This window comes from Hordeum vulgare, chromosome 7H (genome assembly GCF_904849725.1).
Source record: "Hordeum vulgare subsp. vulgare chromosome 7H, MorexV3_pseudomolecules_assembly, whole genome shotgun sequence".
Taxonomy (NCBI): Eukaryota; Viridiplantae; Streptophyta; class Magnoliopsida; order Poales; family Poaceae; genus Hordeum; species Hordeum vulgare.
Window position 1 is genome coordinate 277622027 of NC_058524.1, and position 72089 is coordinate 277694115.

Below are 72089 nucleotides of genomic sequence, written 5' to 3' on the forward strand. Positions count from 1 at the left end.
GAGTCATTTTGCCTCCTCTAGTAATGACTCTGACAGAGTTGTCATTTAATTCATTGAGCAGGTCATTCTGAGCTTTAAGTACTTGTTCTACCTGAGTAGTAATCATAGAGGCATGTTTACTCAGAAGCTTCAGATCGTTAATATTTCTGTCCACACAAGCACTTAAATGGCTAAGCATACGAGTACTTTGTTCCAAATGTCTGCTAACATAATCATTGAGACTCTGTTGTTTGGCAACAAAGTTGTGAAATTCATCAAAGCATAGGCTAGCAGGTTTATCAAAACGAATATCACTCTCATCAAACCTACGCAGAGAATTTACTTCTACTACCTGTATCGGGTTATCGAGACCATGGATCTCTTTGATAGGTTGTAGATTTTTGACATCTTCAGATCTAATGCCTTTCTCTTGCATAGATTTCTTGGCTTCTTGCATATCTTCGGGACTAAGGAATAGAATACCTCTTTTCTTTGGAGTTGGCTTAGGAGGTGGTTCGGGAATAGTCCAAGCATTATCGTTGATCAAGAGGTTATTCAGTAGGGTCTCAGCTTGTTCTACAGTTCGTTCCCTAAAAACACAACCGGCACAACTATCTAGGTGGTATCTAGAGGCATCGGTAAGTCCGTTATAGAGGATATCAAGTATCTCGTTCTTCTTAAGAGGGTGATCAGGCAAAGCATTCTATAGCTGGACGAGCCTCTCCCAAGCTTGTGGAAGACTCTCTTCTTGGAGTTGAGCAAAGTTGTATATTTTCTGCAAGGCAGCTTGCTTCTTATGGGCAGGGAAATATTTCTCACAGAAGTAATAGACCATCTCCTGGGGACTACGCACACATCCAGGAGCAAGAGAGGTGAACCAGGCTTTAGCGTCATCCTTTAGAGAGAAAGGAAACAACTTAAGGATATATTAGTGGCGGATCTTCTCCTCATTAGTGAAAAGGTTGGCTATTTCGAATAGTTTGGCACGATGGTCTATGACCGTCTCAGACTCATAACCGTGAAAAGGATCAGATTCGACTAGAGAGATTATCTCAGGGTCGACAGAGAATTCATAATCCTTATCAGTGACAAAGATAGGTGAAGTGGCAAACTTCGGGTCATTTTTCATCCTAGCTTCCCGAGATTTTTCCTTCCACTTGAGAAGTAATTTCTCAGCGTCATAGGCATCCTTGCACGCAAGAAAATCCTCAGCTATCTCTCCCTCCATAACATAACCCTCAAGTATATCAGGCAATTCATATCTAGGAGAGCTAGATCTAGCAGGAGCAAAAGTAGGTTCTATCTCAATAGTATCGGCAGTTTCAGAAGCATCACGAGTGTTGGCAGTAACTCTAGCAATATGAGCATCAAGGAACACTCCTAGTGGAACATCATGCAAAGGATTATCTCTAGCAGTATCAAGCATAGCATAATCAGGCATAGTATCAAGCATAGCATCTCTAGCAGTATCAAGCATAGCATCATCAGGCAAAATAGCATCTCTAGCATCATCAAGCAAAGCAGTATCAAGCATAGCATCTCTAGCAGTATCAAGCATAGCATCATCAGGCAAAATAGCATCTCTAGCAGTAGTATCACAAGCATCATCAAGCACAGGAGACATATCAAGATTTCTAGCAGGAGGTGATGTCGCAAACTTACTCATAACTGAAGGTGAATCAAGTGCAGAGCTAGATGGCAATTCCTCACCTCCCCTCGTAGTTGAGGGCAAGACTTTGGTCTTTGAATCCTTCAGATTCTTCATAGTGATCAGCAGATATAAATCCCAAGTGACTCAGAGAATATAGCAATACCTCCCCGGCAACGGCGCCAGAAAAATGCTGATTGCAATCTCTCGCGATGGCTAGACAAATGCTCATGAAAACAATCCTTCCCCTGCAACGACACCAGAAGAATGCTGCTAGCACTCCCCGGCAACGAAACTAGAAGAATGTTGTTGATGGCCCACCAGCGCGTGGGTTCGCATCAGTTTTCTAGGGTAGAGTATTCGACCCAAATTTGTTGGTATGCCAGACAGGAGGTGAGAGAATACTCTCGAGTATTAGCAGCTGAATTTGTCAGATTCAACCACACCTGAAAGATTAGTATCTGCAAGAAAAATAGTAACAACAAAGTAGCGAGTAACGACAGTGTAACGAGCAGTAGCAGTGGCAAGGAAAAGTAGTAGTGATAGTAGTAGCAAGTAGCAACAGTAGCAAGCGACAGTAGTAGCAGAGCAAGACAAGTAATAGCAGTAGCAACAGTAGTAGTAGCAGCAGAGCAAGACAAGTAACAGCAGTAGCAACAGTAGTAGCAGTAGCAGAGCAAGACAAGTAACATTAGTAGCAACAGTAGTAGCAGCAGTAGAGCAAGACAAGTAACATCAGTAGCAACAGTAGTAGCAGCAGCAGAGCAAGACAAGTAACATCAGTAGCAACAGTAGGACAAACTCGTAGGCAATGGGTCGGTGATTTGTTTGGATTATATTCATCATGCAACAGCTATAACACAGAGAGATATGTAGCTAGCTCCCGTTCGTCAATGTGATGTAGGCATGCATTCCGTGTGTCGTCATACGTGCTTAGGGAAAAGAACTTGCATGACATATATTGTCCATCCCTCCCGTGGCAGCGGGGTCCAAAAGGAAACTACAGGATATTAAGGTTCTCCTTTTAATAAAGAACTGGACCAACGCATTAGCACTTGGTGAACACATGAACTCCTCAAACTATGGTCATCACCGGGAGTGGTTCCGGTTATTGTCACTCCGGGGTTGCCGGATCATAACACATAGTAGGTAACTACAACTTGCAAGATTGGATCTAAAACACACATATATTGGTGACAACATAATAATTTCAGATCTGAAATCATGGCACTCGGGCCCTAGTGACAAGCATTAAGCATGGCAAAGTAGTAGCAACATCAATCTCAGAACATAGTGGATACCAGGGATCAATCCCCATCAAAACTAACTTGATTACATGATAGATCTCATCCTACTCATCACCGCCCAGCGAGCCTACGAATAGATTACTCACGAACGATGAAGAGCTTCATGGAATTGGAGAGGGAAGAAGGTTGATGATGTAGATGGCGACGATTTCCCCTCTCCGGAGCCCAAGACGGACTCCAGATCTGCCCTCCAGATGAAGAACAGGTGGTGGCGGTGCTTCCGTATCGAAAACGCGATGAAAACTTCTTTTTTTTTCTGGGATGAAAGGGATCTTATAGAGCTGGAGTTGGGGGCGGCAGAGCCGTGTGGGCCCCACAAGCCTGCCCACCGCCACCAGGGGTGGTGGTGGCGGAGCCAGGGCTTGTGGCGCACTGGCCCACCCCCTGAGGTGGAACTTGGCGCATAATTTTTTTTTATTTTCCAAAACTGCTCCCCGTAAATTTTCAGGACATTTGGAGAACTTTGATTTCCGCACAAAAATAACACCAAGGCAATTCTGCGGAAAACAGCGTCAGTCCACGTTAGTTCCATTCAAATCATGCAAATTAGAGTCCAAAACAAGGGCAAAATAGTTTGGAAAAGTAGATACGATGGAGACGTATCAGGTACCTTTGCTTACACACGTATGCCTTTTGGCTTATGTAATGCACGTGCCACCTTTCAAAGATGTATGATGGCTATATTGTCTGACTTTTGTGAAAATATTGTTGAGGTTTTCATGGATGACTTCTCCGTTTATGGGTCTTCTTTTGATGATTGCCTGAGTAACCTTGATCGAGTTTTGCAGAGATGTAAAGATACAAATCTTGTCTTGAATTGGGAGAAGTGCCACTTTATGGTTAATGAAGGCATCGTCTTAGGACATCAAATTTCTGAAAGAGGTATTGAAGTCGATAAGGCTAAAGTTGATGCGATCGAGAAAATGCCATGCCCCACAGATATCAAAGGTATAAGAAGTTTCCTTGGTCATGCTAGTTTCTATAGAAGGTTCATTAAAGACTGCTCTAAGATTTCTAGGCCTCTTACCAATCTCTTGCAAAAGGATATTCCTTTAGTTTTTGATGATGATTGTGAGGAAGCCTTCGAAATACTTAAGAAGGCCTTGATAACCGCGCCTATTGTTCAACCACCTGATTGGAACTTACCTTTTGAAATTATGTGTGATGCCAGTGATTATGCTGTTGGCGCTGTTCTAGGACAAAGAGTTGTTAAGAAGTTGAATGTTATTCACTATGCTAGTAAAACTCTAGACAGTGCCCAAAGAAACTATGCTACTACTGAAAAGGAATTTTTAGCAGTCGTGTTTGCATGTAAAAATTTCAGATCTTACATAGCTGATTCCAAAGTCACTATTGACATTGATGACGCTGCTATTAAGTACCTCATGGAAAAGAAAGACGCTAAACCTAGACTTATCATATGGGTTCTCTTTCTACAAGAATTTGATTTGCATGCTGTCGATATGAAGGGTGCTGAGAACCCCGTAGCAGATAACTTGTCTAGGTTGGAGAATGTTCTTGATGACCCACAACCTATTGATGATAGCTTTCCTGATGAGCAATTGAATGTCATCAATACTTGACGTAGTGCACTGTGGTATGTTGATTATGAAAATTATATCGTTGCCAAATATATACCACCTAGTTTCACTTACCAGCAAAAGAAGAAATTCTTCTTTGATTTGAGACATTACTTTTGGGATGATCCTCACCTTTATAAAGAAGGAGTAGATGGTGTTATTAGACGTTGTGTACCTGAACATGAACAGGGACAGATCCGACAGAAGTGTCACTCCGAGGCTTACGGAGGACACCATGCGGGAGATATAACTGCACACAAGGTATTGCAATTAGGTTTCTATTGCCCACTCTCTTTAAGGATGCCCGTAAGTTTGTCTTGTCTTGTGACGAATGTCAAAGAATAGGTAATATCAGTAAACGTCAGGAAATGCCTATGAATTATTCACTTGTCATTGAACCATTTGATGTTTGGGGCTTTGATTATATGGGACCTTTTCCAAAATCCAACGGGTATACTCATATCCTAGTTGCTGTTGATTACGTTACTAAGTGGGTAGAAGCTATCTCAACTAGTAGTGCTGATCACAACACCTCTATGAGGATGCTTAAAGAAGTTATTTTCCCTAGATTTGGAGTCCCTAGATATCTAATGACTGATGGTGGTTCACATTTCATTCATGGTGCTTTCCGTAAAACGCTTGCTAAGTATGATGTCAACCATAGAATTGCATCTCCCTATCATCCTCAATCCAGTGGTCAAGTAGAGCTAAGCAATAGAGAGATTAAACTAATTTTGCAAAAGACTGTCAATAGGTCTAGAAAGAATTGGTCTAAGAAGCTCGATGATGCACTATGGGCTTATAGAACTGCTTATAAGAATCCCATGGGCATGTCTCCGTACAAAATGGTTTACGGTAAAGCATGTCATTTACCTCTTGAGCTAGATCACAAGGCTTATTGGGCAATCAAAGAGCTCTACTTTGATTTCAAACTTGCTGGTGAGAAGGGGTTATTTGATATTAGCTCGCTTGATGAATGGAGAGCTCAGGCATATGAAAATGCCAAGTTGTTCAAAGAAAAGGTTAAGAGGTGGCATGATAAAAGGATACTAAAGCGTGAGTTCAATGTAGGTGATTATGTCTTGCTATATAATTCTCGTTTAAGATTTTTTGCACGCAAGCTTCTCTCTAAATGGGAAGTTTGTTACATCGTTGAGGAAGTATATCGTTCCGGTGCCATCAAGATCAACAACACGGAAGGTAATTTTCTGAGAGTGGTAAATGTGCAAAGAATCAAGCAGTATATGTGAGGTACTCCCATAAATGTTGAAAGCAATATTATCAATACCATAACTCTGAAGGAGTATATAAGGGATATTTATCACCCTGTTTCAGACTCCGAAAACGAAGAGGTATGTGATTCAGTAAGTAAACCGACTCCAAAACTTTTCCAGTAGGATTTTTTCTCCAAGTCTATGAAGAAGTAAATGATGATCTGAAAAGAATGGAGGTCATGGAGGCCAAGGAAAGGCTACCTAAATAAACCAAGGGCAAAAGTAAGGAGAAGAATCCGGCGTTGGACGAAGGGCAATCTGTGCTCAACAAGGAAGAAGCTGAGGAAGATGATTTTCTTCAACCTTACCTCCACCTTTTACCTCCATCCTTGATCGAGCTCTTGAGGTTATGTGAAGTAACTCGTGTTCGTAATACTTATCTCACTCGTGAAGTTGTTTTTCTGGAGAAACATATCATAGAGCTCCAAGGTATAAATCAAATATTGATGGCCCTCTTGGAATCAAAAGACAAAACAACTCCACCACCATCAACTCCAAAGGAAGACAACTAAGCACGGGTATGGGCAATCCCCTTGGCTTGAGCCAAGCTTGGGTGAGTTGCCCCAGTATCGTATCACCATCACATCTTTTGCCTTTACCTTTTCTTAGTTCGATAATTTTTGGTTTTATCTTTCTCTAGTAAAATAAAGTCCTTAGTGTTTTAGGCTTGAGTTTTGCTTTGTGTCACCCCCGATGTATTTGAGTTCGCGAGTCATATAATAAAGAGTGTTTTACTTAAGGGCCTTGCTTCATGCCATGATCTGAAAGAAAAGAATGATAGAAGAACAAAAGCATGAAAGATCATGTAATGATCTTATGGGAAGTGATGGCTCCACATATAAAAATAATGTTGATTGAAACTTGTTGTGGGTGGACAAACGTAGTCCTTGGTCATTGCTGCAATTAATAGGAAGTGATAAAGAAGGAGAGGTTCACATATAAATATATCATCTTTGACACCATCTATGATTGTGAACACTCACGAAACTATTACATGCTTAGAAGTAGATGTCAGACAAGGAAGACAACATAATGAATTATGTTTGCTTGGTTCCGAACAATGATTATATGACTAGAGACCCCTTAGCATATGACGATTGCTTCCACCTCTTATCAACCAAAACTTCCGCACTAAGTAGAGATACTACTTGTGCATCCACTAACCCTCAACCCAGTTTTGCCATGAGAGTCCACCATACCTACCTATGGATTGAATAAGATCCCTCAAGTAAGTTGTCATCGGTGCAAGAAATAAAAATTGCTCCCTAAATATGTATGATCTATTAGTGTGTGGAAAATAAGCTTTGTACGAACCTGTGATGAGGAACACATAAAAGCAACAGACTGCATAATAAAGTTCTTTATCACAGGAGGCAATATAAAGTGACGTTCCTTCACACTAAGAGGACACACATCCAAACCTCAAAAGCGCATGACAACCTCTGCTTCCGTCTGCGAAGGGCCTATCTTGTACCTTTACTTTTTGCCCTTGAAAGAGTCATGGTGATCTACACCAATTCCTTATTTCGCCTTTATATTGGTTAACGTCATATGCTAGGGAAAGATCTATATTCATATGTCAACTTGGAAGTAAGTACTCATGAATTATTATTGTTGACATTACCCTTGAGGTAAATAGTTGGGAGGCTAAACTATAAGCCCCTATCTTTCTCTGTGTCTGACTGAAACTTTGATCTCATGAGTACCACGTGAGTTGTAGAAATTGTAGAAGACAAAAGGATGATTGAGTATGTGGATTTGCTTTACAAGCTCTTATTTGACTCTTTCCGATGTTATGATAAATTGCAATTGCTTAAATGACTAAAGGCTATTGGTTGTTAATTCTCATTAAGGTTCTTGATCCATACTTTAGTTTGTGAAGGAATTGTCACTTTAGCATAAGAGATGATATGATGATATTGCTGTTCTAACTATGATCATGATGCCTGCTTGTCCATATCTTTTTTTGTCGACACCACTATCTCTAAACATGTGGGCATATTTATTGATCTCGGCTTCGGCTTGAGGACAAGCAAGGTCTAAGCTTGGGGGAGTTGATACGTCCATTTTGCATCATGCTTTCATGTTGATATTTATCGCTTTATGGGATGTTATTACACTTCACGGTACAATACTTATGCCTTTTATCTCTTATTTTGCAAGGTTTATATGAAGAGGGAGAATGCCGGCAGCTGGAATTCTGGCCTGAAAAAGGAGCAAGTTTGAGATACCTATTCTGCGCAACTCCAAAAGCCGTGAAAATCAACAAGGATTTATTTTGGAATTTATTAAAAATACTGGGCGGAATAAGTACCAGAGGGGAGCCACCAGGAGGCCACAAGCCTGCTAGGCGCGACCTACCCCCTAGCCGCGCCTAGGGGGCTTGTGGGCTCCCAGTTGGCCCTCTGCCCCCCATCTTTTGCTACAAGGAGGGTTTCGTTACAGAAAAAATCAAGATGACGCTTTCGGGAGGAATCACCGCCACCACGAGGCGAAACTTGAGAAAAACCAATCTAGAGCTCCGACAAGGTCTTCCTACGGGGGAAACTTCTCTCATCGGGGGGGACTCATCACCATCAACATCTTTATCAGCACAATCTCATCTCCAAACCCTAGTTCATCTCTTGTAACCAGTCTCCGTCTCGCGACTCCGATTGGTACTTGTAAGGTTGCTAGTAGTGTTAATTACTCTTTGTAGTTGATGCTAGTTGGATTACTCGGTGGAAGATTATATGTTCAGATCCTTGAAGCTATTCAATACCTCTCTGGTCATGAACATAATTATGCTTTGTGAGTAGTTACTTTTGTTCCTGAGGACATGGGATAAGTCATGCTATAAGTAGTCATGTGAATTTGGTATTCGTTCGATATTTTGATGCGTTGTATGTTGTTTCTCCTCTAGTGGTGTTATGTGAACGTCGACTACATAACACTTCACCATTATTTGGGCCTAGAGCAAGGCATTGGGAGGTAGTAAGTAGATGATGGGTTGCTAGAGTGACAGAAGCTTAAACCCTAGTTTATGCGTTGCTTCGTAAGGGGCTGATTTGGATCCACTAGTTTAATGCTACTGTTAGACTTTGTCTTAATTCTTCTTTCGTAGTTGCGGATGCTTGGAAGAGGGGTTACTCATAAGTGGGAGGTTTGTCCAAGTAAGGGCAGCACCCAAGGACCGGTCCACCCATATATCAAACTATCAAAGTAGCGAACGCGAATCATATGAAAATGATGAAAACTAGCTTGACCGAAATTCCCATGTGTCCTTGGGAGCGCTTTACCTCCTAGAAGATTTTGTCCAGGCTTGTCCCTTGCTACAAAAGGGATTGTGCCACTTTGCTGCACCGTTGCTACTATTGTTACTTGCTACTTGCTAGGAATCATCTTAGCACACAACTATCTGTTACCGATAATTTCAGTGATTGCAGAGAATACCTTTCTGAAAACCACTTTTCAGATCCTTCAGCTCCTCGTTGGGTTCGACACTCTTACTTGTCGAAAGGACTACAATAGATCCCCTATACTTGTGTGTCATCAAGACTCTTTTCTGGCGCCGTTGCCGGGGAGTGAAGCGCCTTTGGTAAGTGGAATTTGGTAAGGAAACATTTATATAGTGTGCTGAAATTTATTGTCACTTGTTACTATGGAAACTAATCCTTTAAGGAGCTTGTTCGGGGTATCTTCATCTCGAACGGAAGCACAAGGAGTTGCTCCTCAACCTTCTGTACCTACTGAAAATATTTGCTATGAATTTCCTTCGGGTATGCTTGAGAAATTGCTGGCTATTCCTTTTACAGGAGATGGAACATCACATCCCGACTTGCATCTAATCTATGTAGATGGTTTATTTAAGCTTGCAGGTTTGCCTGAGGATGAGGTCAAGAAGAAGGTCTTTCCCTTATCTTTGAGGGATAAAGCATTGCCATGGTATAGGCTATGTGATGATACTGGATCATGGAACTACAACGGGTTGAAATTGGAATTTCATCAAAAGTTTTATCTTATGCATCTAGTACATCATGATCGGAATTATATTTATAATTTTTGGCCTCGTGACAGAGAAAGCATCGCTCAAGCTTGGGGAGGCTTAAATCAATGTTATATTCATGCCCCAACCATGAGCTCTTGAGAGAAATTATCATTCAGAACTTCTATGCTCGGCTTTCTCATGATGATCGCACCATGCTTGACACTTCTTGTACCGGTTCTTTTATGAAGAGAGATATTGACTTCAGATGGAAATTATTGAAAAGAATTAAACGCAACTCTGAAGATTGGGAGTTTGATGAAGGTAAGGAGTCAGGTATGAATTTCAGGTTTGATTGCGTTAAATCCTTTGTTGAAACAAATACTTTTTGTGATTTTAGCGCTAAATATGGACTTGACTCTGAGATAGTAGCTTCATTGTGTGAATCATTGGCTGCTCATAGACGCAAATGGGTACAACCAACATTAGGGCCTCACGGGAGGATATCACAACACAACTCTAGACACAAATTAAAGTCATACAAGTTTCATATTACAAGTGAGGGGCCTCGAGGGCTCGAACACATAAGCTCGGAACACACGAGTTAGCGGAAGCAAATAATATCTGAGTACAGACATATAAAGCAAGTTTTGCCTTTAGAAGGATAGCACAAACATTACATGGATCAAAAGAGGCGAGGCCTCCTGCCTGGGAACCTCCTGAACTACTCCTGGTCGTCAGCACCCTCCACGTAGTAGTAGGCTCCATCGGGGTAGTAGTCGCCATCGACGGGATAATCCATCTCCCGGGCTCTGTCATGTGGTTGCGGCAATTGTATCAAGAGGAAAAGAGGGAGCAAAGCAACAATGAGTACTCATCCAAAGTACTCGCAAGACTAACATCAGAACTATGCTAAGTAGACATCACTATCAAAGAAATGGGGCTATATCTTTGGACTGGCTGCAGAAATGCCAGAATAGTGAGAAGGGACTAGTCCTATGGATGACTAGTATCTTCAGTGTCTTGCAGCATTTAGGAGAGTACAAATCAATAACACATATGTAGTCATATTGTTGCAGCAAATTAATTAAGTCATGCCCAGAGATCCTTTCTCGACTCCCTGCGAGAAAGCAATCTGAGAGCCAATCATTCAAGTTAAGTCATAGTTCTAGTTGTAATAGATTGGGATACAATTCCAAGTCAACCTATTACCGTGGACACGTCTATTCGGATAGTTCAATTCATCCGTACAGGGGTGCTCCACATTTCTCAACACGCTCGATCAACTCTGGCCGGACACACTTTCCTGGGTCATGCCCGGTCATGAAAGATCAACATGTCACAACCCTACCTAGGCTCAATAGAGAGGCCAACCCATCGGTCTACATCCTAAGTGCGTAGGGGTCATGGGCCCATCGTCCTTTGCACTCCTGCATGTTGCGAGGGCGGTCGAGGTCAGTCCTAGCACCTGTTATACAAGATAATTGCTTACACGGACTACACGAGCACACACCACTCGAATGCTGATACAACAATGCTGAGTGCCCATAACTATCCCCGCGTGAAGGTTAGTGCGAAAAAGATCAATCGACTAACTCAGATCAAATACCCAATCCCATTAACGTTTTAATTAACATGCAACAACGATCAACAATCCATGATATGTGGTCCCGTCACCCTGTCTCGAGGATGTGTAGCAAGGGCCAAGAATGCCCGACCACGCCTCATCACAATCACACGGGAACCCACCCGCTCCACACATTTCATTATGTCCCATTAGTAAGTGAATGTAACACTGTGTCTATAACATCACATGAATCCGAGGTATCACCCTCGACGGATTCTAATTGATGTAACCGTCGAGGTGGACAAGAGGAATCACCCTCGATGATCCACGTTTGAGGGGTTGCATGCTAGAGTCGTTATCAGAAGTGGTGAAGGAGGAATCACCCTCCATAATCCACCCCCAGTTAACTACACTAGAGAGCAAACATCAGGAGTACGTAATGAGGTGGCACCCTCGATACTCGATAGTAGCTCTGCAGAGTCACACAAATAAGGGGGTGTGAAGTAATGTGACATGTCATGGCTCGTCGATCAGTTGATCGAGTCTGATGATAAAGCAGGGGCAACTAGGACTAAGGAGTCAATGGGGGATCACTGATCCACCTATACTAAGCATTTAATGTGTAGTAAGGAACAGTAGCAGTATAACAAAAACAGGCTATGCATCAAAATATGAGCTATCTACAACAGTAGCAAAATCTAGTACAAGCATGATCGAGAAGGAATGGGAGATACCGGAATGATCAAGGGGGGGGGGTTGCTTGCCTTGTTGCTCTGCTGCAAAAGGCTGGTCGTCATGAGGGTAGTCATACCTGGCAGCAACGTCACCTTTGGCTTCTACTAGAGAGAAGAAGGGGAAGAAACAATAAATAAAGGTAGACAGATGCATCACGATGCATGACATGGCAATATGCAGTGCTAGGCATGAGCTAACGAGTAGTACACGACATGGATAGAGCGGGAAAATATCTCACGATATTTCCCGAGTCTCTGGCTACTACCACAGAAGTGATCCTAACGCTAAAATGTCCATGTTCATCATGCTAGGGGCATGTGATAAACGAACACGCAACATATTCGAATTCATCTCATTTTGCTGAGCAACTTTCATGTACAAAGTATTTTCATCCGAGTTACAGATTAATTTATATTAATTTTGAAAGTTTTATTAATATTCTAGAATTAAGATATTTAATTTAATTAGAAAACAATTATGACATGAGCATGATGTCAACATGACATCAACAATCAATAGTCTGTTTTGACTCGTCAATTGACTATTGGACCCCACGTGTCATAGAAAGTGGGGTTAACAATATTTAATTTAATCCAATTGTCTAACTAAACTACACGGCCCCACCTTTCATAGTTTGATAGGGAAATTTAATTAGTTCAATTAATTTAGTTAGATTAACATTTTTATTGAGAGGTTAATTAAGCAATTAATTAATTAATTATCTATTATTTTATGTTTTATTGTTTTTTCGTTTTACATGGGCATGGTCCCCCATGGTTAGTGGGTCAGCCAACCTCTGGTTGGCCATGGGCGCGCACGGGCGCCATGCCACGACACCCGTGGCGAGGGGCGGCGCCCAGCGGCGGGACCAGCAAGGGAGGGGCGGCCAGGGCTAGGGTGGACGACAGGAGACACGCTGTAGGCGACGGAGTGGCTGCAGGAGGCAGAGCAGCAACGTGCGCGGGCGGAGCGCGTGCAGGGTGACCGGGAGCGGGGCTTGGGGCGCTCGGGGCAAGAAGAGGCGGGCGCACGGCTCGGGCGCGACCACGGGAAGGCGAGCGTGCGCGGGTGCGACGATAGGGGCGATGCGGGGAGCGGGTGAGCACACCACGCAGGGGCGCAGGGGCGTGCGATGGCCCGGTTGGTTTCGGAGCCACTCAAGAGATGGAACTACCCAGGTTAAGCCAAAATGGACTAACGGAGAAGTTTTGTTTGGTCTCACCGAAAAGCCAAAACTTGATACTTTTTGCACTAGTTGGTAGCATCGAGTATTCTCTTAGGTGTCACTAAATTGGGAAATAATGTTGTAATATTTGGGTTTTTGGTGAAGGCTATATACACCCCTCCATCATCCTCTCATTCGTGGAGAGCTCCCTTGAAACGAACCAACCCTTCCACCATTCAGTCTTTGAGAGATAACTACCTAGTCATGTGTTGAAATCAAGGTACTCCACTACAACCAAGAGATCATCAATTTCTAGCCTCCCCAAGTTGCTTTGCACCCAATCATCCTCTTCCACCAAGAAAAATTCTATGAGAGAGTGATTGAGTGTGGATGAGACTATCTTTTGAAGCACAAGAGCAAGGAGTTCATCATCAACACACCATCTATTAACTTTTGGAGAATGGTGTCTCCTAGATTGGCTAGGTGTCGCTTGGGAGCTTTCGGATCATGTAGAGTTGAACCAAGAAGTTTGTAAGGGCAAGGAGATCACCTACTTCATGAAGATCTACCCCGAGTGGTAGAAGCGAGGGTCTCGATCTTTAGATGAGATGATTACTATCGATTTGGTGGAGATGACTTTGGCCATCCGACCACAAACGTGCATGCCCTTGCTCCTTAGCAATCACTAAACCAACTCCAAGAGGTTATTAACCACTCCGGAGCATGATCAACCTGACCACGAAGGTCTATTCCTACAAGCAATTGATGAGAAAGTAAGAATATGATAAAAGCAACCTGAATATTGTGAATATGGATGAATTATCAATAAAGATGGTGATCCGAAAACGGTCTTGGTTTGGTCATTGGACACAAACAAAGTACACAAAGTTGCATTGGCTAATTTTTAACTAAAAAAATGCCCAGGAAAAAAGCTAATAGATTGATATACCTATATAGGAGCAAGGGGTTGCAGCCAAGAAGGTGGGAGAATGCCATAAGGCATCCTAAAACTAACCCTAGGCCGTACAAGGCCCATGGGACCAAGTGGAGGTGATGCAACATCTTTGGACTTGTAGTTTGACCCAAATTCAGCTGCAACATCAGATAGTTTCATCAACATCTCCACCCTCAGAAGTAATTTCAAGGTTCTAATTGAGTTGGAAAGTACATGGAATCTACTTGCGACAAAAAAAAGAATCACCCAATTCAAAGTCCGAATGCAAAAGTTATTGCGTTTTGAGTCAGGTATATCTGTGTAGTCCGAATCTGAGTCCAGAACATGGGGGACTTGTCCTCTATATTCTTTTGGGACAAAAGTTACGCGATAGGATTTCTTTAACAACACCTAATCATTTTCTTTTAAGTAAGAGGATCTCTTGAACATCACCTAAACATTTCCTCTTCCTTTGTCTTTACACGTGGTTCGTACAAGTGTTCGACAATTCTGCATCTAGACATGAAATAAAAATAGTGAAGTATTTTTGTTCCAGATAAAATAAATAAATCATTACATAATTCTTATAAGTAATCACCTCATAAATAGGCATGTATGCAATATTTTTGGTTGTATAAAAGGTAGTCATGTCCTCATCATCCTCCCCCTTTTGAAAACAAAGCCGTTGTCGGTGTTGCTTAATCTGAATTGGACTAACAAAATAGATAAGGTGTACACATTGTACATGTATATGCCATACATTTTTATCGATATCAATTGTGGAACATGTGATCCCTATATACAGGGTCACTCTTCAAATGCCATGAAATATAAAGCCAAAATATTATCCCAAGAAGTCAAAGGCATGAATATGTTGCAATTTAGTTTGCACATATAAGTGAAGCTCTTATTCATATAAGGCTGGCCATGCTCATCATTAAACTATCCTAACATTGGTGAATACACTTTAATTGTTTCAAATTTACATGGTACAACATGCTTAAATAAGAAAGCATGCAACAAGTCATTTGACCCAGAATGATCACCAAGGTTAGAGGTCATATCAAGATTATTAAACATTGACACAATTATTTTCAAACGTATTTGATCCAAAACTGATTTATTCACCGATTCATAGGGTTCTTCCTCATCAACAATTAATTCAATGGGTGTAGTAAAAATTATTTGTACTTCAGTTGTTTGATCACATGGCACATTCATAACATTAATACGATTCTATAAAATAGGGGTTGTGCTCAAATCAATAGGTAACTAAACACATGATGTGTTCAAGTCAACTAGGCATTTATCATCCTCATGTGAAGCTATGGCATCAATACCTTTAGTGTTACCTTGTCGCAATGACTCAGATGATGTAGGTATGGACGATGGTAATGTACCATAGACTTGATGAGATGTTGCACACATAATATGAGGTGTGGCCTCTCTAGCAGGTGCATTAGTGGAGGATAAAAGCAATGGTGGTGAGCATGAAGTAGAATATCAGTTGTTGTAGTCTCCCAATGCATCTTCCCGCATTTGTCTCTCAAAGGTACAAGCACAAACATACATACCAACAATGCAATGAGGAATATAATGAAATCTTGCATAAATGTCATGGTTCAAACCATGAAAAAATATATCTATTCTTCGTTTCATCCTCGGATTCATCTATGTTACAATGATGCATATAAGATTTGAACTCTTGGTAGTAAGCATTAACATTGTTAATGCCTTGTCTTAATTGTTCTAATTTGCGAAGCAATACATGACAATAGTAAGAAACAACAAATTGATGTCTGATTATATCTTTCAAATATTTCCAAGTTGTGGGTTGTTTAGCAATGTTTTCTTACTATACATACTCCACCAAACGGAAGGAAAACTAGTAAATTCCGGAGTGATGACTTGTACTCTCTCAAGTTCAGAAAAATCATAGCAACTAATTTTTTTCTATCTCATGCTCACAATAAAGATACATAGTAGGATTAAATCTACCCTGAAAAGGAGGTAGAGAGATAACGTGGTCAAATGCTTGTATCTGTAGTCGCGCCTCTCGTGGTGGTTAAGATGTGTCTGTTGTCTTAGAACTTCCAACTCCGAAACATGTCATAATTAGTGTAAAACAAGAAACAAATTCCAAGAATAATGTTCCTAGAAACTACTAGGATGTGGTGGTAAAGTGCTCATAATAAAGCATGTTGGGGAATGTTGCATGGGAAACAATTTTTTCCACGAACACCCAAGATCTATCTATGGAGATGCATAAAAACGAGTGGGGAGAGTGTGTCTACGTACCCTCATAGACCATGAAGAGGAAGCGCATATTACGCTGTTGATGTATTCGTACTCTTCATGATCCAATTGCGATGCGATCCAATCCAGTGCCAAACGGACGACTCCTCTGCGGTCAGCTCACGTGTGTCTTGATGACTTCTCTGCCTCGTCAATCCAGTAAGCGAGGGTGGAGAACTAGATGGGATCTCGATCATCACGAGGGCATGGTGGATATGGTGGTGGAGCGGTGCTAGCAGGGCTTCGCTAAGCACCTCTAGAATTGCAAATGAGGAAGAACTCGAGAAGACATGATAGGGGCTGCCGAAGGGAGGGGGAAGAAATTGGTGTAAGGCTGCCCTCCCCACCCCTCCTCTATATATAGGAGCAAGGGGGAGGGGCGCTTCCCCCTTTGCCCCTCCTCCAAGGAGTGAGTAGTGGCCTGAGGGAGGAGGAGTGCCCTCCAAGCCAAGTGGAGGGCCCTTCCCCTTAGGGTTCCCCTACCTTAGGCACATTGGCCTTAGGGGGATGGTGCGCCTGGCCCAACTAGGCACCCCCTACAGCCCATGCATTCCCTAGGGTCTGGAGGGACCCTTCCGGACTCCTCCGGAACCCTCTGTAACCTTCCGGAAGATCGCCTCTACAATACATACAGAACTCAAAAACTTTTTCGGTAGCCAAAATATGACTTACCATATATAAATCTTTACCTGCTGACCATTTCAGAGTTCTTCGTGACATCCAGGATCTCATACGGGATACCGAACAACATTCAGTCACCCCATACATGTCCCAATACTACTCCAGCATCACCGAACGTTAAGCGTGCGGACCCTAGGGGTTCAAGAATCATGTAGACATGACTGTGACACCTCTCGAGTCATTGACCAATAGCGGGACCTGGATGCCCATATTGGTTCCTACATGTTCCACGAAGATCTTTAATTGGTCAAACCATGATGTTATGGATTCAGTCAATCTCGTATCCAGTTCCCTTTGTCAATCAGTATGTTATTTGCCTGAGGTTCGGTCATCGATATTTCCGTACCTAGTTTAATCTCGATACCGGAAATTCTCTTTACTCGTTCCATAATATAATATCCCGTGACTAACCCCTTATCCACATTTCTTGGAAGATTCTTGTGATGTTGTATTATCGAGAGGGCCCAGACATAACTCTACATTATACAGAGCGACAAATCCCAGTCTCGATCCATGCCAACCCAACGAACACCCTCAGAGATACTTGTAGAGCACCTTTATGATCACCCAATTATGAATTGATGTTTGATAACACACACGGTATTCCTCCGGTGTCAGGGAGTTGCATGATATCATGGTCTTAGGGGAATATGCTTGACATCAATAAAGCAGTAGCAATAAACTAAGTGATACGATCAAATGCTATGCTTATGGTTGGGTCTTGCCCATCACATCATTCTACTAATAATTTGATCCTGTTATAAAATGACAACTCATGTCTATGGTGAGGAAACCTTGACCATCTTTTTTGAATGAGCTAGTCTAGTAGAGGCTCACTAGGGACACAATTTTGTTTATGTATCCACACATGTATTTCACTTTTCGGTCAATACAATTCTAGTATGGATAATGAATGATTACCATGAACAAGGATATATGATAATAACCAATTTATTATTGCCTCTAGGGTATATATCCAATAGTCTCCCACTTGCACTAGAGTCAATAATCTAGTTCACATCGCCTTGTGCTTAACACCCAATGAGTTCTGGGTTTGATCATGTTATGCTTGTGAGAGAGGTTTTAGTCAATGTGTATGCAACATTCAGATCCGTGTGTATTTTGCAAATCTATATGTCATACACTAGACACTTCTACTATGCTCCAGTTGGAGCTATTACAAATAACTGGTCCACTATACGTATTTGGTGTGCAACTTAGAGTCATCCGGATCGGTGTCAAAGATTGCTTCGACGTAATCCTTTATGACGAACTCTTTATCACCTCCATAACTCAGAAACATTTCCTTAGTCCTCTTTAGGTACCTAAGGATAATTTTTGACCGCTGATGACGAGTTGATGTATATACTTCTTGCCCCTCATTGGTTACCCCAAGTGGAAGGTGGAGATGTAGCCAACAACAAATTTTCCTTACACGGAGACTGTAAGGTTTATCAAACTAGGAGGACTCCTAGGCTCAACAAGTAGGTGTCTTCCACCCTGGCGCTAGCAGAAGACGTGGACCTGCACACACAACAAATAACCTTGCTTCCAATGAGTACAGAGAGGTTGTCAATCTCTCCGGCCTTGTAGTTTGCAAATGATCAAAACACAAGTGGGAAGGTAATAGTGATTGCAACGGAAAAGTAAATGAAAGCGGTAAATGATGGAGGTGTAAACAATGATGGTGATATGGACCGGAGTCACATGACGTTCACTAGTGATGTCTGTTTCCCAAAAGACGATAAAAAACTATGCTAGGGTAAACAAATCACAGTTGGACAATTGACAGAATTATGATTGCACCGCAATGCTAATTATGCTCCTTGATAGTTAGAGGTTCAATAGTAATGGGCAGTATGCCAAGACAAGTAGACTGTTTATTCATCAGCATCTACTTACTAATCGTCCACCTTGAGATATCTATCCAGAACATCTCTCCGGTATTAAGTTGCGAGCCCCACCCAAAGTGTAAACTCAAAGCAACGGACAACTGCATTAACGAACTATGTGTAAGGTAAACAATCCTTGCAACCGTGGTCACAAGCACCGTTGTTTTCTCCCTGGTGGCAACAAGCACATCCCCTAGTCTCATGTTTCTCTCACTCAAGCTAGACATCGAGGGGCATGAACCCACAATCATGCATAACGCTCCCTCTTGGAGTTACGATCTACTACTTGGCCAAAGCAATAAAAAGCAATGGAGAACATGCATGAATCACTAAGGAACATAATATAAAAGGATAGTCAAATATATAATTCATAACAATCTGAACGTAATCTCGTAATCCATCGGATCCCAACAAACCGAGCATAGCAATAGCAAGATAATTACATAGATGCCTTGATCATGTAGGGCAGTTCACAAGGACTAACCATTGAAGCACAAGATTGGAGAGAAGACATCACATAGCTACTGGTCATGGACTCATGGTCCAACGAGGACTACTCACGACACGTCTGGGAAGCGTCCATGGCGGTGGAGAAGCTCCCGTAGATCAATCCTCCCTCCGGCAGGGTGCCGGGAAGAGGTCTCCTGACGCTCTCGATCTCAGAAGCGCTGCAGCGATGAAACGATGGAGAAATTCACGATTCCAGAAAGTCTGTGAGGGTTTCCTCTCGGGACTCTAAATAATGGTGATCGGGAAGCTTCTGTTTCGCTGATTTTTTATATATTTTTTCTGGATTTTTTCGGGCTTCAGAAAATTGGGTAAAAGCCCCACAAAATAGACATCAACAGACAGAAACTGGCACTGGGTGCACTGAGTTATTAGGTTAGTCCAAATATGTGTCAAATGATATAAAAGTGTAGCAAAACATATAACAATGTGACCCAAAATATCATGGAACAAGCAGAAATTATAGATACGTTTGGGACGTATCAACCGCTTCTAGTGATCCACTCCTGGATCACTCTGGTTTCCCTTTTTCACACTCATGGAAAGGCACATATTTGGTATGGTACACAACATGTCATACATTATAGAGCCTATGGTTGAGGCATAGGGTACAACCTTTGTCCTTTCTCTTTCCTCTGCTGTGGTCGAGCCTTGAGTCTTACTCAACTTCACACCTTACAATACATGCAAGAACTCCTTCTTTGACTCATCCATTTTGAACACCTTCAAAATATTGTCATGGTATGTGCTTTGTGAAAATCTTATCAGGCGTCTTGATCTATCTTTATAGATCTTGATGCCCAATATGTAGCAGCTTTACCTAGATATTCCTTTGAAAAACTCCTTTCAAACAACCCTTTATGCTTTCCAGAAATTCTACATCATTTCCAATCAACAATATGTCATCCACATATACTTATGAGAAATGCTATAATGCTCCCACTCACTTTCTTTGTAAATACAAGTTTCTATATTAACTTTGTATAAAACCAAAAGCTTTGATCACCTCATCAAAGTGTATATTGCAACTGTGAGATGCAACCCTAAACCAACTCTGAGATGCTTGGACCATTCCATAGAAGTATCACTGGAGCTTGCATACATTTTAGCATCCTTAGGATCGACAAAACCTTCTTGTTGTACCACATACAACCTTTCCTTAAGGAAACCATTAAGGAAACGCTGTTTTGACATCCATATGCCAGATTTCATGATCGAAAAATGTAACAATGGCTAACATAATCCCAATAGACTTTAGCATCACTACTGGTGTGAAAGTCTCATCATAGTCAACTCCTTGAAGTTGTCGGAAACCAATTTGAGACAAGTCGAGCTTCATACATGGTGACATTACCATTAGTATTTGTGTTCTTAAAATTTATTTGTTCTCAAATATGGATCCCCTCTCGAATTTTATGGCCTCCAACAATTTGTCGTAATCCAGGACCATCATCGCTTACTCATAGTTCGTAGGCTCATCATTGTTTAACAATATGACTTCCAAGACAGGAACACCATTCCACCCAGGGAAGTACATGTCCTTGTCGACCTACGAGGTTTGGTAGTAAGTTGATATGAAGTTTCATGATCATCATCATTAACTTCCTATTTAATTGTTGTATGAACCACATGAAAACCTTTTTGCCTCATGCTACTTTCCAATTCAAGTGAAGGTTCGATAACCTTATCAAGTTTTACCTTCCTCCCACTCACTTCTTTCGAGAGAAAATCTTTCGGAAAGGGTCCATTTTTGACAACAAAGACTTGCCTTCAGATCTGTGATAGAAGGTACACCAATTTTTTTTGCTTTAGGCTATCTTATGAATATGTAGTTTTCCACTTTGGGTTCGAGCTTATCACACATAAGTGTTGCATCCCCAAATTTTAAGAAACAACAACTCAGGTTTCTTGCTAGACCACAATTCATACAATGTCATCTCAACGGATTTAGATGGTGCCCTATTTCAAGTGAATGTAGTTATCTCTAATGCATAACCCCAAAATCATAGTGGCAAATCGGTAAGAGTCATCATAGAAACCACAATGTGCAATAGAGTATGGTTACAACGTTCGTACCCACGATTACACTAAGGTGTTCCTGCTGGCGTGAGTTGTGAAACAATTTCCACATTGTCTTAAATGCATACCAAACTCGTAACTCATATATTCACCTGCACGATCATATCCTAGATCTTTTATCTTCTTGTCACAATGATCTTAAACTTCACTGTAAAATTGCTTGATTTTTCAAAATTTCAGACGTGTGTTTGATCAAGTAAATATACCCATATCTACTCAAATCATCTGTGAAGGTAAGAAAATAATGATATCCCCTGCGTGCTTCAATACTCGTTGTTCTCCATACATTAGTATGTATTATTTCCAACAAGTCAGTTGTCCGCTCCATTGCACCTGAAAACAGAGTCTTAGTCATCTTGCCCATGAGGCATGGTTTGCATGTATCAAGCGATTCAAAACTGAGTTAGTTACAAGATCCATCAACATTGAGTTTCTTCATGCGCTTTGCACCAATATGACCTAAGCGACAGTGCCACAAGTACGTAGTACTATAATAATCAACTTTGCATCTTTTGCCATAAATATTATGAACATGTGTGTCACTACAAACGAGATTCAATGAACCATTCATATTGGGTGCATGATCATAAAAGATATTATTCAACATGGGATATTTGGGATCATGATACTTTTAAAGGACTAAAATAATAATTAATAAACTTAAAAAATTAGAAAAAAATATGAAGGGGACCTATGAATGCGGATACCCAAGCGAGACAAAAGGAGATTCTTGTCCTTATTGAAAATATTTTGGAGCAAGAGGAGTTTGCTGGCTTCAACGTGGGCGTGCAAATTGGCTATTGCTTGGGTTCAAGGAACAGAGATGGAGAATCACATTATGAAGTATTTCTCGAATCTGTATACCTCAGAAATAACCTAATCGAACCAGGAGGTTCTTTTTCTTGTCCCAAGGAAAATAACAAAAAAAATGAATAATTCTCTTCTTGCCCCTTATACGACCGAGGAATTCCGAAAATCCCTATTCAAAATTGGATATTTAAAAACGCCAGGTCCAGATGGCCTTCATGCTATTTTTTATAAAAGATTCTGGTTTATGTTGGCAGATGATTTGACCAAAGAGGATGTTCATGCAGTGAATACTTTCTCCATTCCAGAAGGGTGGAATGGCACTTCAATTGTAATGATACCAAAGGTGAACTCTCCGAAAAAGGTAACTCAGTTTAGACCAATTAGCTTATGCAATGTGGTGTATAAGGTAATTTACAAGATGATTACTTATCATTTGAAGATAATCCAATTAGATATTATCAGCCCAACTTAGAGCGATTTTGTGCTTGGAAGGATGATTACAGACAATATATTAGTGGCCTATGAGTGCTTTCATAAAATAAAGAAAAAAAGGTTGGTAAAGAGGGTCTCTATGCCATCAAATTGGACATGCATAAGGCATACAATAGAGTGGAATGGTCTTTTCTAAGGAATATTATACTAAAACTAGGATTTAAAGAGATGTGGGTGAATTTAATCAGTCAATGCATTTCCTGTGTGGAGTACCGGGTTCATTTTAATGGTGAAGAAGGATTGAGGCAGAGCGATCCCCTCTCTCCCTATTTATTTTTGTTATGCACAGAGGGCCTAACTGCCCTCTTAGCTAAGGCAGAGGAGAATGGAAATATTCCAGGCATAAAGGTATGTAGAGATGTTCCACCAATTTCCAATCTTCTCTTTGCGGATGACTCTTTGATACCCATAGAAGAAAATGCTACGAATGCTGAGGCATTGAAATTAATTTTGGATTCTTATTGTGCCGCCTTGGGGAAGATGGTGAGCGTTGAGAAATCTAGCATATTTTTTAGTCCAAACACAAAAGTGGAAGACAAGGCATAAATTTGTACAATTCCGAATATTATGACTGAAGCACCAAGTGATAAATATTTGGATGTGCCTACCAATGTGGGCATGGATAAAAGTGATTGTTTTCAATTCTTGATTGATCGAGTTACCTTGAGAATCCATGGATGGAAGGAGAAAGTGTTATCCGCTTGAGGGAAAGAAGATTTGCTCAAAGATTTTGTTCAAGCTATCCCTACCCATGCCATTCCGTCTATAAAACTCCTACTTTTTTGTAAAGGAATTATTGATGCGATGTTGCATTTTTGGTGGGGAGACAAGGACAACCAAAATAGCATGCATTAGATGGCATGGTGGAAGACGTGTGTCCCAAAAAACCAAGGAGGTATGGGTTTTCAAGATATACATTGTTTCAACATAGATTTGTTAGCTAAACAAGCATGGCGTATTATTAACAAACCAGATTCTTTATGTGCCACTATTTTGAGAACTAAGTATTTCCGTGATGGCGATTTGATGAATACAAGTATAAAGAATGGTTCATACTTTACTTGACAAAGCATTATGGTAGGAGTTAACTCGTTGAAAAATGGTTACATGTGGGTAGTTGGAAATGGTCAAAAAATATATATTTGGAGAGATGCATGGGTCTGTCACGGTGCAAATAGGAAAATTATCACTCTTAGAAGCGGGCACCTTTTGTCAAAGGTATCTAATCTCATTGATCCATTCACGAATTGTTGGGACAAAGATTTGGTGAGACAAGCTTTGTGACCAATTGATGCCCAAAGAGTTCCCTCTATTCCACTTCCTATGCATAAGATAGTAGATTTCATTGCATCGAGCTATATGAAAAATGGTCTGTTCACTTTTCGATCTGCTTACTTGGAGGAATGGAGCCAACACCATGGAAATAAATTACAGTATACAAACAGTATGGGTAGAATCAATGCCAATCCTATTTGGGGTAAAATATGGAAATTGTTGTGTTCAGGAAAGGTATTTTTTTATTTGGCGTACGATGCATGGTACCCTCCCATGTCATGTTACACTTGCTAATAGCCACATTAAGGTTTCACCTATATATCCCTCATGCTCGAATGGACAAAAAGACACGAAACACGTATTGTTCCTTTGTTAGAAGGCGACAAAGGTTTGGAATAAGCCGGGGATGTACGGGGTGATTAAAAATTCTATGCTATTTTTGTACGGGAGAAGCAATCCTAGAATTTTTACTTCTTATGCGAGACAACAAACTATCTATTCTGGGCATCCAGAATGTACGTGAACTGGTAGCTATAACCGCTTGGTAACTATGGTGGGGCAGACGTGTGCTAGTTCATGAAGGAAAGGTTCAAGATGCACAACAATATTCCATGGGGATTAGGGCAATAACAACAAACTATGCAAGTGACCATTCCTATAAAGCATCTAGTCCAAAAGAAGGTTGGAACAAACCTCCTATGGGTTTTGTTAAGCTGGATGTCGATGCTTCTTTTGATCATGATGTGCTTAGAGGCACAACCGATGCTATTATTCGGGATGATAAAGGAAGATTTATTGTTGGCGGAAACTTGAAGTTTGACTGGTGTGCGGATGTTTTGACAGGAGAATTTTTGCCTCTAAGGTTTGGACTATTACTTGCATAGAGGGCGAGATGTAATCACGTTCTTATTAACTCCAACAATAGTGAAGTTATCAACACAATGGAGAATGATGGACAATTGGCAGGAGCGGCGATGGCGGTCTTTGATGATTTTTATTTTATAGCTTGTGATTTTCCTCTTACTAGGTTTGAACATTCTAATAGGGAAGCAAATAAGGTGGCTCATGAACTAGCTACATTAGCGGAGGTTTCTCTGACAAGGGACTGTTTTGAGGAGCCCATGGATGAAATTGTACCTCTTCTTATTAATGATGTAATTGTTATTTCCAATTATTAAAGTTAACATATTATTTCAAAAAATAAATAAGATATATTATTCACGTAAACACAACAACAATTTTTCTCTCAGTTAAATGAATAATCGTCTCGCAATAAAAAAGATACATATAATGTGCATGCTCAACGCAGACACCAAATAACATTTATTTAGGTTTACAACTAATCCCGAATGTAGAGAGAGTGTGCCGATGGCGATCACATCAACCGTGGAGTCACTTCCAACGTGCATCTTCACCTCATCCTTAGCGACTCTTGTTTATTCTGTAGTTCCTGTTTTGAGTTACTGACAAGTAACGCCCAATATGCGGTCCTATCCTTATTTTGGCGCGAGGGCCTCGACAGGGATAGAAGCGCATCTCTTTGTTTTGCACGAATGGATATCGTTACAAGTTCATGTACTGAGAAGATGAGTATATGGAATTGGCTTACACTCGCCACAAGCTACATCAAGTTCACATCAGTACAACAACATAATCAATCATCGTGAAGAAAAGCAAGGTCCGACTATGGATGAAAACAAACGATAAAAGAACGACATCCATCCTTGCTATCTCAGGCTGCCGGTGAGGAACCCATCCTAGATCAATGAAGAAGAAGAAGGAGAAGAACCCCAAATAGAACAATCATCGCGCTCACGTCAAAGTATTGCTTTACCTGTACTGCAACTAGTGTTGTAGTAATCTATGAGCCACACAGACTCAACAATCTCATTTCCAAAGGTATCAAGACTAGCAAAGCTTAATGGGTGAGGTATAGTTAACTAGTGAAGTGCAAGAATAAGATGGGGATGATCTATGCACATCAGACGTGAACTAATAATGATCAAACAAATGATCCTGAACCCTACTTACGTCAGACATAACCCCACCGTGTCCTCGATCGGAGGAGGAGCTCACGAAAGAGGCAGGCATGGTTACGCACTCAGTTGGCAAGTTTTAACTAAGTTTACTTCAAGCTATCTAGAACCGGATGTTAAACAAAGTTTCCAAGTTTTCCACATAACCGCGGGCACGGCTTTCGAAAAGATTTAACCCTACAGGGGTGCTCCAACTAGTCCATCACAAATTACCACAAGCCGCATAGAAAGCCTCGATCACGAAACTCGTGAGCTCCTCAGATTCCTTAGTGGAAACCTCAACTCTGAGATAACCCAAAGCATCATCGGAATCCCGATGCACAAGATATTTCGTAAAAGGTAAAACAAATCCAGCAAGGCCGCTCAACGTGTCGAATATCCCGATAGGAGCCGCATATCTCGTTGTCAATACACGACGGATAAGCTACACGTACGGTGGCCAGATAGAAATCACCCAAGTTGCCTTGGGTTGGCCCCGCACAATGCTCTATTTTGGACCAATACTCATGAGGAGCACTAGCCCGGGGGTTGATGAATTATCCATGGGGTCGACTGGTCCCTATGCAAGTTTATTAGTTATTAGGTAAATGTAGTACCAACGTTGGGCCTTGCCAGATCAGTTTTAAACTAAAACGAATTATCAAGGGGGTCCCCATAACAACCATGATCGTGTTAGGAGCGCTCAATTATGGAATAAAACACCGGTAGCCGAAACTAAGGCGACAAAGGTGGAACAAAACACCAGGCTAGAAGGCCGAGCCTTCCACCTTTTACAAAGTATATAGGTGCATTAAATTAATTAGCATTAATATGCTGATATAACAAGGAACCCATGTTATCACATGGAAGCAACTGCACCTGCAACTAGCAACGCTATCCAATGGTTAAGCAAGTGGTAACATAGCCAATAAGTGATTTGCTAGGTTGTAGGAAGGTTGAAGGGTTTCATGGCAATGTTGAGAGGCTGACATTTAACAGGTGATAGGCAATGAGACATAACAAAAGAAATGAGACAACTAGCATGTCATAGATAGTAATGGTATCTAGGGAAATGGTCATCTTGCGTGAGATCCCGCTTGGAAAAAGAACGACTCCGTGAAGCAGGCGAATCGACGTAGTCGAACGGATCCTCACACTCCGAAGCGGTTCGGAACTCTATCAAGAAGAAACAAATCAAAACGATAATCAACACACGGTAACACCACCACATATTCAAGAAAAGATGCACAACACATATGATGCATGTCCGGTTTAATTATGCAAGGCACGACACGTCACTTCGCAACAATCAAACGCTACACATTAAGTGAAGCTCAATATGCAATGAATTGCATATTGACGAAACTCCACATACGAATTATTTAGTTTAGTCCCATTTAGGTACACGACAATATTAAATATAGTTTAAACATGGCAAGGGGTGACGCATAATTAAACTACCTACCTAGGCATTTTAAATGAGGTTGGAAACACCATATAACATCTCCGAAATGATCCCATACGTTAATTTCGAAATCTGTCCAGATCTGAACTAACATGTTTTAATATTTGTCAAACAGCAGAATAAAGTGGTTCACCTGATTCTACACGTTGTTCTAGTCCGTTTACGTATAGAGATCATTGCAAACGGAGCTACGTTGAAAACATATGATCACCGCAATATATGATGCCATGAATGCAATATGTATGCAAATGACGGCCACAAGCATTGAAAACCATCAAGGCAGCAAGATATAAAGAAACTAAACGAGATTCTAAGTAAGTTTCATATATGACACGTTCCAAACAGAGCAACGGTTCAACAATTACAAGCAAAACAAGAAATAGCTACAATCTGCCAAAAACAGCAACATGACATTTTCCACACCCCAAAACAACAAGCTACAAAATTCTAAAATGATCAAACAAGACATGTGGCAATAGTGGGCAAGATGCAGAACAACACACTACTGAATAGAACTAGCATGGAAGCATGGACCACTAGGAAAATAACCCGCGAAATGACAAGTAGCACACAGTTTCAGACTTAGTGAAAATAACAGTTTTGATAGTGCAGTTCTCAACTGGAAGGCATATTGGTAGTAGTAAAACTATATGGTACAGGGCATAGAATGACATGAAAATTTACATCATGCTAGATAATCTTAAGCACTACAAATAACTCCATTGCACCAACCCCAAAGGAGCTTTAGATCACTAGCGAATCTCATGGCAAGACAACAACACAATATTACATATTCCAGACTTAGAAATATTTCCGCATCTCAAAACAACACTATTTCCTAACATGTTGGCAACAAGAAAACAACACCTAAACATGGATTTCTATTGCAACCAAAAATACCAGGGGCTAGCATACATATCCAAGGGCATATCTCAAGTTCACAAGTAATTCATATCAAGCATGGATTGAATCACAGAAAATAAACAAGAGGGCAACATGGCAAAATATCATGCATGCTAACTTTCTCAAAAGATAAAACTAAATGAACAATTAAATTCCATGGATTTTTTTACCCCGAAAACATATGCAATATGTGGGGTTTTGAAATAAAACTAATGCCATAGCATATATGCGAGAATACAACATAAATCGGGCATAACAAACTATTTATCCCTCCTACACAAGAACAACAATGTAACTATTTTTACCATGCATGGAAATGTGGTGCAATCAATATGAACATTTTACATACTAGGTTTGAGAAATCCGTATGCACACCTAAATAGCTACGGAATAAATCACCTAACATAACAGCACACAAAATTATGCAAACAACATGCCAAACAGTTTCGAACATGCATGCAAGTTGGAAAATATTAATCTACGCACAATTTAACATGATTACATATATAAGTTGTCTCGATCCGACGCATGGTTTAAAAGCTATGGGCATTTTAATAGACACATGTTTTTCTGAAAAAATACTAAACTCGCAGGTTACATAAAATACTACGGGCCGAATCTCGTGAAAGTAGGCTACATAGAGAGGGCACACAATAGCTATAATGCGTCGGGGGTGGCGGATATAGGCTCGGGTGCTCACCTCGGCCTCTTGGGCCGGATCCGGGGAGGAGGCTGGGCCTCAGTTGCGAGCTGGGTCGAGGGAGCGAGGAGCTCAGCTCGGCCGGCCCACCTGGCGGTCAACGACGGCGGCGAGCGGGATGTGGATCGCCGATCCAGATAGCGGGAGGAGGCCGCGGGGACCGGCGGGGCGGCGGCTGCGGCTGGTGAAGGGCGGCGCATGGCGGCGTAGGTGGCTCGGGCTCCGGCTTAGTCCGGCCGTCGGAGGGGCGGGGCCAAGGGAGCTCGGCCATGGCGCAGGCAGAGCTCCGACGTGGGAGAGTGGGCGTGACGACTAGGTTGGTCGGGGCTCGAGGCAGGGCGGCCTGGTGGCCAGGAGCTTGGTGTGCCAGCGGAGATCGGTACCAATGGTGGCGACTAGTGGAGGAAGGTGCTCCGGCGAGCATGGAGGCTGCGAGGTAGATTGGATTGGGCTGCTCTATGGTCGCGCAAACGTGTCCGGTTTGACCACGGACATGTCCGGTAGGTGGGGATTTGGGCAATTCTAGGCCTTCGGATGGAGATCCAATGGTCTAGATCTGACCTAGAGATGTATTTCGGGAGAGAGAGGAAGTGGAGCTAGCAGGCGGGGTTTTTGAGGGGGGTGGCTGCAAATTTGGAAGGGGGAAACCGTAGTGAAGTGAGAGAGCTCTCTCCATGGGGTGGTTCTTATATAGGGTTTGGTCTGTGATGGGATGGACCTCTTCCGTCCGATCACGATCAAACGGCCATGAACGGCGGAAGTGGCTAGATGGGTCTAGTGGGATGTGTAGTTGGGCTATGTAGGGATGAGAGGAAAATGGTGCGGCCCGTGACAGAGTTTTTAAAACACCAAACGTCCGACAATTAAACTTTCTATAGTGTCGCTATATAATAAACGGTACATGTATTAGACGAGCTCCGATTACGGTGAAAATTGGCAGGCGGCCTACCTACATTAATATAAGACCGCACACCAACTTTCAAACCAATATGAGAATATTTTATACACACCTTAAAAATAATATTTTATCGATGCGGCGGGCGCGTGCGCGTGTGGTTGGTCTCGGAGCGGTCAACGACAAAAACGGGGAGAACCGGCAACTAATAATGAATGCAGGTTTTGAAAACTGGCGACAACGGGATGCCGATGCAATGTGGATGATGCGACGATGAATGCGACAAACAATCTAATCACACAATGGCAACAAAATAAAAGGGGAATCTTCTGGAGCGTCTGTCTCGGGCTGTTACATAACATTAGCAACCAAACTGGTATCAAATACCCAGGGGATACTACGAGCACTAGTAAGGTACACATCAATTACATTTATATCAAATATACTTTTGTTGATGTTGCCAGTCTTCTTATCTGCCAAGTATTTGGGGCAGTTCCGCTTCTATTGTATGTTCCCCTCACAATAGAAGGACTCAGTATCAGGTTTGGGTCCCACCTTGGGTTTCTTCATTAGAGCGGCAACAGGCTTGCCATTTTTGAAGTTTCCCTTCTTGCCCTTGCCCTTCTTGAAACTAGTGATCTTATAAACCATCAACACTTGATTCTTCCTCCTTGATTCTACCTCCACGGCCTTAAGCACATCGAATAGCTCAGGGATTGATTTCTCCACCCCTAGCATGTTATAGTTCATCACAAAGCTCTTGTAGCTTGGTGGCAGTGACTGGAGAACTCTTTCAATCGCTGTCTTGTCTGGAAGATTAACTCCCACTTGATTCAAGCGATTGTAGCACCCAGAGATTCTAAGCACATGCTCACCGACTGGGCTATTCTGAACCATCTTGCATACAAAGAATTTGTCAGAGGTCTCATACCTCTCAACATAGGCGTGAGCCTGAAATACCAATTTAAAATCTTGGAACATCTCATATGCTCCGTGGTTCTCAAAACCTCTTTGGAGCCCAAGTTCTAAGCCGTCAAGAATGGCGCACTTAACTATCGAGTAGTCATCAGAACTGCCTACGAGACGTTCACAATAATAGATGACACTTGAGGGGTGGCACATCGAGCGGTGCATCAAGGACATAAGCCATCTATGCAGCAATGAGGATAATCGTGAGATTACGGACCCAGTCTGCATACTTGCTACCATCATCTTTCAACTTAGTTTCCTCTAGGAATGTATCAAAATAGAGGGGAGCTATAGTGCAAGCCATTAATCTACAACCTAATTTGCAAAGAAATTTTAGACTATGTTCATGATAATTGGTATAGTTAATCATATTACTAATGGACTCCCACTTAGATCAACATCCCTCAGGTTGTTAAGTGTTACATGATCTAAATTCACCAACCCAAGTCCGATCATCACGTGAGATGAGGTGGTTTCAATGGTGAACATCTCCATGTTGACCATATCTACTATATGACTCATGTTCAAAATTTCGGTCTCCTATGTTCCGAGGCCATGTCTATACAAGCTAGGCTTGTCAAGTTTAACCCAAGTACTCTACATGTGTAAAACTGGCTTTACACCCGCTGTATGTGAACGAAGAGTCTATCACACCCAATCATCACGAGGTGCTTCGGAACTACACTTCCGCGACGGTGCCTACTTTGGGAGAACACATTTTTCTTGAAATTAAGTGAAGGAATCATCTTATATGCTACTATTGTCCTAAGAAAAACAAGATGCATAAACGATAAACATGACATGCAAATCAATAAGTTACATGATATGACCATCATCATCTTGTGCTTTTGATCTCCATCTCCAAAGCACCGACATGATCTCCATCGTTACTCGCATGACACCATGATCTCCATCATCATGATCTCTATCATCGTGTCGTCATGTGGTTGTCTCGCCAACTATTACTTCTACAACTGTTGCTAATGCATAGTGCTAAATTAAAGAAATTACACGACATTTAATGATTGACACACATGTCATATAATAAATTACAGACAACCCTATGGCTCGTGCCGGTTGCCGTTCTCATCGACATGCAAGTCATGATAACTATTAAAAACATGATCATCTCATACATCAACATATATCATATCATGTCTTGGCCATATCACATCAGAACATATCATGCCAAGAAAGTTAGACGTCCTCTACATTGTTGTTGCGATTTTGGCGTGGCATCTATGGGAAAATAGCAAGACGTTCTTACCTACGCAAAACCACAAAAGTTCCTTTTAACCTTCTACAAGGACCGCCTTAGTAAAATTTGATTCAACTAAAGTGGGTGAGATACACACCCGCCATCCACCTTTATGCAAACAAGTTGCATGTTAGTCGGTGGAACTAGTTTCTTGTGCGAGATCAAGTAATGTTGGTCCGGGCCGCTTCATCCCATAATACCGTCGAACCCAAATAAGACAAATAGACGTAAGCAATCTGAACATCAATGCCCACAACTTCCTTGTGTTCTACTCATGCATATCATCTACACATATACCTAGCTCTGATACCATTGTTGGGGAACGTTGCATGTGAAACAAAAAATTTCCTACGAACACCCAAGATCTATCTATGGAGATGCATAGCAGTGAGAGGAGAGAGTGTGTCTATGTACCCTCATAGACTATTAAGCGGAAGCGTATATTACACGATCGACGTAGTCGTACTCTTCACGATCCCATCGTGATCCAATCTGATCCAACACCGAACGGACGACACCTCCGTGTTCAGCACATGTGCGGCTCGATGACGTCTCTGCCTCCTTGATCCGGCAAGCAAGGGCAGAGAAGTAGATTTGATCTCAACCACCACGACGACATGGTGTAGATGGTGGTGGAGCAATGCTAGTAGGGCTTCGCCAAGCACCTCCGGAACTGCGAACAAGGATGAACTCAGGAAGGCATGATAGGGGCTGCCCGAGGTAGGTGCGAAGGAATTGGTGTAGGCTGCCCTCGCCACCCCTCTTATATCTATAGGAGCAAGGGGTAGGGGCGCATCCCCCTTTGCCGCTCCTCCAAGGAGGGATTGGCGGACCTAGGGATGAGGAGTGCCCTCCAAGCCATGTGGATGCCCCTCCCCCTTAGGGTTTCCCCTCCTCTAGGCGCATGGGCGTTAGCGGGATGGTGCGCCTGGTGCAATAAGTCTAGGCTCCCCTACAGCCCGTGCATTCCCTACGGGATGGACTGACCCTTCCAGACTCCTCCGAAACCCTCCAGAACCTTCGAAAAGCTTTCTGGTACAATACCGACAGAACCCGAAACTTTCCCCATAGCGAAAATATGACTTCCCATATATCAATCTTGAACTCCGGTTTGTTTTGGAGCTCCTCGTGACATCCCGGATCTTATACGGGACTCCAAAAAACATTAGGTCACCAATGTACATATCCCAATACTACTCTAGCATCACCTAACGTTGAGCATGTAGACCCTACGGGTTCGAGAATCTTGTAGTGATGACCGATACACCTCTACGATCAATAACCAATAGAGGTACATGGATGCCCACATTGGTTCCTACATATTCCACGAAGATATTTTATCAGTCGAACAATGATGTCAAGGATTCCGTCAATCCCATATCCAGTTTCATTTGTCAATCGGTATGTTACTTGCCCAAGGTTCAGTTGTCGGTATCTCCATATCTAGTTTTATATCGTTACTGTCAAGTCTCTTTACTCGTTCCATAATACAAGATCCCTTTAGCCACATTGCTTGCAAGCTTCTTTTGATGTTCTATTGTCGAGAGTGCCCAGAGATACCTCTCCGTCAAACGGAGTAACTTTTGGGGTACGACATTCTTTGGGACCTGCAAGGCCCCTTTTGCGGTTCAACTATGGGGACATGCAGGCACAAAGAGCTTCACCAACTTCATGCACGCTCGGGTTTAGATAGGTTCGGGCCGCTCGGGAGTATAAATCCTATGTCCTGTGTGTAATGGATTATGTTGGTCCAAACTACACGAGAAGAACAACCCGACAAGAGTGCTCGAGGAGTGAAACTACGCATGCAAATGGACAAGGTGTCGACCTGTGTAAAGGTAGACATGGACCTCTTTTATAGATCAAGGGGATACCATAGTGGAAAAAATGGTCATTACATGTGGTAAATAGTGGTTTGTTTAGCTGCCAAAACAACTCGCAAGAGCTACAACGGGAAATATCTAACCTAACAAATTAGGACATGCACATTAAATGCGCCATGAGGTGTCATGCTAGCAACATCTCCCAACAAGGATCGCCTCTCCTTCTGCGTCGTTCGCTGCGGGAAGGGTGTCATTAAAGCTACTGGATATCCCTTGGACTGCCACGTACCCCTGACCAGGTCTACCTAACTGCCCGCCCGCTCGCCACCTCTTTGATGTTGACAATTAACCTGATGAGGTGGAGCTGCGAAGAGGTAGTGGAGCCCTTGCCGGGAACGGTGGTGCGAGATCTTCTTAACCAGCAAGGCGGTTTGCCAGTGGCTTGGCCTTTATGCTTGGCATTGTGTTGGGCACATCGTCTCCCAGCAAGGCATGCCGGGCAAGAGGCCGCTTTCGTTTGTGCACAAGCCACGGTACTAAGGGACCCGTTCTTTAGTACACCGACAGTAGCCCATGGGCCTGGCCCAAAGCAATGCATACATACATGGCCGATTTTTACTATGGTTGTGATGATGGTTCACTGTATTCCCATGATGCACATTAAACATGGGTCATGGGAGTGGTGGAGCGAAACAACGCGTGTAGAGCGTGTTCAGGGAAGCGTGACCATGTTGCACGATGAGAGATGGCCTATGCGCATTCCACGCTTGTAAAATAAAAATAAGGGCGAGAATTTACAGGGGTGCTGCCCATCCCGGCCAACTTCTTCTTCTTCCATCCCGTCCATTATAATGCCATTTAGGAAGCGTGTTGCATGCGAGGCATGGCATTGGAAGAGAGGGGTGGCCGCTGGGGTGGTGTGCTTGGCAATGTGTAGTCACTTCTTGGAATAGTAAAGAGCCAATACCCCACTTCCTTCATATAAAAGGGCGGTCACAGGGAGCGTTTCTCATTCACCTCTTCTTCCATCAGACCTCCAACCACCATCGCCCTTCTCCTTCGTCTTCTTTCTTTCCTCCGAAAGGCCACCATTGCAATGGCGAGGGGTAGGGATCGTGATGGAGCCCAAGCATCCGCGGCCACTTTGAGGGCCTCCTCCCAGACGCGCATCATGGTTACGGCTGCGGTGTTTGGCTCTGGCTCCTGTGGTAGCAGCGCGGCTCTGGGACATGGAAGGGGAGGTGGCCATAATGGTGCACTCTTCCCATTGCTCTGGGTGGAGGCCCTTGCATTGGAGGTGGCGCACGAGTTCGTGGCGGTGCTGCACCATCGTCCTCGTAGTTGGCTGGGATTTCCCGACATCTTTGCAAGGGCCATGGAAGGCAGCATGCCTTAGGCTTGTGGCTTCGAGCGGACGCTACTCCAATGGACCTACCTAGGTGGCGACCGATCTTTACCCCAGCAGCGCCATGTTTTTGGCGCGGGGTTGGAAGTCGTTTGCTCACTCTCGTGGCCTGGGACCGGGGCATCTCCTTCAGTTCAAGTTCGATGGAGCCGCCACGAACTCCGTGAAGTTCTTCTGGTCCTCTAGTAGCCGATTGGAGTGCTGCGCAGAAAGATCGAGCGACAACAACCTTGACTCCTCCAACGAGAGCAAGGATGGCGGCAACTCCCCGAACGTCAAGCTCGAGGGCGACGACTCTGATTAGGCACGAGGACGCCGTAGCCGTATTTTGAAGAAGGGTTTCACCTTGTCTTGGCTGGTCGAGACATGGCGCTCCATCCATCAGACCTTATTTTCGGATCAGCCGCCACAACATAGTGACAGATCTCCTTTTGTGTTTAAATTGTACCCAATGTAATCCTGCGGAAATGCAAAGAAAAGTTGTCTCGTACTTTTTGCTAAATATTTAAGTGCTTATTATGCGTGTCGAGTGGCCCTTTTCCCTCATGTCTGATTTCACACTTGTATGTTTTCGGTCCCTATGCTTACCCGAAATGCGTGCCGACGCACGTATTCTTGTCACGATCACTTTAGGAACATGTCCTTAACAGCTTGCCGAAAACGCCGCTTCCACCAAGACCACCTTGTCGTCCTTGCCGCGACTACTTGGTTATTGAGCGGACTAGAAACAACAAAGAGCACACACAAATTCAGCAAGGGTCCTTTGCGTACATGTTTTCTCATAGAAATGGAATTGTTTAAAGGGAAATAGCATACAACCAACAAACTCTTAAAAGCTTTTTTGTGACTTATCTTCCTCTTCATTGTATTCCTTGCCGCAAGGTGGCCGTCCTCGAATGTATTCGTAGGTGTCTGATACGTCTCCAATGTATCTATATTTTTTGATTGTTCCATGCTGATATATTATCATTTTAGAATAATTTTTGGGTATTTATTTACCAATTTATATTATTTTTGAGCACTAACCTATTGACCCAGTGCCCAATGCCAGTTGATGTTTTCTCCATGTTTTTCACTTTTTAGATTTTCCGTACCAAGGGAAGTCCAATTGACATAAACTTTTTGGTGATTTTTCTGGACCAAAATAAGACCAAGGAGTATCGGAAGAAGGCCGGAGGCCGCACGAGGGGCCCACAGGCCAACAATGAGCAACCTGGGAGGTCCCTGATGGATTGTGCCTCCCTCGTGGCCCTCCCGACTCTGTTCTCTAGCTTATAAATTCTCATTTACCCTAGAAACACTAGAAGAGCCCACAATTTTTTTTTGCGCCGCCGCAAGACTCCGTTCTGATGGGAAGCCATCTGGAGGTCCGTTCCGGCACCCTGCAGGAGGGGAATCAGAGGGCCTCTTCATCAACCTTTCTGCCCTCACGATGATGTGTGAGTAGTTCACCATAGACCTACGGGTCCATGACAAATACCTATATGGAAATCTCTCTCTTGATCTTCAATACAATGGCCATCGCATCTTCGCTTTGATCCAGATGGTGTAATTCCTTTTGTACGATGTGTTTGTTTGGATCCGATGAATTGTGGGTTTATTTTCATATTATTCATGATAAATATTTGAGTCTCCTCTAAAATCTTGTAAGATTCTTATGTGCATGATTATGATAGCTTCGTAATTCTCTCCGATCTATTGAAATATTTTGGCCAACGAGATTGATATTTCTTTGGTGAGAGAGGAGCAATGTAGTAGGTTCAACTTGGCGAATTTCTATATTCCATTGGCAGAAGGGGACAAGATGTATCTTTCTGTTGCGTCTTCTAAGGACAAAAATGACGGGGTTTATTCATATTGCTTCAGTTTACTTTGTCTACATCATGTCATCGTTCTCCATGCATTACTTCATTCGTCATGAACTTAATACATAGAGATGCAAGCATAGAAGCGCTCTTGTAGGTAAGTAATAATAATAGGTGCAGGCAGGAGTCAGCCTATTTGTTTATAGATGTGATGCCTATATACACATGATCATTGCCGTGAATATCACATAATTATCTGATTTTCTATCATTTGCCCAATAGTAATTTATTTACCGAGTGTATGCTATTTTACATGAGAGATGCCATTAGGAAACCTATTGCCCCCGGGTCTATTCACAACATATTTACAAAATCTTCATTAACTTGCTTCCATTGACTTGTTTTTATTGTATTTTGTAACTTGCTTCCGTTAACCACAAAATAATGAGACCAAGGGGATTGACAACCCTCTTGCCCGTGTTGGGTGCAAGTTATTTGTTCTTTTGTGTGCATCCGCTGAAGACGGTTGTGGTTAATATTCCTCTTGGTTCGGTAAACCTTGGTTTGATAACTCAGGTAAATACTTACGTACATTGTGCTGCGATAACCAGTTCCTCTTCACGGAAAACCCAACGCTTATCATAAGTATTAGGAAGGAGTTTTTGCCCCATTGCGAGGGAATGTCATCACCAATTACCAAGTAACTCCGCACAAATTTTCTTTCACTTGTTCCGCTTTTTATTTTCGTGTATATTTAGTTTGACTCATAAAAAAATTTAAAAATTTAAAATATTTACCTTTGCTTGCTTAGCCAGTCACTAGTTTGCATGTTTGCTCTCTAGTTTACTTGTCTAGCTATGCTATCTTTATATTTTTCACACCAAAACAAAAAATAAAACGCAAAGATTAAGATAAATGGATCCTCATCCACTAGCCAATCTTTCAAAAGACCCGTTTATGTTGAAATAATTGCTAGTGATAGTCAACTAGATTATCTTTATGAGGTCTTGCTTGAAAATGATGAATCCAAAATTATGAAATTTATAAAGTATTCATGTTAGTTCTTTGAATGAAAAACATGATTGCTATATAGTTGAATTTGAATGTGATCCTGCATGTAATAATTATTAGAGAGGCAACTATGGTTATAGAAATTTTCATGTTACTCACTTACCTCTCTCGATATTCAAATTGTTAATACTTCATTCTTCTTACTTGCTTATGCTATACACTTCTTGTCTTGATAAATTGTTTGCTTATAAAATGCCTATGCATAGGAAGTATGCTAGACTTAAATGTTCTTGTCACATGTTTTATGATGCTCTCTGTGTGATTCAATTCTTGTCTTTTATGTGAGCTTCATTAAAATTTTAAGCCTATCTTCATGGCTATAAAGAAAGAGCTTGTTTGGAGAAAACCCAATAGTTATCATTTATTTCTGTTTGTTTTAGATAATATAATTATTTCTAATATAATTATTGTGTTTTTATGGTTTAGTTAGTATTTGTTCCAAGTAAAGCCTTTGGGATGATTTGTATGGTAAGTAGAATTGTCACGGTGCAAAAACAGAAACTTTGACGTCGAGTGCAGAATTTCTCTGATTTCACTCGAACATCTTTTTAATTTGATTTTTTACACAACATTGCTGAAACAATTCCTCATGTCTTCCTAATTTTTCATAATTATTGGAGTTACATAAGTATAGGTTGATTACAGATTACTAGAGACTATTTAGTTTCAGTCAGATTCTATTTTTTGCTTGCATAGTTTGTTTGTTTTGATGATGCTATGGATTGTATCAGGGGTATAAGCCATGGAGAAATTAGAATATAATAACTTATGCTAAAATAAAATAAGAATCAACTTATAACAGTACCTTAAAGTATTTTATATGATGCTTATACTAACGGATCTCACGAAGTTTTGTTGAGTTTTATGTGATTGAAGTTTTCAGGTTTTGTGTATTATCTCGATGGACTAAGGATTGAGGAGCAGAAAAAGCCTAAGCTTGGGGATGCCCAAGGCACCCCAAGGTAATATTCTAGGAAGACTCAAGCATCTAAGCTTGGTGATGCCCTGGAAGGCATCCCCTCTTTCGTCTCAATCGATGGGTGTGTCACTTGGAGCTACACTTTTATTCATCACATGATATGAGTTTTGCTTGGAGCGTCGCTTGCTTTAATTTGATTTTATTTCAGTTTTCCACAATAATTGTTTGCTGGACAAACCTATTTGAGGGAGATACTACATCGTCATAATTTCTTAGAATACTCTATGTGCTTCACTTATATCTTTTGAGCTTAGTAGTTGCTCTAGTACTTCACTTATATCTTGTTGAGCATGATGGCATGTACATTTTATAGAAATAATATGTTCTCGTTCTTCACTTATATTTCTATGGGAGATAAATAAATAGTGACGGTAATTTGCATTGGTCATAAGACTAGATAAAAATAATGGGTGTTCAATGAGTGATAATTAAAACCATCATGTAGCACATATAGAAAAATTGTGGGTTAATAATATTGGTGTGGTAATATGAAAAAGGTGTGAGTGCGTTATTATTAATTCAGAGAGGTGTCAATATTAAGAGATGTTAAAATTCTTGTTCATCTAAAAAATTAAAAGGGCATGGTGATGATGTGTGAGCATTTCTATTCCTCATTGAAATCCTAGTGTTGTTTTGAGTCGGAGTCGCACGATGGTTAATTCCTACCCTTCCTCTCCCCCGGGGCATGCAAGTAGTACTTTGATCTGTGATAAAACTAATAAAACTTTTCAATAAGTATATTATTTCTTCATGACTAATGTGACACCGTGGACATACACAATCTCACATGCTCATATTTGCTAGCCTCTTCGGTACCATGCATAGCCCATTCTCACCTGAGGATTAGTGAACCTCTCGTCGGTGCATCCAAACCCCATGACATAACACGCTCTGTTGCACATAAACCTTATTATATACTCCTCAAAACAGCCACCATACCTACCTATCATGGCATTTCCATAGCCATTCTAAGATATATTGCCATGCAAATGCCATCGTTACTTCACATGACTAGTTCGTTCATCGTCATATTGCTTTGCTTGATCATATAGAGCTGACATAGTATTTGTGGAAAAGCCAACATTCATTATAGCATTTGTGGCAAAGCCACCATTCATCATATGCTGAATACATGTCACACTAGATCATTGACATCGTGGTACACTGCCGCAGACATTCATATTGGAGTCATATTGCTTCATTGTTCATCATATCGAGTTGTCAACGAGTTGTAAGTAAATAAAAGCATGATGATCATCATTATTAGAGCATTTTCCTAGTGAGGAAATAAAGATGGGGGAGGCAAAATGAGCCCACCATAAAAAAGAGAGAAAAAATGAATGAGAGAAAAAAGAGAGAAGGGACTTTGCTCCTATCCTTTACCACACTTGTCCCTCAAAGTGGCACCTTGTTGCTCCTTTCTGCAAGTTTTCAATTTTTAGGTTTTCCATAGCAAGCGAAGTCAATCGACATGAAACTTTTTGGTGATTTGTTTTGGACCAAAAGATGATCGAGGAGTATCGGAAGAAGGCCGGAGGCTACACGAGGAGCCCACAAGACAACATGGAGCGACCTGGGGGGGGGGTGCTCTGATGGCTTGTGCCTCCCTCGTGGCCCTCCCGACTTTGTTACATGTATTATAAATTCTCCTTCACCCTAGAAACACCAGAAGAGGCCACGAAACACTTTTTACGCTGCCGCAAGTCTCTGCTCCTATGGGAGGCCGTCTGGAGCTCCGTTTCGGCACCCTGCCGAAGGGGGATCGATCTCTTAGGGCCTCTTCATCAACCTTGCCGCCCTCATGATGATGTGTGAGTAGTTAACCATAAACCTATGGGTCCATGGCTAGTACCTAGATGGCAATCTCTCTCTCGATCTTCAATACAATGATCATCACATCTTTGCTTTGATCCATATGATGTAATTCCTTTTGTGCGGTGCGTTAGTTGGAATACGATGAATTGTGTGTTCATGTTTAGATTATTCATGATAAATATTTGAGTATCCTATGAAATCTTATATGATTCCTATGTGCATGATTATGATAGCTTCGCAATTCTCTCTGATCTATTGAAATAGTTTGTCCAACTAGATTGATATTTCTTCGATGAGAGAGGTGCGTTATACTAGGTTCAACCTGGCGAATTTCTATATCCCAGTGATAGAAGGGGACATGCGTATTTATGTTGCTACTACTAAGAATAAAACAATGGGGTTTATTCATATTGCTTGAGTTTACTTTGTCTACACCAGGTCATCATCCTCCATGCATTACTTCTTTTGTCATGAACTTAATACGTAGAGAGGCAAGCATAGAAGCGCTCTTGAAGTGAAGTAATAGTAATATGTGTAGGCAGGATTCAGCCTATTTGTTTATGGAAGTTATTCTTATATACACATGGTCATAGCCTTGAATATCTCAAAACTATCCGCCTTTCTTTCAATTGCCTAATAGTAATTTTTTGATCCACGTATGCTATTTTCCACGAGAGATGCCATTAGGGAAAACTATGGCCCGTGGGTCTATTCACAACATATTTGCAAAACCTTCATTACCTTGCTTCCATTCACTTGTTTTTATTTTATTTTCTGATTTACAATTATCTACAATTATCTACACATTTTACTTGTTTGCAAATAACGAGACCAAGGGGATTGACAACCCTCTTGCCCGCGCTGCGTGCAATTTGTTTGTTCTTTTGTGTGCAGCCGCTGAAGATGGTTGTGGTTGATATTCCTATTGGTTCGATAAACCTTGGTTTCATAACTTATGAAAATACTTACCCACACTGTGCTGTGATAACCCGTTCCTCTTCACGGAAAACTCAACGTAGATCGTAAGTATCAGTGTACATACCGTCACTCATCCCCTAGGAAGACTTCCAAGCAAGGGGGCTTCTTCCTTTTGGAATAAGAAAGAAGGTAAAGTAGAGGAGGCTAGGAACCTTGGCAGTTCAACTGTTACGTTATGCAAGTTAAAAGTGAACACAACATTTCATGTAGGGTACATAGAATAAATATGTACTTTGACAAGAAGTTGTAGAACACTTAGCTTTATTAACTATGCACAAGGTCTTTGCATGGCTCTGTACAAAGGGTTCCACGCCTTGTCAAATTGACTTGTACAATAGAGGTTGCCGGGCCGCTAAACAACCTTGCCTCACGGGTAGAACTTACGAAGATGCTCGATATTCCACGAGTTTTGGACCAAGGTGCTATCTTCGGTCTCCAGGCGGACTGCACCGGGCCTGGTGACTTGTACCACCTAGTAAGGGCTTCACACTTTAGTGTCAACTTGTTCGATATCTTCACAGACTAAATCCGATGAAGGACAAGGACACCTTCATCAACGCCCCTGGCGTGCACCCTGCCACTATGATAGCGGTGTAGAGCTTGCTCGTACCGAGCAACACCCAACACAACATGGAAATGATCTTCCTTGAGGAGCATGGCATATTCTTGCAACAATTGCTCTTGTTGTTCTTCATTGAAAGCTTGTACTCGAGGTGACTCTATCGGAATTGGGGTTCCGCAGACCAAGAAAGGTTCGAACACTAGAGTATGCTTGCTCTCCTACCCTATTCTGCCTCCAACGTCATGGTGACTCTCCGGTGGCTCGAGCTAAGAATGAAAGACAAGAACACTCGCATAGTTTACGCAGGTTCAGGCCACCTTGCGGTGTAAAACCCAACTCGTACTTGTATGGATTGCTTGATATGGAAAAGGAGTACGAAGGGGGTGGGGCTTCTTGCCCTAATGGAGTTGGTGGATCTCCCTTTTGCTACATAGGCCGGACCTCCCTCTTATACAGGCCCTGGTCCTCTTCCCCCCAAAACACACTTGGCGAGAAGGGTTGCCACAACAACCATTTGGAAAGGGGGCATGACTGCAGCCTACCCTGACAAAGGTTGTCTTCTCTTGCTAAAGCTCTTCGCTATGACATGATGGTAGGCTCGGGGGTGACCTCCGTCCTGCCGAGCCCGCAGCTTCGGTCCTCTTGCACCAAGTAGGACACCTTTCGGGGCTGCTTTGGGAACCCGCATGCTGGCTTTGTTCCCGTAGCACCAAATAAGAAAGCCTCTGTGTCCACGCTTGCTGGCACCGCCCCCGCGCCGCCTACAGCTTGCATCACCCATGTGAGGGGGAAAGACCGTGCGACCCCACCTAGTTTCCCTTGCCTAGTCCGCCCTTCGAGGGCCTCAGGGGCGGTCTTGGGATGCACCTTGGCGGCGTGTTGTTCCATGCGGTCCTTGGCGTTGATTCCCTCTCGCCTGCCTCGCGAGGCGAGGGCCCTCACGAGGGTCTTGCTTGCTGGGCCCGCCGTCGGGCCAAATCAGGCCTGCATAGCGCGTTGCACCTTGGGCCGCAGGCCGACGGGCCTTGGTACCCCCGGTCCGAGGGGCTGACAGTAGCCCCCGGGACCGCATTGTGCACGACTCCTCCCGATGGGAGGGGTGAAGCAACACAGGTTCCAACCGCCTGCGGGCCAGGCTCAACGCGTGGCGCTCTGCAGGTCGTGGGACTCTTCTTCTTCCCGCAATGCCTCACGAACCACTCCAAGTGAGTTGACGTAGTGCCCGCGTGTAGCATCGACCATCATTGCTATTCCTTGATTAACGCCACCCTCTTGCGCCTCCCTTCCTTCCGGGCCCACGTTACGCGCGGTATGACCTATCAAGGGGGAACGAGGCGACGTGAGACTTAATCATCCATGGGCCGGGTACGACACATGGTGCTTGATGGAGCACACGTCACTCCCACTCCCTATGACGCCTCGAGGGCTGTGGTTGCACCCATAAAGCCGCCACACCCGAGGGTCGTTGCCTCCATCGAATAACTTCTCCCCTTATCTTCTTTCCCGAGCTGCTCCTACATCCTTGCGGGAACACCGCCTTCTTCCCCTTATCCTTTCCATGGTGTCCAGGAGGAGTGCCACAAGCACTAAAGCACGGGCGGGGTTTTCAGCGCCGCCAACATCCCCTCGAGGCGATGGGGGCCAGCCCTCGAGGTTGGTCCTGACGAGCTGGCACTAGACTACCAACGACGAGTAAGTACGCTGTCGCCATTGATTTTTCTTGCATACTTTGTGTGGCCCAACGAGTCTGATCACCAAACTCTTCACGGTGCCCACACCCAAGAGGCACAGGGATGCCTCGCCGGGGGCGCGCTCTTGCGCATCGTCTGCTGGTGAGGCCTCTTCCTCCGTGCTTGGCTTGACGAGGCATGAAGGACCCATGGCCCACTCCGGGGAAGCGACAGAGCCATGGGGGCGCGTGGCTCATGCCTCCACACTCACCTCCTGAAGCACCGAGCGCAAGGTGGATCTTGCCCGCACGAAGGCATCCGTCATTGAACAGGAGGCAGACGTGGCCCTCCGTGAGCGGGAGGCCGCTCGGACCACCTTCGACTAGGAGGTGGAGCGCGAACGGCTCAAGGATTTGGAAGGGCATGTCCTTGCTGACGAGGCCACCCTCACGGCGGTGTGTAGGGAAGCCCTTGCCGAAGCGGCTGCGGGGGCGGCTCGAGAGCAGGAGGCCTCCCTAAAGGAGCATCACGACGAGCTTGCCTAGCAGGAGGCCCGTCTCCAGCTCAGGTGCGATGCACTGCAGGAGGAGGTGAGCGCGCTCAGGGTCCAGCTCTAGGGTGCCCAAGCCACTCTCCAAGCCTCCCTCAGGAGTGAGGGGGAGGTCAAGGAGGAGTTGAAGTTGCTTCAGACCCATGTTGGTGAAGCAGTCGATGCCGTGCAGGCTGCCAAGGACGTCGCGGCGCACACACGACATATGGAGGCGCAGCACACCAAGTAGTTCCTAGAGCTTGTCGTCGCGCTGGCATTGCGCTCCTCCACTTTGTTTGGGACACCCCTATGGTGCCGCATGAGCACTGCGATGGAGGTTTCCTCGACTTCTTCCTCAAGGTGGTGGAAGCGCTGGAGTCGGGCGTCTCCAAGGTGGACGAAGACATCGAGTCCAGCGTGCGTGATCTCCTAGATAGCACTCTGATACGCTTCTTCTCCAATCTGCGTTGCCGTGTCCCCATCTTCGACCTGTCCCGCACGATGGAGCCTGTGCCTGCGGAGCTCCGGAGCCCCCTCCGGGACGAGGTTCGCGAGCACATGGAGTCCTTGGTAGGGCGGTACGTTCAGCCGGCATCCTCCGAGGGGAATGTCAGCCTTTCTGACGAGGCCTCCGGGAGCCATGACGAGGATATCACCTCCTCCGCTTGAGCTTTCTTTTTTCCTTTCCCGTTGAATCGAAAATCTCTTGGCCCTAGGAGGGTGTTAGACATTTGTAATATACTTTTGAGTTCATTAGAAGTTCTTGTTAGGATTGGTGCCTTTTTGTTCCTTCCGTGAGGTTTTCCATTTTCCTTCGAGTGTTTCTCGCATTCTGGCCGGTGAGGGCTTGTCCTCTGAGCTTGCCTTGGAATGCGGATGGTGCCTCCCCGCGCGCGCCATGATTGGGGTCGCAGGTAGACGTATCTAAGATTCCTTAGGCATGCGAGGCCAACAGAGGATCCCATGGATGCGGTGTGCGTGCCTCGCCTAGCAAGGGGACCTGGAACAACACGAGCCCCAACTTCCTGAGGGTCAAGTGCGACACGTGGTGCACGACAGGGCGTGGGGTGCTCCCACTTCCCCATGACACCTCGACAACCGTCCGACCCTAAAATAAAGCCTACTCATTGTGCGGGGTGATCTTTGCCCCCATTAACCTTCCGCCCGCTGAATGCGGGCAAAGAGGTGCGGGTTGAATACCCACATGCGGACCTCATATAAGGACAAGGGGAAGAGTCTCCTAACCCAACTTCCTCGCCCTTGTTCTTTATTCTTGCATGTCGTCATAGTAGTGATGGCACCAGTGAAAGTATCCTCTGCCGCTGAGAAAGGGAAGGTAGTGATGGAGGGAGCCAACGTGTCACAACCGACAAGGGGAAGAGGCCGCCCCCGTGTGCCTGCCGCCGCACTTGAGGCGCCTCTCAGGGGGCGCGAGCACTCCCAATCGGCGGCTCGTATCGTGGGTGCTGGCGTGGACGGGGGCAGCGGTACGGCACGGGTCGAAAACAAGCTTCTCCCTGGTAGTCTTTGTTAAGCTTGGACCCCCTCCGAGGTCATCCCGGCGCTTTGTGTTGCTAAGGCCCAACCCCTAAGCATGCCCCAACCGTTGCTTGTACGAAGGCTCGTGAGGCACGACGCTCAGGGGCTCGCCTTCAGCGTGCGAGCGGCTCGCGCAAGGGGTTGTTGCTTGCTGTGCCCGCCTCGCAAGGCCCCTTGAGGGAAGTCCTGCAGAGAAAACACCTTGTTCCAAATGGTACGCGCTTGCCCGCTTGCATTTGGGAGATACGCGAGAAGTATAGGCCCCAAGGGCCTTGGTGGGGTGACGTGCGCGTGGGTATGCCCACGAGCCAGAACCTAGTTCACTTGGTTCCCATCACCGCCGGGGCAAACCCGAGGAAAGGCACCTTGCCCAGCCCCCATCAGCGTGGGGCCCAAGGTAAAGCTAGCGGGCATGTGCCGTGGGGGGAAACATGCGGCTGCCGAACCGAGGGCCTTCCACCCTAAGGTGGTGCACCCCCCGGGGGCAGTCTTCATTGTCTTCTCCCAGCATGATGCATGGGGCTTCCACTAGGCGTGGGCATAGTCACGGTTCGACAATCATTTCACGAGTGCGGAGCATAGGGACTTCCACTTCGGCATGGGCGGGAGCCCCCTCCCGAGGCCATGTCGCGGCTCATTGTGGGCTTCCACTTGGGAGGTTCCGTGGCGTGTACAACCCCAAACACATTATTACGTGAGAGTGTCATGGGTGGTGATAATTGGGCACACATCACAAGCACAAGGCTCAGGAGTTCCTAACTCGGTCTTCACGTGCTTCCGTGCATTTTGGCACGAGAACGTGCATGTTGGCGCAGTCGAGAAGGTGGCTGGCCAACGGCAGCGCGAGGCAAGACACATTCCCTCCATCTGCTCGTGACGGTTCGCCGAAAGGGCATGACACTAAGGACCCTGGTGAGATGACCAGCACGGGTGGCCAACCCGTGAGCCAGAGCTTGGTCACTTAGATTTCTCGGCGCTGCGAGGACAAGTCCTGACACAAAGGCCATATCTAACCCCCCACCATGGAACCATCATATGGCGGTTGCGGGGGTGCGTCTGTCAGTGTTCTTGGAATGGGGGTACCCAGACCTACCTGCCTGTGGCCCAGGGCTGGCCCACTTCATCAAGCAAGCACAATCGGGCGCGACACCACTCAATTCAAGGTCCTCGCGAGGGTCCAAGACTCGCGAGGAGGAACAACATCAAGAGCCGCAGGGGGCCTCAACAGGACCCCTCCGGAGTGGCGGATATTCCGAGGCAAGGCCCAACCTCAGGAGTCAAGGATGACAAAGGGGTAGGACAGGGGAGCCACAAACAGCAGGACGGAGCAGTGTCCCCTTTACTGCAAATGGGGCAAGGACGTACCGGGGTTCCCGAGGCATCTTCCAAAGGTTGCCCTTCTGGTGCAACGAGGCCATCACCGCCCGCCAGTAGGACAAACGTCATCCCTGGACCCATCCCTGCAGTGTTGGCAACCACTTTGCAGGCGAAGACCACTTTTGGGCAGGGGAGCATGTTCCCGTGTTCCCCTTCAAAATTGGCCATAGTGGGATCCCTTCCCGCGAAGGAATAAGGGAAGAGGACTGGGGCTGCCACTGTATATATAGAGAGTAGGTTACTTCGTAGAGGGACCCCGATTCATTCATTCGTCCACTGGCACCACACAAAGGCCACTCAGCCTTCGGAGGCCTTCAAACACTGTACTAGTTCATCCACCAATCTCCACGAGAGGCAATCTACCAAAGCAGGAGTAGGGTATTACGCTTCTCAGCGGCCCGAACATGGGTAAACTACCGTGTTCTGTTTCTTCCTCACCATCGAGTGAGTTCTCTGCCATCCCCAGAGAGTAGCAAGTTAGGTGAGGCGAGCCCGCGAGAGATCTTCGTACATGCCCATGAGTTCGAATCTTCAGGGTTTTGAGGAGCCCGAAATCCGACATTTGGCGCGCCAAGTAGGGGGCGTGTCAAGGTTTCATCCAAGCTCCGCCTTCACCAAGCTTCGCCGCTCCGATGGCTGGCACTCACCAGACTTGCACCGAGCGCCACGCCACCCGGGTTGCTCGGACGGCGCCCACGGGACCTGTCGGCGCGCGCCGGTGACCATCGCCTATGGTGAACGCCGCCACGGGCCTCGATGCTCAAGATTAGCAAGGTTCCTCCCAATTGGCCACCGAGCAACCCGACTGCCGCACCGCCACCCCGTCGCTCCTCCGGGCTTTCGGGTCTGCCTCGCGCGCCCGGCCGGAGATGCCGCATGGCCGACGCGCACTTGCCATGGCCACAGAGCTGCTCCGCTACCGACCCACGCTTGACCGCCACAACGACTGGCTCCAGCGGATTGAGGAGCTTGTCGCTGTTGCCAGTGATTCCGCGGCACTCTCTTGCTCGTTTCGACTGCAACCGCCCGTGGAAAACGACGAGGAGCAATACGCGCCGCCCCCACCTCCGTGGCGTGACGTTCGCCCCGAGCCCAGGCAGGAAGCGCGTCCCCGCGACCGGCCTCGCGCATTCAGGGCGAGGCCAGGAGATGAAGCAAGCTGTGAGGTGGTTCCTCAGCCACGCGCCGACGCGCGCACTCCGGACGCTGCAAGTCCCGTCCGCGAGCGTGCCCACTCGAAGCAGACCGATTGGAGCAACTTGACCAGGTGGCCCCTGCGCGCGTTGCACCCGTCGGGCCGGTGGGGTGCCTCGCCATCGCCCCTGAGCTCTACCCAACTGCGTGGCCCTGCAAGTTCAAGCCAAACCTACCCCCACGCTATGACGGCACCCTGGAACCGGCCGAGTTCTTGCAACTCTACATGCTGAGTATCAGGGCGGTAGGAGGGGGCGACAAGGTCATGGCGTGCTGGTTCCCCATGGCGCTCAAGGGCGGCGCACTCTCTTGGCTCCTCAACCTTCCAAGGGCATCCATCACCTCCTGGTATGATCTACGTGAACGCTTCATTGCCAAATTCCAGGGCACCCGCGACCGCGCTCCCACCATGAACGACCTGCGGCACATCAAGCAACAGGAGGGGAGACTCTCCACATATTCATACAACGCTTCACGGTCATGCGCCTCAAGTTCCCCAAGGCATCGGACGAAGCCGTCATCTCTGCCTTCTCCGACGGAGTCGCCAACCTCAAGATGAAGGAGGAGCTCGCCATGAGTGATGAAATGAGACCTGCACTAGAGATGTTCTACCTGGAAAACAAGTGCGAGAGGGCTGAGAAGGTCGCGTGTCGCTCCTTGGGCCTCAAGCGGCGGAACCAGAAGAGAAAAGACCAAGGCCAAGGAGATGAAGCGGAAGACTCCAGTGTCCCTCATAGTTGAGCCCGAGGCAAAGCACGGCCCATGAGGAGAGCAACCTTCAGGAGGGGGCCCAACATGCATCTTCCATGGCACCAACGGACATGATACCTACGAGTGCCACGAGCTGCGACTGGTCCGTGCTGAGCACTTCAGCAGGCGCCCTAGATGGGGAGACAGAGGTCCCGGGTGCGGCGGTGGTCGCAGTGGAGGCCGCTGGGACGACCAGGAGCCGTGTCAGGGGTGGCATGAACAACCTCATGAAGATCGTTGGTGTGGCCAGCCTCAGGAGGACCGCTGGCGCAACAAGACTCGAGACGACTGCTGGCGCGACAACCTTCAGGAGGGGCAATGACGTGGTCATCCTCGTGAGGCTTGCCCTCGTGAGGCTGGGCTGCCTCCGTTGCCTTCGCCACCTAGAAGGAGGAATGAACATAGGCAGGATGATGAGGCTGGGGCTTTGAGGAGGTCAGGGTGGTGGCCTCCATCCTGGGCGGCGCCATGCCCCGGCCTCGAACCGCGCCTTCAAGCAGTTCACCCGGGAGGTGAATGTCGCTCCCCCGTAGCCTGAAGCGATGCGCCCCCTCAACTGGTCCCAAACCATGATCACCTTCGACCCAAGTGATCATCTCAGGTGCTCGTTCATGGCGACAAGCTCCCCATGATGTGCACCCCGACCATCAGCAACGACTTCGTCACCAAGACCCTTATCGATAGTGGAGCAGGGCTCAACGTCCTCTCGGTCGAGACCTTCGAGACACTCCAGCTGCCGTACGAAGAGCTCATGCCGACCAAGCCCTTCTCAGGAGTCACACAAGGGTCCACCGTGCCCATCGGGCAGGTGCGTCTTCCAATCACCTTCAACAAGCACAAGAACTACCACACTGAGATCATTTTCTTCGACATCGCACACATCCATCTGCCATACAACGCGATCCTTGGGTACCCGGCTCTCGCCAAGTTCATGGCAGTGACCCACCATGGCTACAACGTCCTCAAGATGCCCGGGAGCGGCGGTGTCATCACCATCGTATGCAACAAGAAGGATGCCGTCTGTACACTCGAGCACGCCTACGGCGCCGCAACGGCGGAATGCTCGGACGACAAAGAAGACGAGCCACCTCGTGAGGACTCACGCAACAAGAAGATGCAGCTCCTCCCCGCGGAGCGCCCTGGGACTTCAGGTTCCATGCTCGGGGACGGGTACTTGCCTTCCATCACATAGGAAGGTGCGCTCAGCGCCCCCTTGGGTGAGGACTAGGAGCTCCCACCGAGGAGGTTCCCGGCCTGACCAGTGAGGCGAGGGTGGCACTCGAGCACAACCCAAGGGCGCACTCCAGCGCGTGTCCTCCCAACTCATGTGAGTCCGTCATCAGAGCAATCCAAGAAATTGGAGAGGCCGAGGCCATGCGAGGCGGGGACTGCCCTGCATCACTAATCACAGTCGCCGTCGTTGGCACGGTCGATTGGCCCCGCATCTGCATCAATGCGCTCACAATCGATAGAGCTGCGGCTCAAGGCCCCTTCTGGCCCGCGCGAGCTAACCATCGGTGGGTGTGCCTGGCGCCGACACCCTCATGCTCTTCAGGCTAGGGAATGCAGCTTCTACCTACCGGCGGCTCCAGCGGGCCATGCTCATACCTTGCCTGCTGGGGCGTGGTGAGGAAGAGGGGGAGATGCTTGGGCTAAGCGAAGGTCCCGAGCCTCGGGAGAGGATGGACCCGTTAGGGTCGCGGTCGTGGAAGCAGGAGATTGGACGAAGACGGCGCCCTCGGCCCTTCAGCGGCATGGACGCCAGGTGACTTTTTGTTGCGTGCTGCCAGGTAACTTTTTTGCTCACTCTGTCCGAGGGCGCCCACATCGCCATGTGGCCTCCAAGAGTTCATGGCACTCCCCAGCCGCCACTTTCATTTATGCATTCTTCAGTTGTTTCTGTCGCACCCACTTCGAACCCTAACGTTCTACCTTGTTTGCATCTTTGGGCGGTCGCCCCCCCGCTTGGGGGCTCCGGCCGAAGCATATCCTCACAGGCCTCGTGAGGCAACAGACACCCTGCATCATTCCCGAAGAAGAAGAAGTCAGCAGGGTTTACCAATGACCCAAAAGGAATCAGGCGCCTATTCCTCGGGGCTAGGGACACTCGCGAGGATAAAGCGTCCTCGCGACCTCCCAAATACACCCCCACCGTGACACTCTCACGTAATAACAAGCTGTAGCTGTATACGCCCGGGGCCCCACGAGGACGTGGAGGGGTCCCGCCATGCCTAGTGGCAGCCCTATGCTCCGTGCTGGGGAGAAGACCATGACCAAACTGGAATCAGGCACCTATGCCTCGGGGGTAGGGACACTCACGAGGCCAAAGTGTCCTCGCGACCTCCCAGATACACCCCCACTGTGACACTCTCCTGTAATAATGAGCTGCGGCTGTATACGCTCGGGGACCCCCGAGGACATGGAGGGTCCCTCCCATGCCTAGTGGCAGCCCTACGCTCCGCGCTGGGGAGAAGACGAGGGAAATCAATAGAGTTCACCAATTACTATGCCCATAGCTCGCCAGGAAATCAGCACAGTCCACCAATGACTATGCCCACAGCTGGCCAGGAAATCAACACAGTCCACCAATGACTATGCCCACACCTGGCCAGGAAGTCAACCCAGTCCACCTATGACTACGCCCACGCCCAGTGCGGGGGATAGACAACTGGAGGTACGGAGCCGCTCGTACGCCAAGGGGGACCCTGAGCATCGCGACTCAAGGGCCTAACTGCACCCGTAGCCCCTTCCCTCTTGGGACGTCCTAGAATCCGGTCGGTTCAACGGCGTAGGAGGTACGCGCGGGGCGGGCCCCGCCGACGCAGAGCCTAGTGCGCTCAAGAAGCCACTTAAAATCTCTTAGGGAGAACGCTGGAGTCACTCGTACGTCAAGGGGACTCCTGAGCATCGCGACTCAGGAGCCTCAATTGTGCCCGTAGCCCCTTCCCTCTTGGGCAGCCCAGGCGGTCCAACGGTGGCGGAGGTACGCGCGGGGAAGGCCTTGCTGACGTAGACTACTGAAGGAGTTTGGGAGTCTCAAATTGTTAGTTTCTTAGGAGGAACGCTGGTGTCACTCGTACGTCAAGGGGGACTCCTGAGCATCGCGACTCAGGAGCCTGAACTGCACTCGTAGCCCCTTCCCTCTTGGGCCGCCCAGGCGGTCCAACGGCGATGGAGGTACGCGCAGGGTGGGCCCTACCAACGCAGAGTGCTAACGGAGTTCGGGAGTCTCAAATTGTCAGTTTCTTAGGGGGGACATTGGAGTCGCTCGTACGTCAAGAGGGACTCCTGAGCATCGTGACTCAGGGGCCTAACTGTGCTCGTAGCCCCTTCCCCCTTTGGGCTGTCCTGGTATCCAGTCAGTACAATCGCAACGGAGGTACTCACGGGGCGGGCCCTGCCGACGCTGAGTTCTGAAGGTGTTCTGAAGTTTCAAAATCCTCGCCGCATTCCCCTCATGAGGGCTGCTCGCACGTCAAGAGGGATTCCTGAGCATCGTGACTCAGGGGCCTAACTGTGCTCGTAGCCCCTTCCCCCTTTGGGACGTCCTAGTATCCGGTCGGTCCAATCGCGACAGAGGTACGTGCAGGGCGGGCTGTGCCGACGCAGAGTATCACAACAAACATGAAAGAAACAAGGAGGAGAGAACATTCAAGCAGTCAGTCAGTTATTACTAGCCTGAACAAGTTCTTGAAAACGCAAATGAGTTTGACGCCTCCACAAGGCACGATGTGCATTGCAGGGAAAGAACAGGGGAAGAAGTGAGGAGGAACCGCCGCCGCCGGTCGCTCCATCTTCAGGGGGCATATCGTCAGCGTCGGTGGCGTCGTCTTGCCCGCCGTCGACCTCAGTTGCATCCGGAGATGGGGGAACTGCGATGCGGGCGAACCTGTTCACCAACGCCTCCATGGGGCCCTTCACCGCCTCCGTAGCGCTATCGCGGGCCTCAGTAGGGACCGGCAGGATCACGGAGCCAAAGTCAAACCCCGAATCACAAAGATGAAGGTGACTGAAGACGCCTGTCGCGACCTCAGAAAAGAGGTCGTGGCACTCACTGTCCAAGATCTTGTCCACCTGGATGATCGCATCGTCCAACGCCACGGCGAGCTCCGCCGCACGCAGAGTGAAGTAGCCCTCTGGGGTGGACAGAGGATCATCTAACCCGTCCCGGCAGAGGGCGTGGAGCGCCGTGCGAAGCCTGAGCTCAATGTTAGGGAAGCCGACCAGCTCCGCGGCCTTCTCCTTCTTGGCTGGAGCGAGGTTTTTCCCCTTAGCATCGAGAAGGGTCTTCTTCGAGGCGATCTCCTTCTCCTGCTCGTCCAAGCACGCCTGCTTCATGCCCAGGCGAGTTTTTTCCTGGGACGACTCTTCTTCCTAGGCGGCGAGCTTGGTCTTGCGGGCCTTGAGTTCTTCCCCCCGCAGGCGAAGCTTGGCTCATTCTTCTTGGAAGCCCTTCAGGCGAGCCTCTGCCTCTTCGCAGCGTTTGGCAGCCACCGCAGCCTCATTCATCGCCTCCTCGCACGGGGCACGAGCGGATTTGGCTTCCTTCATTGCCTCCTCACACGCGGCGTGAGCGGATTCGGCTTCCTCTAGCGCCTCCTCGCGCGCAGCGCGAGCGGCCTTGGCCTCCTTCTCGCCCTCCGCCATCACGACCGCGACCTTGCTCAGGGCGGCGAAGGCCTGGGTCAGGACGCCCTGGACGTATACCGGAGTCCTCTGGATCTCCCCCTGAGGAGCCTCTAGCGCTGTCTCGGGCGGTGTCCTCAGGGAGGCAGCGTCACGAGGGACACGGGACTCCGAAGGTTGCCCGGAGATTAAGTGCATTGGCGCATCAGAAGACCGAGGCCCCTCAAGAGCCTGCCCTCGGGAAATGGCGTCGCCACGACCGCCTCAGGACGCTTCGGGGGCTTGGGGGCTTGATGACCCACAAGTATAGGGGATCAATCGTAGTCCTTTCGATAAGTAAGAGTGTCGAACCCAACAAGGAGCAGAAGGGTCTGATAAATGGATTTCAGCAAGGTAATAACTGCAAACACTGAAAGTAGCGGTAACAAGTGATTATGTAGCGAGGTGAAACATAGCAAGCAAAGAGTAACAAGTAACAAGTAGTAGCAACGGTGCAGCAAGTGGCCCAATCCCTTTTGTAGCAAGGGACAAGCCTGAACAAAGTCTTATAGGAGGAAAAACGCTCCCGAGGACACACAGGAATTTCTGTCATGCTAGTTTCATCATGTTCATATGATTCACATTTGTTACTTTGATAGTTTGATATGTGGGTGGACCGGCGCTTGGGTACTGCCCTTACTTGAACAAGCATCCCACTTATTATTAACCTCTCTCGCAAGCATCCGCAACTACAAAGGAAGAATTAAGACAAAGTCTAACCATAGCATTAAACTAGTGGATCCAAATCAGCTCCTCACGAAGCAACGCATAGACTGGGGTTTAAGCTTCTGTCACTCCAGCAACCCATCATCTACTTACTACTTCCCAATGCCTACCTCTAGGACCAAATATGGTGAAGTGTTATGTCGTCGACATTGACATAACACCACTAGAGGAAAAACAACATACATCATATCAAAATACGGAACGAATATCAAATTCACATGACTATTATCAGCATGACTTATCCCATGTCCTCAGGAACAAAAGTAACTACTCACAAAACAAAATCATAATCATGATCAGAGGTGTAATGAATAGCATCAAGGATCTGAACATAAACTCTTCCACCAAGTAATCCAACTAGCATCAACTACAAAGAGTAATCAACACTACTAGCAACCTTACAAGTACCAATCAGAGTTGCGAGACGGAGATTGGTTACAAGAGATGAACTAGGGATTGGAGAGGAGATGGTGTTGATGAAGATGTTGATGAAGATGCCTCCCCTCCGATGAGAGGAGTGTTGGTGACGACGATGGCGATGATTTCCCCCTCCGGGAGGGAAGTTTCCTCGACAGGATCGTCCTGCCGGAGCTCTAGATTGGATCTGCTCAAGTTCCGCCTTGTTGCGGCGGCGAAACCACAAAAAAGCTCCCGTCTGATTTTTTCTGGACCAGGACGCTTCATATAGAAAAATAGGGGGGCTAGTGGGCCGTCAGGGAGCCCACGAGCCCCCACTCCGCCACCAGGGGGGTGCCGGTGTCAGGGCTTGTGGCGCCCTGGTAGCCCCCCTCCGGTAGTTCTTTCGCCCAGTATTTTTTATATAATCCCAAAAAAATCCGCGTAACTTTTCAGGGCATTTGGAGATGTGCAGAATAGTGGACTAGGATTTTCTCCTTTTCCAGTCCAGAATTCCAGCTGCCTGAATTCTCCCTCTTCAAATAAACCATGCAAAATAAGAGAGAAAAGGCATAAATATGGTACCACAAGTAATACAACAGCCCAAAAAGCAATAAATATCAACATGAAAGCATGATGCAAAATGGACGTATCAACTCCCCCAAGCTTAGACCTCGCTTGTCCTCAAGCGAAAACCAAGTTCCATAAACATGTCCACATGTTTGGGGACGAAGGTGTCGATAAAACATAATACGGACATGAGGGCATCATGATCACACATAGGACAACAATACATCATAAAGATTCTTATGGGAAAGTAACAATTCCTTCACAAAGCAAAGCATGAAGCAAAAAACCTTACCGAGAAGTAACCAACAATAAACCATAGCCATTGAAGCAATTGCAATTTATCACAACATCAGAAAGAGTCAAGTGAGAGCTTGTAAAGCAAACCCACATACTCAATCATCTCTTTTGTTTTCCACAATTGTTACAACTCATGTGGTACTCATGGTGTCAAAGTTTCAGCTGGACACAGAGGAATATAGGGGCTTATAGTTTTGCCTCCCAACGGTTTACCTCAAGGGTAAGTCAACAACAATAAAGCATGAGTACTCAACTCCAAGTTGATATATGAATATAGATCTTTCCCAAACATATGATGGTAACCAAGACAAAGGCAAAAATAGGGAATTGGTGACGATCACCATGACTCTTACAAGGGCAAAAAGTAAAGGTACAAGATAGGCCCTTCGCAGAGCGAAGCAGAGGTTGTCATGCGCTTTTGAGGTTTGAATGCGTGTCCTCTTAGTGCGGAGGACCGTCACTTTATATTGCCTCCTGTGAAAAAGAACTTTATTATGCAGCCTGTCGCTTTTATGTCTTCCTCATCACAGGTTCGTACAAAGCTTATTTCCACACACTAATAGATCATACATATTAGAGAGCAATTTTTATTGCTTGCATCGATGACAACTTACTTGAAGGATCTTATTCAATCCATAGGTAGGTATTGTCGACTCTCATGGAAAAACTGGGTTGAAGGTTTATGGATGCACAAGTAGTATCTCTACTTGGTGCGGGAGTTTTGGCTAATATAAGGTGGAAGAAATTGTCACATGCTAAGGGATCTCTAATCATATAACATTGTTTGGAACCAAGCAAACACAATTCATTATGTTGTCTTCCTTGTCCAACATCTACTCCTAAGCAAGTAATAGTTTGGTGAGTTCTCACAATTGTAAAAAGTGTCTAAGATGATATATTTATATGTGAAACTCTCTTTCCTTATTACTTCTTATTAATTGCACCAATGACTGAGGTCTATGTTGATTTATTCTCAACAAGTTTCAATCATCATACATGTCATATGTGAAGCTATCACTTTCCATAAGATCATCTCATGATCTTTCATGCTATCGTTCTTTTCATACCATTGATCATGGCACAAAGCAAAGCCCTTGACTAAGACACTCTTTATTATATAGCTCGTAAGCTCGAATACATCGGGGGAGAGAGAAAAGCAAAAGACTCAAACTAAAAACTAAAGACTTATTCCTCTAAGAGAAGAAATAAAAATTGAAAAGGAAAGAACTAAAACAAAGGTAAAAGCAAAAGATATAAAGGTGATACGATACCAGGGCAACTCCCCCAAGCTTGGCAGAAACCAAGGGGATTGCCCATACCAATGCTTAGTTGTCTTCCTTTGGTGGTGATGGTGGTGGAGTTGTTGGAGTAGTCTGATCCTCCGTCTTCCAAGGCATAGGTGCTCCATCATGGCAAGATGAATGAGTCGCTGGAATCCTCAAATCTGCAGCCAACCTTATTGATTTAAATCTGTACTCATACTCACAGTTTTGGTTCTGCAGGTCATAGATCTGGCCCTGAAGTTGATCAACCCTGTCATAGAGCCTGGAGAGGTGTTTCCCAATGTCAATGGCATCCATCTTGTGATTGCTAGTGAACTCCGTGATCATCATGTGGTTGGCGTTGAGTCCATGCTCCACCATCCCTTGGCACTTGAAGACTTGTTGCTCCATTGCTTCGAGCCTCGTCTCCACGCTTCCGGTCTTCTTAGGCCCCTCAACATCACGGATGTGCAACATCCCCTCGCTCATCCTGATAGATTGAGGGTGTTTCAGCACTTCCGTGAGGTAGGGATTGATGACCTTCTCGAAGATCTTGTCCTTAGAAGCATTTGGGGAAGTCATGGTGATCTAGATCTGTCACAAAAACAGGCTCGAAACGGAAACAGAGGAAAACTATGCGATACGGAGATCAAAACCTTCGGGCGAGTATATATTGATTTTTTCTGGACCAGAAGGAGTGCTCCGCAAGAAAACAAAGTCCGGGAGGCACACGAGGTGCCCACAAGCTTGCCCTCCGCCACCAGGGGGGTAGGGGCCGGTGGCAGGGCTTGTGGCCGCCTCGTTCGCTCTCCGAACTGCTTTTTATTTTTCTAATTTTCCAAAAATTCCAAAACGGAGGAAATTTCCTATTGGAAAAGCATCGGAGTCCAATTTCTTACCGAAACAGACACCTCTTCGTTTTCAAGGTCTGAAACAGGCTGATAAACATCCCTTATGTACTCCTCTGGAGTGATGACATTGATGATATTGGTCTCAACATTTATGGGAGTACCAGAGATGTAATGCTTGATTCTTTGCCCATTTACCACTCTAGGAAAATTTCCTTCCGTGTTATTGATTTTGATGGCACCGGAACAATATACTTCCTCGACAACATGGGGACCTTCCCATTTAGAGAGAAGCTTTCCTGCAAAGAATCTCAAACGAGAATTGTATAGCAGGACATAATCACCTACATTGAACTCTCGTTTCTGTATTCGTTTGTCGTGCCATCTCTTAACCTTTTCCTTGAACAACCTGACATTCTCATATGCCTCGGTTCTCCATTCATCTAACGAGCTGATATCAAGCAACCGCTTCTCACTGGCAAGTTTGAAATCAAAGTTGAGCTCTTTGATTGCCCAATAAGCTTTGTGTTCCAGCTCTAGAGGTAAATGACAGGCCTTACCGTAAACCATTTTATACGGCGACATGCCCATGGGATTCTTATAGGAGTCCTATAAGCCCATAGTGCATCGTCAAGTTTGCTAGACCAATTCTTTCGAGATCTATTGACGGTCTTTTGTAAGATCAACTTGATCTCCCTATTACTCAACTCCACTTGACCACTAGACTGAGGATGATAAGGAGATGCAACTCTATGGTTGACATCATACTTAGCTAGCATCTTGCGGAAAAAACCATGAATGAAGTGTGAACCGCCATCAGTCATCAGATATATAGGGACTCCAAATCTTGGGAATATGACTTCTTTAAGCATCTTAATAGAGGTGTGGTGATCAGCATTTTTAGTGGGGATAGCTTCTACCCACTTAGTAACGTTATCCACAGCAACTAAGGTGTGAGTGTTGATACGTTTCCAACATATCTATAATTTTTGATGGTTCCATGCTATTATCTTGTCAACTTTGGATGTTTTATATGCATGAATATGCTATTTTATATCTTTTTTAGGACTAACCATTTAACTCAGTACCAAGTGCCAGTTTCTGTTTTTTCCGTGTTTTTGGCCCATTTTCAGACGGAGTCCAAATGGAATGAAACTTTACGATGATTTTTTTGGACCAAAAGAGACCCTTGAAGATTTGGGAGAAGGCCAGATGGGCCACGAGGGAGTCACAAGCCCTCACGCCGCCACCCCCCGGTGGTGGCGCGCAGGCTTGTGACCTCCTCGTGGGCCCAACTGACGCAATTCCACCGCCATAAATTCCTATAAATTCAGAAACCCCCAAAAAGAAACCTAGATCGGGAGTTCCGCCGCCGCAAGCATCTGTAGCCACCAAAAACCAATCTGGAGCCCGTTCTGGCACCCTGCTGCTGGGGGAATCCATCTCCAGTGGCCATCTTCATCATCCCGACGATCTCCATGACGAGGAGGGAGTAGTTCTCCCTCGGGGCTGAGGGTATGTACCAGTAGCTATGTGTTTGATCTCTCTCTCTCTCGTGTTCTTGAAATGTCTTGATCTCGATGTACCATGGGCTTTGCTACTATAGTTGGATCTGATGATGTTCTTCCCCCTCTCCCTCTTGTAATGAATTGAGTTTCCCCTTTGGAGTTATCTTATCGGATTGAGTCTTTGAGAACACTTGATGTATGTCTTGCACGTGTCTATCTGCTGTGATCAACTTGCGGGTTTGTGACAATTGGGAACCTATGCATATGGGTTGGCACACGTTGGATTCATGTGAGTACTTGATGTATGTTTTGGTGATCAACTTGCGGGTTCGTGACATTGGGAACCTATGCACAGGGGTTGGCACACGTTTTGACTCTTTGGTAGAAACTTTGGGGCACTCTTTGAAGTTCTATGTGTTGGTTGAATAGATGATTCTGAGATTGTGTGATGCATATCGTATAATCATGCCCACGGATACTTGAGGTGACAATGGAGTATCTAGGTGACATTAGGGTCTTGGTTGATATGTATCTTAAGGTGTTATTCTAGTACGAACTCTATGATAGATCGATCAGAAAGAATAACTTTGTGGTGGTTTCGTACCCGACAATAATCTCTTCGTTTGTTCCCCGCTATTAGTGACTTTGGAGTGACACTTTGTTGCATGTTGAGGGCTAGTTATATGATCCAATTATGTTATCATTGTTGAGAGAACTTCACTAGTGAAAGTATGAACCCTAGGCCTTGTTTCCAAGCATTGCAATACCGTTCGTGCTCACTTTTGTTACTTGTTACCTTGCTGTTTTTGTAATTTCAGATTACAAAAACCTATTTCTACCATCCATATTGCACTTGTATCACCATCTCTTCGCCGAACTAGTGCACCTATACAACTTACCATTGTATTAGGTATTGTTCAAGAAATTGGTAACTGGTAGCTGCTCGGTCGGCTTGGGAGTGGCGATTAATCGGTGAATCGGCATATTAAATGGATTAATCGGTCGACCATTAATCGGTAGATTAAACAGAAACTTGCCAACTTATATCGAAAAAAAGTTAGCATACCATAATAACATGCACCTAGCTATGTAATATACCAAAATATTCTATTGTAGGCATATAGAAAATAGATAAGAGGTAAAATTAATAATCGTTATACATCTAAATATATAAAATCTCAAAATTCAAAATGAGCAATTAAACATTTAAACTTATCCATATACTTGCTAACATACATCGCATAATATACTACAGATAACAGCCAAAACCAACAGTTCCATCCATCCATCTACAAAATTGTAATTAATAATCTACTAATATATGAATGCTGGATTCTCCAATAAGGTATGGGGGGAGATGGTAGTACCTTGTCTGCTGGTGACGCCATTGAGGAAGAGATTGGGGAGCATCCCATGGGAGAGGATGGGGAGTGTCCAAGGGGGGTGGGGTCGAGGCAAGCGACCAGAATGATGCAACAACTAGATCTTCAAGGTGTAGTGTGAAGACTGGCACAGGTTAGGAGGGGATGAAAGGAACATGAGGAAGCACGAGGAGGTCAGGTATTTAGTAGAAAGAGGGGGTAGGAGGCATTATGTGCCAAAATTTTGGGATCCGTTTACCCACCAGTTAATAGGCGAGTAGAGATTAATCGGTGTGGCAACTAATTAATCGGTATGACAACTCATTAATCGGTCGAACTGGCCAATTAATTGGCATGGCAAGTTAACACGATGAATAGGTGTTATTCGATTCGGTCACCCTAAGAGTAGCGATTAACTGGCAAGTTAACTGGTTAATCGGACGAATTCTTGAACAATGGTATTAGGTGTGTTGGGGACACAAGAGACTCTTTGTTATTTGGTTGCAGGGTTGCTTGAGAGAGACCATCTTCATCCTACGCCTCCCATGGATTGATAAACCTTAGGTCACCCACTTGAGGGAAAATTGCTATTGTCCTACAACCCTCTGCACTTGGAGGCCCAACAACGTCTACAAGGAGAAGGTTGCGTAGTAGACATCAAGCTCTTTTCTGGCGCCGTTGCCGGGGAGGTTAGCGCTTGAAGGTATATCTTTAAATCTTGCAATTGGATCTTTTTGTTTCTTGTTCTTTTTCTTAAAATTACAAAAAAATGGAATTGAGGATGCCTCATATGCTCCATCTTTTCAATGTCTTTCATGAGCATGATGGGAAGGAAAATTGTGCTCAAGTGCTGAAAGAAGAATTACACAGAATGCTTGGCATAGAATATGTGAATGATGAGCATGATTGCAATGTTCTTAGCATGAATTCTTTGAATACCCATGATGCTAATGATATGCAAAGCCACAAGCTTGGGGATGCTATATTTGATAATGATGATCTTTTTAGTTCTTCCACTTTGAATGATCAAAATCATTTTGATGAAAGCATGCCCCCCTATCTATGATGATTATTGTGAGGATACTTATGCTTTAAAGAAGAGGGATGATAAAACTTGTCATAATCTCGAGAACCCCTTTGCTAAACCTTGCTTTTTCATTGTGGACACAATTTGTAGTGCTCAAGTCTTTTACGATACTCCCACTACTATTCTTGAGAATAGATTTCCTTATGTGGAGAGTAGTAAAATTCCTATGCTTGTAGATCATGAAAAGAAAGACTTAGGTGATGGTTATATTGTTGAATTCATTCATGATGCTACTGAAAATTACTATGAGAGAGGATCATATGCTTCTACTTAGTGCAATAGTATCAAGCTTCCTCACCATATGTTGAAATTTTTGAAGCTATGCTTGTTTTGCCTTCCTATGCTAGTTGATTCTTGCTCCAATAAATTGTTTGATCACAAAATCCCTATGCATAGGAAGTGGGTTAGACTTAAATGTGCTAGCCATTTGCTCCATGATGCTGTCGTTGTGTTTCAATCCTTACCTTTTATGTGAGCATCATTGAAATCAATGCCTAGCTAAGGGCGTTAAACGATAGCGCTTGTTGGGAGGCAACCCAACGAATCTATCCTTTTTCTTTCTGTTTTATGTTTTCCACACTTTCATATTTCTGTTATGATTGTGTTTTTTGTGTTTCTTTTTGCGTTTGTGCGAAGCAAAACCGTTATGATTAGTCTTGGGGATGATCGTTTGGTCATGCTGGAAAAGACAAAAACTTTCTGCTCACGAAAGAATTTTCATTTTTTTTCTGTAAGAGCTTTTGAGTTGATTCTTTTTGCTGCTGATTTCTACGCAAATTATTCAGACTGTCGTAAGTTTTAAGAATTTTTGAAGTAACAAAGGTATACGAAATATACAGATTGCTACAGAGTGGTATGCTGTTAACAGATTCTGTTTTTGTTGAGTTGGTTGCTTATTTTGATGAATCTATGGATAGTATCGGAGGGTACTAGACAAGGAAAAGTGAAAATACAGCAACCCAACACCAACATAAGTAGAATTTAAGTTTTCTACAGTACCTAAGGAAGTGGTGATTTTCTTTCTTATACTAATGATATCACGAGTTTCTGTTTAAGTTTCGTGTTGTGAAGTTTTCAAGTTTTGGGTGAAGTTCTTATGGACAAAGAGATAAAGAGTGGAAAGAGCTCAATCTTGGGGATGCCCAAGGCACCCCAAGAGATTCAAGGATGTCGTAAAAGCCTAAGCTTGGGGATTCCCCGGGAAGGCATCCCCTCTTTCGTCTTCAATCCATCGGTAACATTACTTGGGGCTATATTTTTATTCACCACATGTTATGTGTTTTGCTTGGAGCGTCTTGTATCGTAGGAGTCTTTTATATTGTTGTTGTGTCACAATCATCCTTGCTGCACACCTAGAGATAGAGACATGCACTCACCCTGATTTTGTCGAGCTTCACTTATATCCTTTGGTAGACAATTCAGCTCACATGTGCTTCACTTATATATTTTGAGCTAGATACTTTTGCTCTATGTGCTTCACTTATATCTTTTAGAGCGCAGAGGTGCGTGGCTTGGTAGTTGATCTATTCTTTGAAAGTAGTCTCAAAAGAGGTAGTTATCCAAAGGGATACAGAAACTTCCACCTTCATGTGCATTGAATAGTTAGAGAAGTTTGATTCCTCTCAATTAGTTTTGAGATATGGTTGTGGTAATATTGAAGTTATGCTAGTAAGGTGTTGTGGATCTAGAAATACTTGTGTTGAAGTTAGTGATTCCCGTAGCATGCACATATGGTGAACCGCTATGTGATGAAGTCTGAGCATGATTAGTCTTTTGATTGTCATCCTTTGAGTGGCGGTCGGGATCGCGCGATGGTTTATACCTACCAACCCTTCCCCTAGGAGTATGCGTTGAATGCTTTGTTTCGATTACTACTAAATTTTTTGCAACAAGTATATGAGTTCTTCATGACTAATGTGGAGTCCATGGTTTATATGCAATTTCACCTTCCACGATCACTATCTTCTTAGTGTCGTGCAACTTTCGCCGGTGCACAAAACCCACCATTAGCCTCCCTCAAAACAGCCACCATACCTACCTACTATGGCTTTTTAAAAGTCATTCCAAGATATATTGCCATGCAACTACCACCATGACATGTGCCACCACGTTTATATTGCTATTGCATGATCGTAAGATAGCTAGCATGATGTTTCCATTAATGTCTATTCCATGCTAGATCATTGTCACGGTACACTATCGAAGGCATTCCATATAGAGTCATTGTTGCTCTAAGTTTTGAGTTGAAAGTGTGATGATCATCATTGATGGAGCATTGTCCCATGTGAGGAAATAAAAGAGGCCAAAGAAGCCCACCAAAAAAATAAAAATAAAAAAAAGAGGCCAAAGAGCCCACCAAAAAAAAGAGAGAAAAAGAGAGAAGGGACAATGCTACCACTTTTCCACACTTGTGCATATTAAGCACCATGATCTTCATGATTGAGAGTCTCTGTTTTGTCACCACCATATAGCTAGTGGGAAATTTTCATTATATAACTTGGCTTGTATATTCCAATGATAGGCTTCCTCAAAATTGCCTTAGGTCTTCGTGAGCAAGCAAGTTGGATGCACACCCACTAGTTTTCTTTAAGAGCTTTCCCATACTCGTAGCTCTAGTGCATCATTTGTATTGCAATCCCTACTCATTCACATTGATATCTATTGATGAGCATCTCCACAGCTCATTGATATGCCTAGTTAATGTGACTATCTTCTGCTTTTTGTCTCGCAACCTCCACTACATTCCACACCATCTATAGTGCTATAACCATGGCTCACGCTCATGTATTGCGTGAGAGTTGAAAAGGTTTGAGAAAGTAAAGGTGTGAAACAATTACTTGGCCAATACCGGGGTTGTGCATGATTTAAATTCGTTGTGCAATGATGATAGAGCATAGCCACACTATATGCTTTTGTAGGGATAACTTTCTTTTGGCCTTGTTATTTTGAAAGTTCATGATTACTTTGCTAGTTTGCTTGAATTATTATTGTTTCCACGTCAATAGCAAACTATTGTTTTGAATCTAATGGATCTGAACATTCACGTCACATAAGAGGAGTTACAAAGGACATCTATGCTAGGTAGCATGCAACATAAAAAATTCATTCTTTATCACTTCCCTACTCGAGGACAAGCATGAGTTAAGCTTGGGGATGCTTGATACGTTTCCAACGTATCTATAATTTTTGATGGTTCCATGCTATTATCTTGTCAACTTTGGATGTTTTATATGCATGAATATGCTATTTTATATCTTTTTTGGGACTAACCTATTAACTCAGTGCCAACTGCCAGTTTCTGTTTTTTCCGTGTTTTTGGCCCATTTTCAGACGGAGTCCAAATGGAATGAAACTTTACGATGATTTTTTTGGACCAAAAGGGACCCCCGAAGCTTTGGAAGAAGGCCAGATGGACCACGAGGGAGTCACACGCCCTCACGACGCCACCCCCCCGGTGGTGGCGCAGGCTTGTGACCTCCTCGTGGGCCCAACTCACGCAATTCCACCGCCATAAATTCCTATAAATTCAGAAACCCCCAAAAAGAAACCTAGATCGGAAGTTCCGCCGCCGCAAGCCTCTGTAGCCACCAAAAACCAATCTGGAGCCCGTTCTGGCACCCTGTCGGATGGGGAATCCATCTCCGGTGTCCATCTTCATCATCCCGGCGATCTCCAGGATGAGGAGGGAGTAGTTCTCCCTCGGGGCTGAGGGTATGTACGAGTAGCTATGTGTTTGATCTCTCTCCCTCTCTCGTGTTCTTGAGATGTCTTGATCTCGATGTACCATGGGCTTTGCTACTATAGTTGGATCTTATGATGTTCTTCCCCCTCTCCCTCTTGTAATGAATTGAGTTTCCCCTTTGGAGTTATCTTATCGGATTGAGTCTTTGAGAACACTTGATGTACGTCTTGCATGTGTCTATCTACTGTGATCAACTTGCGGGTTTGTGATAATTGGGAACCTATGCATATGGGTTGGCACACGTTGGATTCATGTGAGTACTTGATGTATGTTTTGGTGATCAACTTGCGGGTTCGTGACATTGGGAACCTAAGCACATGGGTTGGCACACGTTTTGACTCTCTGGTAGAAACTTTGGGGCACTCTTTGAAGTTCTATGTGTTGGTTGAATAGATGATTCTGAGATTGTGTGATGCATATCGTATAATCTTGCCCACGGATACTTGAGGTGACAATGGAGTATCTAGGTGACATTAGGGTCTTGGTTGATATGTATCTTAAGGTGTTATTCTAGTACGAACTCTATGATAGATCAATCAGAAAGAATAACTTTGCGGTGGTTTCGTACCCGACAATAATCTCTTCGTTTGTTCCCCGCTATTAGTGACTTTGGAGTGACTCTTTGTTGCATGTTGAGGGCTAGTTATATGATCCAATTATGTTATCATTGTTGAGAGAACTTCACTAGTGAAAGTATGAACCCTAGGCCTTGTTTCCACGCATTGCAATACCGTTCGTGCTCACTTTTGTTACTTTTTACCTTGCTGTTTTTGTAATTTCAGATTACAAAAACTTATATCTACCATCAATATTGCACTTGTATCACCATCTCTTCGCCGAACTAGTGCACCTATACAACTTACCATTGTATTAGGTGTGTTGGGGACACAAGAGACTCTTTGTTATTTGGTTGCAGGGTTGCTTGAGAGAGACCATCTTCATCCTACACCTCCCACGGATTGATAAACCTTAGGTCACCCACTTGAGGGAAAATTGGTACTGTCCTACAACCCTCTGCACTTGGAGGCCCAACAACGTCTACAAGGAGAAGGTTGCGTAGTAGACATCAAGTGTACCCATTGGAACTCGGGAAGGGTCCCATATAATCAAAGCCCCAAACATCAAATGGTTCAATTACAAGTGAAAAGTTCATAGGCATTTCCTGATGCTTACTGATGTTCCCTATTCTTTGGCATTCGTCACAAGACAAGACAAACTTATGGGCATCCTTGAAGAGAGTGGGCCAATAGAAACCTGATTGCAATACCTTGTGGGCAGTTCTATCTCCAGCGTGGTGTCCTCCGTAGGCTTCGGAATGACACTTCTGCAGGATCTGTCCCTGTTCATGTTCAGGCACACAACGTCTAATAAGACCATCTACTCCTTCCTTATAAAGGTGAGGATCATCCCAAAAGTAGTGTCTCAAATCAAAGCAGAACTTCTTCTTTTGCTAATAGGTGAAACTAGGTGGTATGTATTTGGCTACGATGTAGTTTGCGTAATCGGCATACCACGGTGCACTATGTGAAGTGCGGATGACATTTAATTGCTCATCAGGAAAGCTGTCATCAATAGGTAGTGGGTCATCAAGGACATTCTCTAGCCTAGACAAGTTATCTGCTACAGGGTTATCAGCACCCTTTCAGTCAACGACGTGCAAATCAAATTCCTGTAGCAGGAGAACCCATCTGATCAGTCTAGGCTTAGCGTCCTTCTTCTCCATAAGGTACTTAATAGAAGCATGATCAGAGTGAATAGTGACTTTGGAGTCAACTATATAAGATCTGAACTTTTCACATGCAAACACGACTGCTAAAAATTCCTTCTCCGTAGGGGCATAGTTTCTTTGGCCACTGTCTAGAGTTTTACTAGCATAGTGAATGGCATTCAACTTCTTGTCAACTCTCTATCCTAGAACAACACCAACAACATAATCATTAGCATCACACATGATTTCAAAGGGCAAGTTCCATTCAGGTGGTTGAACAATAGGTGCGGTCATCAAAGCCTTCTTAAGTATTTCGAAAGCTTCCTCACAATCCTCATAAAAAAAGGAACATTCTTCTGCAAGAGGTTGGTAAGAGGCCTAGAAATCTTAGAGAAGTCTTTAATGAACCTTCTATAGAAACCAGCATGAGCTAGGAAACTTTGTGTACCTCTGATATCTGGCATTTTCTCAATTGCATCAACCTTAGCCTTATCAAGTTCAATGCCTCTTTCAGAAATTTTGTGTCCTAAGACGATGCCTTCATTAACCATAAAGTGGCACTTCTCCCAATTCAAGACTAGGTTGGTTCTTCGCATCTCTATAAGACTCGATCAAGGTTGCTGAGGCAATAATCAAAGGAAGACCCATAAACGGAGAAGTCATCCATGAAAACCTCGACAATCTTTTCACAAAAAATCAGAGAATATAGCTATCATACATCTTTGGAATGTGGCAGGTGCGTTACATAAGCCAAAAGGCATACGTCTATAAGCAAAGGTACCGAAGGGACAGGTGAAAGTGGTTTTCTCTTGATCAGATTGTGCAACAGGTATTTGCGAGAAACCTGAATAACCGTCTAGAAAGCAGAAGTGTGTGTGTTTTGATAGCCTTTCTAGCATTTGGTCAATGAACGACAAAGGATAATGGTCTTTCCTGGTTGCCTTGTTCAGTTTCCGGAAGTCTATCACCATCCTATAGCCAGTAATAATCCTTTGTGGGATTAGTTCATCCTTATCATTAGGAACGACGCTGATACCTCCCTTCTTAGGTACGCAATGTACTCGACTTACCCAATCACTATGAGCAATAGGATAAATGATTCCTGCTTCCAGAAGCTTTAATATTTCTTTTCTAACAACCTCTTTCATCTTAGGATTTAATCTCCTTTGATGATCAACAACTGGTTTAAAGTCAGGATCGGTTTTAATCTTGTGCTAACATAGAGTAGGACTAATACCCTTAAGATCATCAAGAGTATATCCAATAGCAGCACGGTGCTTCCTCAAAGTTCTTAGTAACTTCTTCTCTTTGCTCTCTAAGAGGAGAGCACTAATAATAATAGGATATATCTCCTTCTCATCAAGATAGGCATACTTAAGAGTATCAGGCAACTGTTTAAGCTCGAACACAGGATCACCCTTTGGTGGGGGAGGATCCCCAAGCAGTTCAGCAGGTAGATTATTCTTGAGAATATGATATTGTTGTAAGACAATTTTATCTATCTCATCTCTCTCCTCCATATGCATATCATTTTCATGCTCAAGAAGATATTGCTGTAAAGGATCCGTAGGAGGTACGACAATAGAGGCAAGATTAATGATTTCGTCCCTACAAGACGACTCTCTTTCATGGGGTTGTCTTCCAAACTTGGAGAAGTTAAATTCATGAGACACACCCTCGAAACAAACTATGACAGTCTGCTTAATGCAATCAATGTGAGCATTGACAGTGTTCAGAAATGGTCTACCAAATATGATGGGACAAAAGCTATCTTGTGCAGTACCAAGGATGAGGAAATTAGTAGGATACTTCGTCTTACCACACAGGACTTCTACGTCTCTCACAATTCCTAGAGGGCAGATAGTGTCTCTATTAGCTAGCGTAATAGTGACATCAATGGGTTCTAACTCAGCAGATGCAATCTCATCTTTGATTTCATCATATAGAGAATGGGGTATGGCACTAACAATAGCTCCCATATCACGTAAACCATGGTAACAGTGATCTCCTATCTTGACAGAAACAACGGGCAGGCCAACTACAGGTCCATATTTGTCTTTCGCGTGAGGTTTAGAAATTCTAGCAGAGTCCTCACAGAATTTGATAACATGCCCATCTATGTCTTCAGCTAAGAGATCTTTGATAATAGAAACACTAGGTTCAACTCTAATCTCCTAGGGGGTGCAAGTGGTCTAATGTAACCCCTACGTATCACAGTTGGAGCTTTAGAATAATCCTTTATCCTAGCAGGGTATGGTGGTTTCTCAGTGTAAGCACAAGGAACAACAGGATCACTAAAAGCAATGAATTTCTCCTCAACTAGATTGGTTTTGGATATGTTGCTTTCTACAGGTGGATGATATTTAAACCACTTCTCTTTGGGAAGATCAACATGAGCAGCAAAAGATTCACATAGAGAAGCTACAATCTCAGAGTCAAGTCCATACTTAGCGCTAAAATCTCTAGAAGTGTTTGTCTCAACAAAAGATTTAACGCAATCAAACTGGAAATTCATACCTGACTCCTTACCTTCCTCCAGCTCCCAATCTTTAGAGTTGCGTTTGATTCTTTCCAATAAATTCCACTTGTGATCAATATCCTTCTTCATAAAAGAACCGGTACAAGAAGTGTCAAGCATGGTACGATCTTCATGAGAAAGCCGGGCATAAAAGTTTTGAGTGATAATTTCTCTCAAGAGCTCATGATTGGGGCATGAATATAGCATTGATTTAAGTCTCCCCCAAGCTTGAGCTATGCTTTCCCTGTCACGAGGCAAAAATTTATAAATAAAGTTCCGATCACGATGTACAAAATGCATAGGATAGAACTTTTGATGAAACTCCAATTTCAACCGATTGTAGCCCCATGATCTAGTATCATCACATAGCCTATACCATGTCAACGCCTTATCCTTCAAAGATAAAGGAAAGACTTTCTTCTTTGCCTCATCCTCGGGCAAACCTGCAAGCTTAAATAAACCACAAACTTCATCTACATAGATTAGATGCAATTCTGGATGTGAAGATCCATCTCCTGTAAAAGGATTAGCCATCAGTTTCACAAGCATACCCGAAGGAATTTCATAAAAGATATTTTCAGTAGGTACCTCAGGTCGAGGAACAACTCCTCGTGCTTCCGTTCGTGGTGAAGATACCCCGAACAAACTCCTCAAACGAACAGTTTCCATAGTGACAAGTGACAATAAATTTCAGCACAGTATATAGATGTTTCCTTACCAATTTCCACTTACCAAAGGCGCTTCACTCCCTCGCAACGGCGCCAGAAAAGAGTATTGATGACCCACAAGTATAGGGGATCAATCGTAGTCCTTTCGATAAGTAAGGGTGTCGAACCCAACAAGGAGCAGAAGGCTGTGATAAACGGATTTCAACAAGGTAATAACTGCAAGCACTGTAAGTAGCGGTAACAAGTGATTGTGTAGGGAGGTGAAATGTAGCAAGCAAAGAGTAACAAGTAACAAGTAGTAGCAACGGTGCAGCAAGTGACCCAATCCCTTTTGTAGCAAGGGACAAGCCTGAACAAAGTCTTATAGGAGGAAAAACGCTCCCGAGGACACACGGGAATTTTTGTCATGCTAGTTTCATCATGTTCATATGATTCGCGTTCGTTACTTTGATAGTTTGATATGTGGGTGGACCGGCGCTTGGGTACTGCCCTTACTTGGAGAAGCATCCCACTTATGATTAACCTCTCTCGCAAGCATCCGCAACTACAAAAGAAGAATTAAGACAAAGTCTAACCATAGCATTAAACTAGTGGATCCAAATCAGCCCCTCATGAAGCAACACATAGACTGGGGTTTAAGCTTCTATCACTCCAGCAACCCATCATCTACTTACTACTTCCCAATGCCTTCCTCTAGGACCAAATATGGTGAAGTGTTATGTAGTCGATGTTCTCATAACACCACTAGAGGAAAAATAACATACATCATATCAAAATACCGAACGAATATCAAATTCACATGACTATTATCAGCATGACTTATCCCATGTCCTTAGGAACAAAAGTA